Source organism: Chironomus tepperi, unplaced genomic scaffold (assembly GCF_022539635.2).
Source record: "Chironomus tepperi strain 1889 unplaced genomic scaffold, CSIRO-AGI_Ctep_v1 contig_262, whole genome shotgun sequence".
NCBI classification, from domain to species: domain Eukaryota; kingdom Metazoa; phylum Arthropoda; class Insecta; order Diptera; family Chironomidae; genus Chironomus; species Chironomus tepperi.
The window spans coordinates 257,124-326,241 of record NW_027226384.1 but is presented as its reverse complement, the minus strand read 5'-3'; the positions used below and the strand labels follow the sequence as shown (position 1 = coordinate 326,241).

The window sequence follows — 69,118 nt, the reverse complement described above, 5'->3', positions numbered from 1 at the left end:
AAGTTCAATAGAGCAATAATACATTCGCATTTTAAATACTAATAAAAATATTTTTAATTTTTAAGTGATTTTAAAATTAGGTAATTTCGGGTTTTTGAACTGCTGACTCTTATTAAGTTGATCAGTGGATTGTGTAATTTTATAAAAATGACAACTCAGAGGTGACACCTTTAATTTATAGACATATGTACTATGTGGAATGAATGCAATTAAATAATGTGTTCAGTGAATGGTTTTTTGATGATTTGTTGAAATTATCACATTTTGAAGTGTTTTATTTATAATTTTTTTAGTAGTTTATAGATTTTAATTTGCATGTCTAAGATGCAATTAGCTTAATAATTGACACAACAAAAGAAATTGCAATATTTAACGGTTTTTCTCAATTTTGAAATTTAACGACTTTCTAAAATTCAAATGGATTGAACTAAATTGAACTTGGAGAAGTATTTGAAAATCAAAAAGTCGTTGAAACCCAATTTTATTCAATTATTTAAATTTTGAAATGCTAATGCTTATTGAGGCTCATTGCAACATTCCATGCAGTCTTTTGATTTTCAAGTCATGGAATCTTGTTTCTAAAGCAACAGAATGCTGCATTTTTCACATTTAAATGCTCAATTTCATTTGTAACAGTTACGTAAGAAATACCTCTAAGTATACAGCAGCAGTCAATAAAAATGACAATTTACAAGATGCTTACCAAGGATAATTTTATTACAAAGCCATTGACGCATCAACACGGCAATTTAACATTATGAATCGGCATAATTCATCATTTGTTATTGTCATTACTTATTCGCTTTTTTTTTTGTTTTTATTGCTTCATACTATACAGAAGACCGCGTGTAAAGATGTTACAATAAAAACAGGTTTTTGAGAGGGTCGAAAAAATTGTTGTGGATATGTATGCAGCATAGGAAATATACAACTAAAAGTATTCGTGTCACAAATTGTTTTTATTAATAAAATTTGCTTTTTTCAAGCTTTAATCGATATTTTGGGGCAAGTTAATTAAGCTATGCGTAATGCTTTGTGACCATTCGTGATCAGATTGCAGAAATTGTTGCACTTTTTACCACACCTTGTGACTGGATGTTAAACTCAACTTTTTAAATGACATTTCACGCAATTTAATTATAGCTTTTTTACCTTTTGTGCATATGAAACTGATAAAATACACAATAGAATTAATGCTTTTGCAATCATTGTGCTGATTTCTGGGTATCAACTTAATTAAAATTATTTAACAAATATTCAGCAGATCTCAAACTACACTTCGACTCGCTTGCTAACTGAGAACTGAAATAAAGTTGTTATTTCTCTCTGTGAGAGTATAGTTTTCAAAAAAACTATTAAGCATGACACACAGGCAGAACGAAAGAAAAAGTCAAAAGAAGACTTGAAGAAGCTTTGGCCAGTGACGTGCGGACTTTTTGGATTTTCTTTAAATATTTCTTATAAATTTTATTAATTAGTCTTTGATAACAAAATTAAATTTAAATTTAATTAAAACTTCATTCCTTTCTTAGCCAGGTCCTTCTTTGCTTCCACAATCTCCTTCTGAAGTTCATCAGCAGCCTCTTTACAGTCATTAAACGTCAGTGTTCTGTATAGCACTGTTGTAACTGCATAGATCTATAGAGAATAAATAATATAGTTAACTGTCTAGAACACTTTAAGTCATGACTACTTACTCCAAGTAAAGCTACTAAGATTATTGGTAGAATTTGGATGTAGAACATGTTCTCGTCAATTATCTCATGTTTAAATCGTCTTGTCACTAAGGCCATATAAATTCCAAAGAATACTGACAGTCCAAAAACCCATTCGTTTAATTTTGTCATTATTAAATGCTTAAAACTTAGTTAAATTAATGAAATTCGTTGATGACGAAAAATATTACTTTTTGTAAACAAACTGATGTCTGTGGGAAGTGACTGGACACATCATTGACATGGATTATTGGGGGTCCTTACTTTGAATAATTATTTGAAATTCAAAAATCAGTTAAAGCTAAAATTATTCAAAATAAGAACCACTGTAAATATTTACAAAAAAGTTTGTAGATTTTAATTAAGATTTCTTTAATATGCTTGCATCGTTAAGGATATTTAATAGATTAAGGTATGTATTATTGTCCTAAACATCACAATTCATTAAAGTAATACCTTGCCATCCTGTACTTTCCAGGATATTTCCACACAGTCGACTCCTTTCGTCGCATGCTCAACCTGCAAATAATGATTTAGGCTTTAAAACCAGCTACGATAATGATCAAACGAGTAGAATCCTTAAAGCAGTCAACACATCATCAATTCTTGAGCTTAAAAACTATCAAATTTCACATCAAAGGATCCAGAGGATCTTAAAAAGACGAGAAACAAAAGGACATTTTGAGTCCATTGAGGATCTACTGGAAGTTGACGGATTTGGAATTAAGATTTTAGAGAAATTTTGTAATAGTATAATTAACTCAAAACCAGAAGAGAATACAGTAAATAATGTCGACAATACATTGCTCAAAACACAGCCTGAATCCACAAAACGACAGCAATTTTTGACACCAGCTTTACTGGAAGTTATAAGGAATAAAGTTAATACAGTCGTTTCTTTCCACATTGACTTGAATTACTTTGCATGGACAAAATTCTACTATGATCGACAAGCCAATGAGGAACTTGAGGAACCAAAATTTTTTGTTGACGGCTGGAACTGCTACGAATTTGCAAAGCAAGAGAAGAACTTGCGTGTAACTGACTTAATAGAATTGCTAGTCAAATTTAAAGACCGTATACCTGATGCTGATGTTTATACAATCGAGTCCTTACCTGTTGCTGTCCAAGCAAAACAGCCAGGCAGTGCATTACAAGTCAATGTAAACATCCAGAAGACACAATTAGTATCCATGCTCAGCATTTTGATGGCATCAAGACGTTCTGTGAATAAAATGTTTGCAGGTGATGAATGTAAGGAACTGACTTTTGACTTATCTGATGGACAAGAAATTCCGTACATTGATTCTGTGTACTTTTTAAGGAACTTCCTTCCATCAAGATTTTATAAAATTTTGATCGGAAATGAACGAGTTTCAGCAGCCAATGTTATCAATGAGATTATTACATACAATTATTCAGTCCATAACAGATTTGATCCAACATTTGCTTCCATCAATATTCCTGAAGAATATCGAGAATTTTGGAAGAATTCAAGCCGGATCCATCAAGAATACCTCGGCAGTTCAATGCTTGTTGGCCTTACTTTCCTTAAATTATGCATCGAAAGATGTCCTGGATCTTTAGAGAGATTAAATTCTAGAGTAGTTAAGTCTTAATTAAGTTAAATTTATTAAGTAAGCTTTGAAAAAATCATTTTGTAAAAATAAATTAAAATGGAAAGTTCAAAAATCGACTCTGCTGAGTGTTTAGATGCACAAAAATTGAAAGAATCATTGCAGGATGAGGAAAAGCGATTAGGAAATTTAGAGAAGCAGAGATTAGAGCTTGTTAAGGAACTGGATAAACTAGAGAAGGACATTCTTAAAGAGAAGAAAAAGTATCGAAATTTGATCGATAATAAATTGACAAAGGAGCTTGAGACCTTAATTAAGAAGCATTCAGAGCAGCCAGAGGGTGACATCAAGGAATGCGCGTCAACTCATCCACTGGGCATCGAGAAAGTCGACCTGGAACTTTCAATGCATTTAAATGGCATGCAATTTGATGATTTTAAACTTCCAACTGTCCCATCCATCCCTAAGACATCAAAGGATGAATACATGAAATCAATCAAGTCATTCCTATCTGGAAAAGGAACTAAAAATTCAGACATAAAATGACATTGTATTAAAAATGCTCTATTTCAATTCTCACAAAATCATTAAACAAAGTTTACAAATGTTCACCGGCTGTTTTTTTGTTTTTGTTTATTGGTCTGGAAGTTTTGAGCTCTGTGACCGACACTTAATAATAATAAGAAAAAAAATTCATTTCAGACATCATGCTTAAATACAAAAATGAACAAGAGACTTTATTAGATTGAAATTTAAATTAAAGATCATAACGGTCAATTTTTGAAAAATGTTTCAGAACCGTACAAATGTTTTAAGTCATTGAATTGAGAACTTGTGAGGATTTGTATGGTTTTCAAAATAATTTGTACGGTTTTGTAAGCAATTTTCAAAGTTTAGCCGTTTCAGATCCTCAACAAACATCAATGTGCACTTTTCTTCCTTTTTCGCGCTGTTTGATCAATTAGATCTTGTGTAAATGAAATGTTAGAAGATAGAAAAAATATTTTTCAGGAAAAACAAAAAAAATTTTAAGTCTTATTCTCGATGCAAAAGCACATAAATCGCCAGTATTGATAGAATAAGATATTTGAAATTAGGATATTCATTCATAAGTATAGTAATCATTCCAACGTAAGGAAGAAATCCGCGAGCTCTTCCAACAATGTCCTTTTTCGTAAGCCATAATTGTCCTGGGGCATAAAGTCCCCTATCGTCTACAGAGTTGTTATCACCTTTTGTTAAGAATTTTACAGTTCCATCAGACCTAAAAAATATTGTACATTAAGCATCCAGAAATGATAATAAAATATCCAGGATCTACTTACTTCTCGTGCAATTTAATTACTCTGTGGACAATAGGAATGTCTCGTCCTTCTACCTTAAAAACTACAATTTCTCCAACACGTACTGGCTCTTCTGGATAATTAGTCAAAAATAGTAAATCGCCTCGATGAAAAGCTGGTTCCATTGATCCACTCAGAACGACAACAATTGGAGATTCACTTCCAGTAACAACCATTAATCCCTTCCATATCATCAATGCTGATGATACAATCATGCCAAAGCTAAGGACTTGATAAAAGAACTGAAAAAAATCATAAGGTATTGTTATTATTAAACTGATGATGCGGCGATTATTATGAAAAAAGTTAGTTAAAATCTTTTCTTAATTTACTTGTCTTTTATCCATCCTTTGGACGTCGCTTAAGAGACTCTCCATTCCCAACGATTTCAGTAAACTCATTTTGATTTAATTAATTTACAGGATTAGCCTAATTCTAGTTTATTTAATGATTTTTCAAACTTCCAAATGTTTTCTTCTAAATATGACGTTTTTTTGAGACACGTATCCGGCAAGACAGAGGTGGTCGTCGGGAAACTATAAATTAATTAATGTATGGGAAGCTCCCTGATACTTATGAATGAGATAAACATCCAGCTGTGAAAAACATTGTAGAATTAATTAAGTTTAAGCTGAATTTTATTGTAATACAAAGAGATTGAATCAAGTACAGCTTAATCAGGACTAAATGACCAACTCTGCATCGAAACTTGCAAAAATCCATGAAAAAGTAACCGAAAGCAATTGCTTGAATTCCAAATGACCGTTATATCATTTCCATCAAAGAAAGCATTTTTAGCGCACAAAAATGCTTCAAAGATTAATTAATTACAATACAAATCAGTGAATCTAATTAAATCGTGTGATATCATTCATAAAGTGACACAACCACACCTCAAAAAAATACCGACAACTCACGAAATCGATAAAGTCTCAATAGTACGAAGTCAGTGCACACAAATTAAAAACAATAATAATGAAAAACTTTAATTAAGTTAACAGATATTTTATAAACAAATAAGACAAGTTTTTAAATAGTAGACATAGCAATCAATTGAATTAAATGCGAAGGATTAAGTAGGAATAAAAATAAATACAACAAATTCCATCAAAAATTATGAAAAAGTGAATTTTGCCAACTTTTTACTATAATTAACGATTTATTTGATCCATTTTTATTGCTGTGATAACACCAATGACGTTTTTAGAAGATACAGCCATTATTTTGGTTTCACAGGTAATATTTAATGATATTCCGGCAAAATCCAGACATTAAAATCTCTTTAATTAAACTATATCATTTTTTAGGTGATTTTCTTCATCGGAGGATTGATCTTCTTCGTTAAACAACTATTCAAGAACTATGAAGTCAAGAAAATATCTGTACAGCTCATTTTTTCATTCACATTTGCACTCAGTCTCACCTTATTTGAGTTAATTATCTTCGAAATTATGGATATACTCCAACAGTCATCGAGATTATTCTATTGGAGAATGTCACTTGTATCCATATTGATTATGGTTGTTGCTGTTATTCCATACTACATCGCTCATTCACTGATTAGTAATTTAAGGCTTTTTCAACGCTATTCGACAGCATTTACAATCATTTTATGGCTGGGATTCCTTTATTGCTTCTGGAGACTTGGCGATAAGTTTCCAGTTCTTAGTGTCAATATATCCATGTTTTCCATAGAACAAGGAATATCCAGTAAGTTGATTATAGACATTTTACATAACAGCAATGACTTTACATTAAATTTTGCAGGAATCGGCGTTATAGGAGTGACAGTAATGGCCATATTGTCAGGCTTTGGTGCTATCAATTTTCCATTCACAAACATGAACTACTTCATTCATCCAGTGACACAAAATGACGTCATTAATACTGAACGAAGGCTGTTTCAGACAATTGACATGATTTTAGCAAAGAAGAAGCGAATTGCACTTGAAAAGAAAAATCGACAAAAGAATCCAAATACGACAAAAAATTCATTTTGGGGTCTTTTGACATCTGTTGCTAATAAGTCAAGCGGATCGGAAAGTATGCATAGCCAATAATGCCTTTAAATTCAATATTTAATTAATTTATGTACTTTTTAGATATCGGGCAGTTACGCCTTGAAATTGGTGGATTAGAGGAGCTCTCACGTCAGCTCTTTTTAGAATTAAATGACATGAAAAATATGCAGGAACGACAAAAATGGTCGTCGACCTGGCAAGGAAAGTATTTTAATTTTCTCGGACTGTTCTTCAGCTTCTATTGCGTCTACAAAATTTTTATGTGCATCATAAATATCATATTCGATCGTGTCGGTAAGAAGGATGTAGTCACAAGAGGTATTGAGATTGCTGTCCATTGGCTCGGCTTTGAATTTGATATTGCGTTTTGGTCACAACATATCTCATTCTTCCTGGTTGGATGTATTGTTGTTACATCAATTCGTGGTTTATTAATTACATTAACAAAGGTATGTTTTGTGTTTTTGGTTGATTTTACTGAGGAAGTGCATTACTAGCACAAAGATTTGAATAGTGAAGAATAACGAATTTTCAGAATTTGAAAAATAACTGTCAAAAAATTTTGAACTTATTCTAAAGTTCAAAATTTGAATTTAATTTGTCGGTTATTTTTCAAATCTCAAAATTCTGTTATCAAACTTCAAATTCTTTAATGAATTCAATCAAACTTGAATATTTAACGATTAAGGAGCATATTTTTACAATAATTTTTATTTCCAGTTCTTCTACACAATATCATCGAGTCGATCATCAAACGTTATCGTATTAATTCTAGCTCAGCTAATGGGAATGTATTTCTGTAGTTCTGTATTATTATTAAGGATGAATATGCCACAAGAATATCGTGTGATTATCTCACAAGTGCTATCAGGTCTTCAATTTAATTTCTTTCATCGATGGTTCGATGTCATCTTCCTCCTATCTGCTTTATCGTCTAGTTTTCTCCTCTTCATAATTCGAAAACCTTTAGTAATGACTGAAAATTCACCAACAACAACTTATGATCATTCAAATTAACTGTATGATATATATTAATCCACTTCTGTTTCTGTTAGTTTAATTAATAAACTTTTTATTATTGAATTGTTAATAAACAATAAATAATTTTTTTTTAGTATAGTCATTACCGGTTATATAGTCTGTGATATATTCATGATATATATATCATGTCGAAGCACTTTTCCTTATGATTATCGACTGTCGAAACCATAGCAACCAAATAAAACAAAACAAAAATAAAAGAAAAAAATCGTGAATTTTAATCGGCTACTTTTAATTGTGCATTTTAACATCTATATCTATGTAATAATTAAGTTGTGCTTCTTTTTTAAGTGTTAATGAATTAAATTAATTAACAAAACTAATGAAATCTTGCAAAAAGTTAATAATTTTAAAGGTATTGAAAAATTTTTTTTTGATTCTAAATAAATTTATTGAATAATTGCTGATTTAAGATTCGCAATGTTCCTTATGACTTATTAATGTTCTGTTTTGTTAAGTTTTATCGATTAACTCATTCCTAATGTGTCGGAAACTAGGCTTGATGATTGTTGGTGAAGTCTGAAAAGTTATAAAAAAAACTTTATATTGCACAATGAATCGATTAGTGTCATTTATGTAGTCTATACTGATATCAGTGAATTATGCTCAAGTGAACTGTTGTTTAAATGGAATTGAATTTTCGTACGAAATAATTAAAAATAAATTTTTATTAAGAATTTTTTCGATTATGTAGACAATAATTTCCAAGTGAAACCATTAAAAGTAGGGATGATAAGTTCTATGTAGTGGAAGGGGAAGTTAAGAGTTGAATTTTGTATTGTAGTGTAATGCTCGACTGATGATTTTTATTAATACATAATAAGTCACAAATCAAATTAATACGTAACGTATTTTGAAAGTTTAAAATATTATTTGAAACCATAAAAATGTTTAAATTTTTGAATGAAACCTTACAAATTCTGTTTATTCATAAGTCAGTATAACAGTTTTAAGAGGATTTGTAAGGTTTTAAAAGGCGCATTAAGTTTGGAAAAGTTTTGAAAACTAATTGATTATGGAAATTCAGGACCTGCTTAATTAGTCATTGTACTTACAAAAGTCTTCCTCAACCAAGACAGTGGTGGACAACCTTTATCTTCACAGTACATCTTGATGATAAACCTCTACCGAAACCTTACATTTCATACGGTTCATATCATTCCCAGCAACTTTTAGCGGCACACTAATGTGCCACGACACAGAGGTTGCCCACCGCTGTATTAAGACATAATTCTTAACTTCATAAGGTCAATAAACACCCCAACAACAACCTTCTTTAACAAATTTAAAATTATCTTGATCTACAAAAAAAATTCTTCGGCATTTAAATTCTTACGGGTCATTAAATTCAAAAGTCCTTGTGAAATTTGCCATATGGCTACATCTTCTGTGGTTAACAGTAATTTACTTTTAGACTACTTTGTCTTAATATTCGTTATATTTACATCAAATTCTATAGAAATTATCTAAATTCTTATTAAAGTATATCAGACAGACAATACTTCAAGATAATTCTGTTACTATGTCTTCATATCCAAGACAATGCTTAAAAAGCTCATCATGAGATTAGCAACGACCTTCTCGAAAATCATGTTTCTAAGTCTGTCTCGAGATCTGTCAGCTTCTGAATTGAAAACGAGAGTAAGAAATTTTAATTGGAACTAAATGATATACATAGCTCAGTATGCTATGCTGCTTTCATTCACAAACATCTGCGAAATCATCAATCCGAGAAGAACAAAGTAAAGTAAAGTAAAGGATAATGCGAGGGTTGTGACTCAAAGGCGCATTTTACGGAGTAGATGAATTATTAAGGATATGAGTTTAGTGAGGGAAAGTGGACATGCTTATTTCGTTGGCCGAACAGATCAATTGTGAAAGATGTCGCCCTAAAACTAACTCTATTGCTGGCTTATCAATTCCCAATACCAAGTTCAATGCTGTCTTTATCGACAGCTTCCTTTCATAAGTTCTTTGACAAATTCAAGCTGCAGCAAGTCGGTAAGAAGGGGATAGATACGAGATTTCGGATTATCGAACCATATATAGGAGAATCTGCCAGTGCGAGATTAGAGCGCCTATGGCCGAGTGGTTATGCAACAGACCGGAAACTTGTTCCACTATTTTAGGAGGATGTGGGTTCGATTCCCTCAAGAAACCGATCACTCAATCTAGAATTATATAGAATGTTGTCAATATGATCAAGGATTCGAACAATGTCCACGACATTACATCACACATCATTTTCAAGAAATCATGCTAACCTGTATATTACCTATGATACGTAGGAAAATATTACGGAAAGAGAGAGATAAAAAAATTCTTCAGATCATTTACCACGGGAGCACGTCTGTTGCCTGTGCCGTTGCTAGATGCTTATTAAATTTCAAAGCTTTTTCTTACACGACCTATGTTAAACTTCTCCAAAAAAAAAAGGAAAAAAATGCATAATGCAGTTACTATGATACGATTCAATGATTTCTGAATGGAATATTGTGTATATATGTAATTGTTTACTAACAAAAATGTTCAGCTCCCTTCCTTATTATTGCCGTATTTTATTAAAGACTGTCTGAATTTCGTTACCAAATGAACGGCTTGAACTGACAGATATATCCATAGTTCCACGACAGTTGTTTATTATTTTTTTTACCATACTTTTTTTTGTTTTACTACTGTCTGTATGACAATACAACACCTGCGTTGGGTGCATTGCCATAAAGGATCACATTTGACTATATAGCATGTTATGTACAATTTTCATAGTTCTTTTCCATGAATCGCCTAGTCCATAATATGCTTTATTTTTAGTTTCATATCATCATTCGCTTGATGAACGTAGTCAGTTCCGTATTTTTTTATATAAAGCACAAAAAAGAATATAATAATTTGTTGTTTGATCAATAAACATTTTTTGCCATAGTTTTCGACAAAAAGGAACAGAAAGTTCTTAGTGAAAATTGAGTTTCATTAAAAGTTAGTCGCTAAGGGATTGTGAGGAAGTCACGATTTTAAAATTTCTACTTTTTTGGATATTTACAGAAGGATTTTAAGTACGAAGGAAAGCAATAATGGCCACAAGATTGGCTACTACCAGAAATAATTTCATAACTGTTACTCAAGTTAAGAATGACGATGATACAGACGGAAATAATTCATCAAATATTGGCAATAATTCGACGGAAATACAGCGTACACAAATTACACCCGTTGCCCTGCATCATGTCAATTTGAGTCAGGTAAGTTGCAATTTAATTGAATTGAGTTCCTTGAACTCTTGTTTATTGTATGTTTGGATAATGCGAAGGATCATAGTGAGCTTTGGAATAAATGGATAATTTCATGATAATTAGAATTCTAAGATTAGATACAGCGGAAGGTCTTTTAGAGTTCCTATTAATTTATTGTACCAAAACAAATCTTAAGATTCAATCTTCGTTTAGTCTGACCTATTTCCCGCCATTTTCTAGGAAGTATTTTACAAATTCCTACTATAAAGCAGTGTTTCTTAATCTATGATCTGTGAAATATCAAAAGTTTAAAGCCAGTCTTCACGTGTGTTGGAAAAAATAAAGAAAGACACTTAATTTACGTTTAAATGATGGTTTTTGGTCAAAGTCTTTGAAAAGTTCGAGAAGCACCGATTTAACCCCAAAAAAAAAACTCCTATTCAAGAATATTCCAAACATATCTGTCGATACTCCCTTTAAGAAAAAGTTATGAGAAAGAAGGAAGAAAAGTTTTCTACTTAAGGACTAAAATCCTATAGCTTGATATTCAGACAAATTATAATCCAACACTGTGCTAGGGTGTTTCTCGGTTAATGATAAATTAACGAATTAAGTTCGCTAATCGACTACACTCAGACCTAAACCTTCAGATTTTAGTGGGATTAAACCCACTCCTTAGTTGATCCCGAGCGACAAATCCCGAGAATGTCATGACTTTAAGAATGCCATCGACATTATGTGCCATTTGTCCCTCGGGATTGCTTATTAGAATGACTGAGAGCTTCAACACATACCTATGTCTACATTCAATAGCACTAATCAGTTAATTGATCAAAATCCGGCTTCAAATGCTGAATCCAGGATAGTTTAACCTAATTTTTACTATTCAGGCTCCTCAGTTACTTACTTCGCTAATTTTACAGATCAATTGTTATCCATAAACTTCCATACATGTCACCTGAAACTGACACTATAGCTCAATATCAAAATCCTCATAATTTCCAAGTTTCAACTCATCCAAGCTCACTGAGATCATAAATCCCTCATCCAAAAACTCATCATAAAATGTCCTAATTAAATGTTAATTCTTACAGAAGAAGATAATCCTTCAAACGGCACCATCGGGAAGCGTTAGTGTTATTGATGTTGTGCCTTTAGAATCATCAGATTCAAGTGATTCACAAATAATAGTAGCCGAACCGATTACATCATCACCAAATAGTCAAACGAATGGACAACAAGTGACTGCACAAGTTGCTGTTGTTCAAGCACAAGGATCGCCTAATGGTCAACAGTTTATAACATTTTCGGGTAAAATTTGTGAGTATTTGAGAATTTAGATTAATTAAACTAACATTTTTGCCTTGTCTATCTTTAATGCTTACTAACGAAAATTAACAAAATAAAGCGGAACAAGTTCAAAAACTTCAATATGCTCCCCTTACAACTGTTGGTGAGTATGGCTTCTTCTGTCATTTTTTGATCTAATTCTCAATTTAACCTTTCTTGGTTTTATTTTAATGGATTTATTTATTTATTTGTTGGAAACCTTTTATTATGTAATTTTTTGTCAAAAAGCAGCATATTTTTGTTATTTATTGATGAAGATCTCCTTTCTGTCGTCAATTCTAAGACTTCAACAGTGCAATATTTGGGAAAACATACCAAATGTTTGTGCCTTTTCATAGAACTGAATATCTTTTTGATGTCATTATGATCTGTTTTTATGATGTTTATTTCCTACATGATTAGATTCAATTGAGGTTGAATTGAGCGATTGAAAAAATATATATTTGAAGGGGATTTTTTGTAGATTTATTGAGATAAAATTTCTTAAAAAGATTTTAATTTTAAGGTGTATTGATTTGTTGTTTGGCGTGGGGTTGAGTAGTTTATGGAAGCGCATCTAAATGAAATATAATTTAATGTCTAATTTGACATTATTATTTAATATTTTTAATTTGATTCAATTCTTAAACTTTTGACTTTTAAAGTTTTAAAAACTTATAAAAACTTTCAAAATTCTCTAAAATTTTAAAGATTTTAAAGAACTTTGAAACTTCAGAAACACGAATTTTCAAAAAATTTTGAAATTTTACCATTTTTTAATATGAGTTATTACAAATTTTAAAGTTTCAAAAATTTAAAGAATTTCTAATTTTGAGAGTTTAAGTATTTAAACCGAAGTTTTAATTAGTTTTTTTTTTAAGAATTTCAAATTTTAAAATTTTCTGGTAAAATTAAATATTTTAATTTCAAAATTTCAACGTTTTAACAACTTTTAAAATTTTAATTTAGATAAGAATTCTAATTCTCAATTTAAAAATAAATTTAAAATGTTTTAAAATTTTCAAAAATTCTTAAAAAGAGTTCTCGAACTTAAAAAATTTAAGAAATTTTTAAATTTTGTTTTTTTAAACTTTGAATCTCAATATTTTAAAACGAATTTAAATTAAAATTTTCTCCGAAAAAATGTTTGAATATTCAGTAACTCTCAATACAAACTTATATTTTAATCTAATTCAATGATTTTAAAACTTCAATATTTTATTAATAACCTTAAACAATCTTGAAATGTTATCAAGTTTATGATTTCAAATTTCATTAATTTAAGAGACTTTAAATTGATCAAAACTTTCAATTTCTAAGAAGATTTTTAAAATTTTCAAAAGAATTTTTAAAAGTTTAATTTTCAAATTTAATTTCAAAAAATTCCTCAGAATTTTCAACCAATTCAATGCCACATCATATATCAATTCATTACTCACTCAACCATATAATGCGATTACTCTATCTATATTTGGCATTAGTTCCAATAAATATTCAATAACATAATTTTCACGAAAAATAATTTTTATTCAGAATCTTCTAGAGAGAGTAACCAAGCTAATTTAATAAAGTTGAACAATTTTGTTTTTCAAGTCACTCACGCATAATATACGAACATACATATCTACCTGAAGTGTACAGACAGATATGATGAGAAAAATACGGAGTAATGTAGGGGTGATGTCTAGTTTGTAGGAAAGAGGGAGGGCAGACATTGAGGGTACTTACTTAGTTGTTTCGATGGATGTACAGATCGAGTGTGATTTATGGACTGATAATGAGAATAGTCACCTGAATGGACGTGTTCTTACTAATCGAGTATTCGAGCTCAACTTGTTTGCGAGACTTTTCCATATAAAATCAGAGTCGGCATCGAGTTCTGCCGCTAAGTTGCCGAATTATCGGTAAGATTCAATGTTGCCCTGACGGCATCGTGACGGTTGCTTTATCGTTTTGTGTCGCACGAGTCATGAGCATACTCCTTGCCTGCTCGGAATAACTAAATCACTAAATGATAATCCAGTCAACTATTACTGCAAAATACTCCAAAATCCATTCAATTATCACAAAATTGAACAATTTTCGACAATAATCCATTCTAATCCTTTTTTAAAAATTCCAATTCTCCGATGGACATCATTCATATATGACTCAATATCGATTTAATGAAAGTAAACAACAATTTATCTCTTCTCTTCTTTTTGTTACAACTCAGAGTGCAAACGCTGCATTGATTTTGGAATAAACATCCTAATTAGGCTTGATGATTTTGCTACCTCTAACATTTGAGTTTTATATAAAGTAGTAACATATTGATTATCACTGTAGCGTAAAACATGAGAAATCGTAATTGTAATTTCATACAGCATGCATTTAATTAAATGTGATTATCTCGTCTTATTTTCCTTTTTATTCCCTGTGTCAGTTCCTTTGCAATAGCTGATTTTGTAAAAGGACTATATTAATACAGGTGGAAAATGCTACTTAGGGATGGAAATGTATATATATTTGTAAATGAAACTTTAATCCCTCCAATTTGTTAAGGGAGGAATCAAAATAATGTCTTCACCCTTCCTCTTTTTTGTTGTACTTCCAATTTTATTTCATCAAATTATAATTTAAACATTTTTCGCCTTGCTTCTTGCTTTATTTTGATTTGATTCCATACAACGGGACATGCTTACTTACAAATTACTTTTTATGAGTTTTTTTTTTCCATTATTATTGTGATACACGTGTCAACAGGTACGCTCAGATAACGTACAAAAATATATCAAATTGCGACAAAAATGAGGAAATGTTCTTTTTTTTATGGTGTATTCTGCCGTAAAATCTCTCTCATGATATTGATACTTTCACATTTTTAAATTAATTTGAACTTCAAAACAAAAATATCCTCCGAGAAAAAAATTTGATTTGATCTTTAATTTTAAAGTTTTAATGAGAAAACACGTCCATAAAGAAAAAACTGTTTTGATTTTTAAGCTGTTTGATGATTTTTGATACTTTGAATTCTGAGGTGGTAATGGGAATTTAGGGAATTGTTGAACAGTGGTGTAACAAGGCTACTTAGCGCCTCGGGAAATGCATCTCTCTTTCTTTTTCTCAGAGCTCGAAGTTGATTCGGATTTTGGATCAAAATATCGACACAAGTTGATTCGATTTCATGCAAAATTCGAGTCGATTTTGAATTCTTACTAACTTACTTACTTCGCTGGTCGTACAGATCAGTTGTAGTCCATGACCTCCCACATGAGTCGCCTTTATCGTTCACTTGCTAATTTGCAACTTTGAGTTGACTTCGAACTCAAGACTGAAAAAATTGATTTAAAAAATAGTTATTTTCATTCCATTTTGTATCTTCCAAAACCGTTGCGTTTTCATAAAAATGTCTAAATTTGCTCCCATCCTGATTACGCTTCTGCGAATGATTTCGGAAGCATTGCTAATTATTTAAGACAATTTTCTTCAATTTTTAAAGTAACTGCGTAATTTTATGTCTTTAAAGAAAATAGAATAAATATAATGAGATACCAGGAATAAAAGAATTTCCTGGGATTTCCGATCCTTACATGTAGAAATGCTGTCCACTTAGCAGTTATTAGGAAGTTATCAGATAAACGCTAATTTGTTTTAGTTAGTGCTGTTAACAAGGTAATATGTGTTTATAATGTTAAATTAAATGTATACAGTAAATAGGTTAATGATTGACCATATAAAACCATAAACACAGATGACCTTATTAACAACATTGGTTTCAATTAAACTATCCCATTGATCGCCGTGTGCAAAATAATTTGATGTGTAACGGTCGGGAATGAATCATAAGCTCTTTGAACATGCGACACATCTTAATTAATTCTACTGCTATACGCCATCTCTATTAGTTCTTCAAAATGTACTTTCTACCACATAAAAGAACGTTCAGAAATTACGTAGCGCTTAAAAGGAGGAAAGAAGTTGACAACTTTGTTGAAGAATTGTTGTTAATAAATTATGGTTCAGAGGGAAAATGGTCTTAAAATGCTTTTTTTAAACGATTATTCCCTGAGTTCAAGACCTATGCCAAAAGCATGCGATTATTCAAAATAGGTTTTGATGATAAGTTAGGTTTAGTGTATTTCTGCAATAGATACTCTATCGTTGATCAGAACCGAAGTGCCATTTTGCCAGCCAATTCTTACTATGCAGCACCTGGAACCCAATCTCATTATTATTATTAGGTTTAGTTCATTGGATTTTGGAAATTTCCAAAATCAGTAGACTAATAGAACATTGGTAGATGAACCCAGTAACAGTGATTTAAGGCTATGTTGGTCGGTTATCAACAACGCATCTAAAATACTGTATGTGATATAATTTCGCGCCAAACTACAGTAGGCCATTGTTCTTGATATTAAAAACCTAAAACAATGCATTTAGCTGTATATTTAATTTTACTGCTGTTTAAGTCCTTTGAATAATTGTACGCCTTGCAAAACTACATAAAAGTTGTTCTACAATGTTACATAATTACGACCAATGTAGCAAGTACAGCCAAGTAACATTGCAACGACCACAGAAATACTTTTTTTCATCAGCAAACAATTTTTTTATATTTTTAAAATACAGTCTTTTTAGGAATAAAAAATTCCAGCAATTCCTTTGATTATTATTAATTTCTTTTGACATGTCTAAAAGTTTATCAATTTATTTCTGCTTTTCAAATTCACAGTTCCGCAATTTTTATAGATGCCTTCGTATAGAAAATGAAAAAAATAAAACACAATTTTTCTCCCCTAGAAACGCCTATTTTGAACTAACCAATCAGCATCCTAGGATGCTGTAGCATTGTATATGTGTATAAAATTACAGTGTATGGTTTCTGTCACATGATATCACTTTCACTTACTCGTAATATTTGTAATAGACAGGCACAAAAAAAAAAAAAACAAGAAAAATCCTCTCATATTTTCCATTTCCTGATACTATGATGATAGATTTAATTTCATTGACATGATACATATCATTTTTCCTGAACATCCATCCAAGCAGTTTAAGGATTTTCCTATGCAATATTATTATGACCCATTGTTGTTGTCGCTGACTAAAATACAAACGAGAAATATATATATTATTTGGCAATCTCACACCAACATTACCTGTTGTAATTCTATAACATTGGAAGAAGTAAAAAGAAAAAAATTGTGTGTGTGTGTGTATATGCGTGTGTAGAAGAGCAAGAAGAGAGAGAATAAGAGATAAGATTTGTAAGGGAAATAAAAAAAAAAGTATGCAGAAAAAGGAAAACAAGATTTGAAAGTAAAGCATATACTCAAAAAAAAAAAAAAAAGAAAAAAAAAGAAATGGAATAAAATAAGGTAGCTAGTAAGGGAGGGAAGTTGATAATATAATTTCATGTTATATTGCTCGAGTGTTTTTTCTCTTCTCATCTCATCTCGCCCCCGACGAAAAAAAAAAAATATTGCGAAAAAGAACAGGGAGGAAAAAAAAAAAGTTTCACGTTTTAGAAATTTTTTTCTGGTATCGAATTCAGTTGAAATCTCGGCGTTGCCGCGTTGCTAAGGTTTTGCATTACTCTCTCGTGAATATCTCGTGATTTTGTGCTGCTTCTTACCTTTTAGATTGATGAATAAAAATTGCACATAGTATAATTGTGCATTGATTTTTTTTTTTAAAAACTTATTAAAAATATAAACGGGAGGATTTATTGTGAAATAACTTGAAACAATTAAGCAGGAAAGAGGATTGAACTGCTATTGAACGAGACAAGTTTATAGTTTGAATGACTAATTAAATGTTGAGAAATTCAATCTTGTTATACGGAAGCACTTAAGTGATTTGAGGAATATCAAACATTTTTCTTGGAATTTTAAAACTGGATTTTTGTTCTTTACGTCTTACTTAATAATATTCTACGGATTCAAAGGAACATCTTACAAAATTAACATTGAAATTACATTAAATTAAATATAGTATGATGTATCGTCGACATCATCATAATCATAACTCTAATTTACCTTATAATTGTGGAGGTATATTTTAAAGTGATCATATTTAATCTTATTAACTATTTTTGGATGCAATTATACTGCTAGATGTTACATCTTTTTATTTAAGTCAAAGTATGTCGTGTAATTTAATCAATTCTATTGATAAATCAATCGTTTGGAATGATTTCCTAGCGAATAACATATCAATAGGCGGATAAGAGGCTTATAAATAGATATTAAGTTAATACTTACGTGTAACTTAGTTAATTAATGATTTTACAATTATTAAATTTGAGAGAAAAATCGATGTTTACTATTTGAAGTTCAAAATTGAACTTAAGAAAAAAAAGTATTCATTTTGAATTTGAAATGACCGTTAATTCTCAATAGTAAATTTAAGTGACTCAGATTAAAATGGTTACTTAATCAAACCAAAATGCTCCTGAAAAAGCTTTAAAATGCAAAGATTACAAAAGTCTTAAATTACAAAGCTCATCGGTAATCCTTTATTATGTAACAAATCTAGCAGAATGATTGCAAGTGTGACAATTGACATAAAACAAAACGAAGCTTTAATATCAAATTTCTATTTCTTCTTTTTCCTCAGTGTCAGCACAAGATGGATCATATGTACAATATGTCGATTCAGAATTATATGCCACAACTTCTGGTCAGGATTCATCTCAAATGACTTATCCCGTGTATGCAGTTGGAGATTACACGCCTGGACAGCAGTATTATGCTGCAACAGCAAGCAACTTTACCAGTAACTCATCAAATGGAAGCGGAAACAATAGTTCATCTTATATTGTTCCAGTCGAGGACACCATCCTTGGTGTAACAACATCTCGTGGATCTCCGCAAACATTATCAGCAGTAAGTAACTGTATCCTTAATTAATTCGACGAAATCATTCTGTTGTTCATAAAAAAGCTTTTATTTATTTTTCAAAAAAAAATGAAGCACTTTATGCTTGTTAAAACAAATCCATAACATCCTCATTTCCAAAGCTTTTTATATAAATGCTCTAGAAAATGCGCTTAAAGCTACAAATTAATCCTCCATCAAAAATAATAAAATAGTCACTTCGTGGAACTAATCAAGCAAATTACGTTTCAATAAATACCTTATTTTTCTATTATCTAGGATGTGGCATTTATTCAAGGACAACAGGGTACTTCGAGCTCATCATCAACATCAGGGACATCGGCAAACTCATCACAACAGCAACAACAGCACAGTGAAAATCATAAACAAAATAATATAGATGATTCCACCCCAAATTTAACACATGCAACACGCGTTTCCCCAGCAACGGTAATTCCAATTTTTTTTTTTTCTCTTCCTTTTCATCAACATCCATCTCATCACATCGTATCTTTATTGTTACACAAAAGTGGGGAGAAATATATACTTTTTTTTGTGTATAGAGCTTGGTTACGTTAAACGAAACCATTTTGTTTCTTCTTTCTGTTTCCTGCTATGATTTTTTTTTGTGTTAAGCATCTCACATTCGAGAAATTGATTTTTATGTTTAGTTTGCTATTACATTTTATGGAAGAATGATCTTGGCTTTTTGATTTTGCCGCAAAAAAAGTTTTAATTTTTTTTTTTTGAACTTTTTGTTAATTTTTGAATTTTTTTGTGTCGTTCAGGTTGCATGGCTGGTTGAGAACTATGAAACTGCCGAAGGTAAGTAATTAAATTTAATTAATTTAAATTCTGGATTTTTGATAATTTTTTTCCAATTTTATTCAGGTGTATCCCTTCCACGTTCGACACTCTACAACCATTACATGAGACATTGTAATGAACAAAAATTAGATGCTGTTAATGCTGCATCATTTGGTAAATTAATACGTTCCGTATTTACTGGATTAAGAACGCGTCGTCTTGGAACGAGAGGTAATTCCAAATATCATTATTATGGTATTAGAATAAAGCCTGGATCGAGCTTATTAAGTACAACGGTTGATGAAAAACCGTCGTCAAATTCCAGTCAATATGGTAATAGTTCAAGTAGTCAGACTACACCAAGTAGCAGTGGTAGAAAGAAGTTTAAGCCTAATCCGGAACCGTTTGAGACTTGTGCACAGGTGAGTGATGTTTTGGGGATTGTTGGTGGTTGGGTTTGTGCTTAGTGAAGTTTTGGGTATAGTGAAGGTTATCCGGAATAGCTCAAGTCGGTTAATCGATCGTCATCAGGCCGCCGTGACTCTGGAATAGATACCGAATCCGACACCTAGTCAGAGTCACAATAGCTTCCCGGGTTAACCGATTTATGCAATTTTGACATCTTTTACTTCAGTACACAGATATGCCGTCGGTACAATGCTTTAGATGAAGCATTAAGGATCTAAAGACATTAAGTAACATTAACAAAAGCACAAACCAAGTTCCTGCTGCAATTTTCTTTACCAAATTCTCATCCATATTTCTCTCAATCCAACACAGTTTCTCGGCGATGGAAGTCACGTGATTCCAGCATTTCCACCAATTGATCTCCCACATTCAATGACTGATGAGGCAACATTGGATGATGTTGATACATTAAAAGCTATTTATCGTGAGCATTTGGAAGCTTTTCTTGATGCTGTTTTGAATTTGGAATTCAATACAATTGAGTCACTTTGGCGTGAATTCTGGCGTGCACAAGATAATAATAATCTAGACGAATGTGAAGAGGAAAAGTATTTAAGTAAGATGAAACTCTTCAATTTGTGTCAATCTGAACCAATTCAGAATTTTATGAAGCAAGTTGATCTACAATTTTATCAAAATATGGTTGATGTCTTGATTCCGGATGTTTTACGTCCAATTCCATCAACATTAACACAATCGATTCGAAATTTTGCTAAAAATTTGGAAAATTGGTTAACATCAGCCATGATGGGATGTCCTGAAGATATCATTCAGATTAAGTTGAAAGCTGTATCCGCTTTTAGTCAGACATTGAGACGATACACGAGTCTTAATCATTTAGCTCAAGCAGCACGAGCCGTACTCCATAATACAACACAAATTACACAAATGCTCAACGATCTTAATCGTGTCGATTTTCATAATGTTCAAGAGCAGGCATCTTGGGTGTGTCAGTGTGACTCGACCACTGTTCAACGACTTGAAAGTGAATTTAAGGCAGCGCTACAGCAACAAAATAGTTTGGAGCAGTGGGCAACATGGTTGAGGCATGTCGTTGATCAAGCACTTGAAGATTATCGCGGTAAAGTGTCATACGTAAAAGCAGCAAGACAATTTTTGCTCAAATGGTCGTTCTACAGCTCAATGGTCATTCGGGATCTAACATTACGTTCAGCTGCTTCCTTTGGATCATTTCATTTGATAAGATTACTGTATGATGAATATATGTTTTATATTTTGGAGAGAAAGATAGCCGAAGAGACCAATACACAACCAATTGCTGTTATGTTTGGTGAGCATGGCTTGCATATCACATCAGGAAACATGTCAAATGTATCTGATGGTATTTCCATATATCATAGTGATGAATTTACTAATGTTAAAGTGGAATCATGTAAAAGTGGACGTCATTAAATTAATTTGTAACTGTGCAATTTATAATTTTCATTGCTTCACGTCAATGTTGACGTCTCATAGCTCCCAAAAGTAAAAATATGATGAATAAGGAAAAGGTTTAAATGCAACGAAATTAAATGTGTAATTTTTTATGTGTTGCATTGTGAGGATAAAGAATTTAATTATGTTCATCAAATAATTGGAAACCATTTTTTGGGAAAGAAAGTAAAAATGTGAAAAAAAGTGTTTAGAACTTAGTAAGTTAAGTCGTGTAAATGATTTGAATATTTTTCTTCATTCCACACTGTAACATTATCGATGTGCCTGGTGTAGCTCAAATTTGGAGCGATGGAATTTAATTTTGGAAGGTTTGGAAATTGTGGTGATTTTCAATAGTTTTGTTGAACCTAAAGATTTGAAAACTTTTAAATATTTGAAATTTCAAATTTCAAATTTCTAAATTTGATTTCATTTCAAGTTTTAAAATTTGATTTGATTTCTAATATCAAAATTTGATTTAATTTCAAATTTCAAAATTTGATTTAATTTCAAGTTTCAAAATTTGGTCTAAATTCAAATTTCAAGATTTGATTTAATTTTAAATTTCAAAATTTGATTTCATTTCAAATTTCAAATTTTGCTTTAATTTCAAATTTCAATATTTGGAATAAATTCAAATTTCAAGATTTGATTAAATTTCAAATTTTTAAATTTGATTTCATTTTAAAATTCAAAATTTACTTTGATTCTAAATTTCAAAATTTAACAATATTCAAATTTAAAATCTTAAGGAAAATTTGAAATTAAAAATCAAAAAATTTGTATGAAAAAACTGAATTATTCATATAAAATTCTCAAAATCACTTGATAATTGAAACATAAAATTAAATTACTGTTGATTTAAAATCTACCTACAAATTGTATGTAATTAAGTTCTTCAAATCATTTGGTTTGATCAGAGATCTCACCCAACAATTAAAATGTAATAATTACGTTACCCTACTTATTCTACTGAACTGATCATCAGTTAATTCCATATAATAATTAAATTGATAAATAATGTGACATTAAATCGCCTGTTACTTTTTATAACCTTTTAAAGGTAAATTCCATTGCTCTGAATAATTATTTTATAACTTTATCAGATTTATTTTGATACTTTTATTGCAAAACACAAATGAAAAAAAAAAATTGTAAATAGGAAAAGTGCATGCTCAAAAAATCCATCCATAAAAAAAATGTTGAAGAACATAATAGTTGTATACAATATTTTAATTGTATCATAATTAAATAAGATGAATTTTTAAATGGGATGAAAAAAAAAAACAATTTTTAAGGAAGATGAAATATCAAGAAAATTAAGGAATTTCTAGTCATATACAAAAATTTTAAATTTAATTTCAATCATTCCAAAAAAAGAAATTTTAAAATTTTAAGGAAATGATTTTAATTTAATATCTTGTCAAGAGTGTGGAATTGGATGTAATGCCGCTGATTGTGCATTTACTAATTTTTTAAAAATCAAAAGTTAAGAAAAAAGAAAAGAATTTTAAAAATATATTTTAAGTGTATCTTATGTGTTTACCTGTTCATAGTCGTACTACTGTCTCACCTGCTTTTTTGCTCAAAATTTATTTATTTTTTTATTGAATAAACTTCTAAAATTGAGCCGTTGAGAATTGAATTTTCGAAAATTTCAAATTATTTTTTCAAATTTTTGTTTTAATTTAAACAAAAATTGAAAGAATTTAAACAAAAATTTGAGAAAATAATTTAAAAATTCAACTTTTATTTAAATTTTAAAAATTTTTGTTTAAATTCTTTCAAATTTTTGTTGAAATTTCTAACCAAGAGTCAGAAACTAACGTAAAAATCAAGATTTTTTTGGATAATTTTAGAGAAAAATTGTAAAAATTTAAATTTTAAAAAATTTGCAAAAATTTCAATTTTCAAATGTTAAATAATCTTAAAAATCACGATTTTTACGATAATTTCTGACCCTTAACTAAAACTAGATTACCAAAAAAAAAAAATTAGTCACATTTAAAACTTAATGTGATTTTTATATTTAAATTTAAATAAAGAAAAAAATGTATTTTTGGACAGAATTATTTTATGTTAACGCACTGGAAATGAAAATTAAAAATTTTAAAAAAAGAAAAAATTAAATGGATAAAAAAAGAAAAATAATTGGAATGGAATTGTATTGTGTAGCTTTTTTAAAAACAAAAAACCATTTTTGTATCACATAGTGTGAAGGACTATAACAATTTAATTCTCTAATTAACAGACATAAAATCATTAAAAAACGATTTTTATAATTTTTAAGGTACGAAAATGAATTTTTTTCCTATCAAATAAATGAAAAATTGAAGAGCTTATCATTTATTGCTTTTTTAAACTAAAGTTTTAAAAACATAGAAATGAAGAAAACATTCTTTTTTAAAAATATAGGTTAGTTAAATTATAATAATGATGATGATAAAACTATCACCAAAGATATTTTATGTAACAAATAAAAGGAAATGTGAGAAACAATTTTTTGAGTGAAAACAAATTTTAACTTTTTTTTGGTGTTTTTTTGTAAAGATTTTTCAGGAAATTTTAGACTGAGTTATTCAAAATGGAGATTAATACAGACACTCATCTGAAAATTGTAGAAAATTTACCAAATTTTTAATTAAAAATTGAAAATTTTCAAATTTTCTAAAATTGAATATTCAAAACAGACAACTTTCAACGAAAACCATTTTGTGGAAATTGAAGATTTTTCTTACGAAACTACACAAATTACATCATAAGCCCTTTAAAATTACAAATATAATAGCTGTTTAGACCCTAAGATCCATAGCTGTGCGTTATATGCGTTTCAAAGTTAAACAATTATCATTAAATTAAGATAATTTCTTATGAAATTCAAAGTTTTTTCAAAATATAAAAAATATAACCTTATTTTGCATTTTTCCTCAGAGACGCAATCAGAAGCTTTTCGAGGCGAGCTTGAAATCTTTCGTACAAAAAAAGTTTTTCTTGTGGGTATTTTATCTCGTTTTTCTTAATTTGCTTTCTCATTTGCCTTGAAAACTCTATCAAATGAAGGAGCTTTCTGTCTAAGAAAGTGGGAAAAAATTCCCGGAAATTCCCAATGCAACACGCCCAATCTAATTATGTGCAGACATAAAATAAAAATTGCAGTCTAGACTAGGAGTTACTACTATTCGAATTCTTAAAGATTTTACGGTATTTTACAATGAACTTACTAGAAAATGTCATTTAATTAGAGTGAATTATCATTAATTGCCACCAAGATTGTTCACTAATTTATATTCGATTCTTAGGGGGAGGTAAGGCTGCTAATCATTCAAAATCGAAAGACACTGGCAGAAGATCTAAAGACAGACCAAACTTCCGACGAACTCTAAACGCGGATTCACCAAGGAAGTACAACAAATCCTAACAAAAAATGTTTTTGCATGGACATTTTCAATGGACGACTCTCACTATGATGTAGGAGGGAGGGGAAAATATCGAAAAATTCATTTTTTTGCATAACATTACAAGTGAAGTGCGCCATAATCAACCTTCAGTAGAGTCATATCCTGCATTAAAATCTGTTGCCATGAAAGTTTATAAAAAGACAATATTAACTATTGCCCGGGAACACATCCAGGTAGCTAGCAAAAAACAACAAACTAAACCATAACAGTCATGAAATTTTCAAAACAGAGCATGAGTAAGAACGTAGAATAATCAGGAATCGTAGAAAATTGACATTTCCGCAAGGGCGAATGTGTAGAGAGAAAAAAAAAATCGAGAAAAGTTTTTAATTTTTGAAGTTAGAAAAAAAAAGTTTTTTTTAAAAATAATAAGTCAAAAGAGTGATGTACAATGAATAAAGAATAACTAAATAATTCCTATTTCACCTATTATATACTTCGATTTTTTTGAATAACTTATTATAAGTGATATTTTTCTCGTTTTTTCCCTTTTTGGGGACTTTTTTTTCCCTTCATTTGACTAAAAAAACATTTTTTTTCCTTCAACTTTTGGATTTGTGAAAATTTTTCTGAAATTTTGTGGCTCATAAGCATTAAGCATGGATACGGGCATGAAACAAGTCACAGTTAAGCTTGACGCAAAGCAGTCAAAGCCTACAAATACGAAAAAGAATAATAAAACACAGCCTGATGTTGATTTAAATAAGGAATTTACACGAGCGAAGGACGAAGGAATTGTCAGGTTGAATTTATCGAAAAATAACATAACAGTCATCCCGTCAAGCATTAAAGAATGTCCACATTTAGTTGAACTTTATCTTTATGGCAATAAAATTGCATCATTGCCCCCCGAAATTGGATATTTAACGCAATTACAGACACTAGCTTTGAATGAGAATCAGGTATGATTTCATATTATTATTTTTTTTTTTATGTTCTTATCTCCCTTTACACATTTTTACTGATTAATTCAATTATCGTTTTCCTCTATTTATAGCTGAACTCATTACCGGATACATTGCAGAATTTGACAAAATTAAAAGTTTTAGATCTTCGTCATAATAAATTGGGTAAGTAGGAGTTTTTCTTCATTTTTTTTTGTTGCTTCTGGATCTTAGGGGTTCCACTTTGTTTTAACTGATTCTACGAATTTTTGTTGTTGACTAAGTCATGATTGAAAAATTGGATCATGAACAATCTGCATGATTTGTAGTTCATCAAATGAATCATTTGCATTTTAATGATATTTATGAACTGACAAGTGGCTTTAGAAATTTTTTTTTTTCGAGAAGGTTGAAGGATAAGGAATGTTTTTGAGGTCTTGTTGGGAGTTAAAGAGGGAATTCCAACAATTACAGGATGGAATACAGGAAGATACTAATTAGTGACACTTAATACAATAATATGGTGAAAATAGTAAAATTCAGGTTGGAAAATCATTGAAATTTAATTTTTTAAGTGTCTAGCTAGTGATGAAAGAGTAGAATAAAGATTGTGGAGTATTAAGCTATATGTAGACCATTGCTTCAATGCAGCAATAAGGCCATTGTGGTCTAGTTGTCAAGAAACAAGATGGAAATCTGTCTTTATTGTTAAAAGCCAGTCGTTAGTTCGATTCCTATCAAAGATAGCTCTATCAATCATTCGGACTTTCGCTTCTCAGGACACTAGTTCGATTCCTTCCTAAGGCAGATCGGTGACTGAGGACACAATTTCAATTCTTCACCAGAGGCTGATCTCTTAATCCATTCACAGATTGTTGTCGATATGACAAAGATTCACACATTTCTCATGACATTACACCATCATTTAAAATTAGGCTCAAGAAGAACTGACACGAAGCACATTTGAGTCCGGACTTCAGATTTTGCTCTATTTTGACTTTTATAGTCCGAACTCCCCAAGTCTTGTCATCTCTGACCTCAACATAAACAAATTCTCACATAATATCTCCAAAAAACAAAGTGGAACTACCTAATTAGCTCAATTCATGCCAATTGCAGCTTACTAGTTTTAATACAACTCTCTACTAATCATTCATATCCACATTATTATTATTTCTCATTCATAGGCGAAGATATTCCAGATTCAATTTATAAATTAAAAAGTTTAACAACACTGTATCTACGATTTAATCGAATTAGAAATGTGAGTGAAGAGATTAGAAATTTAGAGAAGCTAACAATGCTCAGCTTGCGAGAGAATAAAATAAAAAGTCTGCCAAGAGCGATAGGATGTTTAGTAAATTTGGATATATTAGACATTAGTCATAATCATTTGGAACATTTACCTGAAGAAATAGGAATGTGTAAGAATTTAAGTGCATTAGATTTGCAGCACAATGATTTACTGGATATACCAGATACAATTGGTAATTTAGTTAATTTGGCTCGTCTTGGATTGAGATATAATCGACTGTCAGTCGTACCACAAACATTAAAGAATTGCTGTGCATTGGAAGAATTTAATATTGAAGGAAATTCAGTATCGGAATTGTCGGGAATATTGTCGAGTTTAACATTACTCACAAGCATAACATTGTCGAGAAATTCTTTCACCAGTTTCCCAACAGGAGGTAACAATTTAACTTATTTTTAACATTATTTTGGACATACTTAAGCCTTTTAATCTTTTTTTAGGTCCTGGAATATTTCATGACAATATAACAAGCATTAATTTAGAGCACAATCAAATTGATAAGATTCCTTATGGCATTTTTTCACGAGCAAAGTCTTTGACGAAGCTTAACATGAAGGAGAATTCATTGGTAATTTAAATATATCTGTTTCCTAATTGACTCCAATAGTTTTTCTTTTATTTATATTAATAGAATGTGATTGAAATCAATATTGTTGATCAATTGACGACAGGCTGTTGACGATTTTATAAATTTTTTATAGCTTTTTATAGAGTTAAAATGATTAATTTGTTGGGTATACGTATGAACGTTATGCCAACAACCCCGAACAGCATAGGGTATTTGGTAGGGCTCTGGTACGTCGCCGTACTAAGGATAAGACGCAAAATTGCCCTGAAGTCACTATGACGGTTGATTTTGACCGATTCGAAAAATGAGGTTCGCTTTACTGTGCTGTTCGGGTTAGTAAAACATTTGTATGGTTTTACCTCAACTTTCATCGGAATTGTAGGGTTTTATTGTAGACATATTGAAAACATCTAAGATTATACTTAGTTTAATGACACCATAATTACGAATTAAAATAGATTCAAGCCTCTACAATGCCTGCGTCAAGCAATACTTGATTTTAATGACAAAAATATGCAAATATAAAGCATTCCACTTTATTTTTTTTTTAATAAATTTAATTTACACTTTCATTCGCTCGATTATTTTTAGACACAATTACCACTTGATCTCGGCACGTGGACAAATATGGTAGAACTGAACTTAGGAACGAATTCAATTACGAAACTTCCTGATGACATACAGAATCTACAGCAACTTGAAATTTTGATTTTATCAAATAATTTGTTAAGGAAGATTCCAACAACAATTGGAAATTTGAGGAAGTTGAGAGTGTTGGATTTGGAGGAGAATCGATTGGAGGGAACGTAAGTTGCAAATTGACTTGCTAGGTTTGATAACTGACATTATTTTGACATTCCAGCATACCCGCGGAAATCGGACTCTTACACGATCTACAAAAATTAATTTTACAATCAAACCAAATAACTGCATTGCCACGCACAATTGGGCATCTTTCAAATTTGACATATCTTTCGGTTGGAGAGGTGAGTACACTTACATCCTGTCATACCATTTCCTGTTCATTAATAAAACTTCAATTGCATTTGCAGAATAATTTACAATTCATACCGGAAGAGATTGCAAATTTGGAAAATCTCGAATCACTTTATATAAACGATAATCCATTAATTAAATTGCCATTTGGTTTAGCTTTATGTCAAAATTTAGCTATAATGTCGATTGAAAACTGTCCATTGAGCTCTATTCCTCAAGAAGTTGTTGCTGGAGGTCCTTCACTTATCATACAATACTTAAAACTTGTAAGTATTTTTTGGTTTTTATTTTGAATTTTTAACGGATTTTTGGATTTTGAATGGAATAATTAATAATTTGAAATTTAAAAATCCGTTGAATATTTAAATTTTGAATTTTAAACGAATTTTTGAATTTTGAGTGGTTTAAAGTTGTAAATTGAACAATTTGAAATTTGAAAATCCGTTAAATTTTGAAATTTGTGGGAAGATTGTAGTTTAACGGTTCCCTGTGCTTCCATGGGGAACCATATAAATTACTGTGCTCTGAGATTCTCAAAACTTGTTTACAGGTATATACAACCAAATCTCAAAAATTTTCACAATTTTGTTAAAAATTGAAATTTGGCATTTATGAAAATGGGGACGGAGCTTATCGCGGAATGACAGACAGATGGACAAATCAACTAATTTATATCTATCAATTTCCATTTTAGCACTCACCATTTCGCCAAATGTGATTTACTAATGAAATGACAATTCAATCCCAAAATAAAGGCTTATTTGGTAGTAAAATAAGTCGTCAACAATCCATAAGTACATCATTCAGCAAGTCACGTCCACTTTCTCAAAGTAAGTCATTTACGAATCTTAAAGAATTGAACAGTTATTATCAAAATTATTTTCGATTCGAGATTAAATGTGGAAATACAGCATTTGTTTATGAGAAGAATATTAATCGAAGTATTAGCCATTAAACTATATAAATATATATATTTTTTGCATTCATAAAAAAAATCGTGTATTTTTGTCACATAAAAGAAACATGAAGCATGAAGAAGTCAGACAGCAAAAAAAAAAAATAATATTTAAATATATTAATCCATCATCACATGAATTCATAATGTGGAGACAAAATAACTAATTAAAATAAAAAATAATTCGCTCTCAAAATTTTTGTGCAAAAAAAAGAAGTAAAAAAAAAATTGAAAAAAATTAAATAATATTTAACGATGTTCTTAAGTGGTAAATGTTCTGAACTGTATTGAGAATAACGAATGACTTTGAATTTTCATTTCTCAATTGCTTTATTTGTACACTCGATGAAAAATTGAGGGCGATTTGAATGATACACATACTTGTTATTATTTCAAAGAGGACATGTGAGTCATGAAAAAGTTTGTTTTGTGGAGATAAAAAATTGCAAAATAGCTTCAAACACTTCTTTGGTCTTTTATGATTATTATCTTATTAATTTGTCAATAAGCTGTTTATTCTTCACAATTTAAAGATATTTAGTTTGAATTGCCATCCACATGATGAAGTTGAAAAAGATTCTGATCAGTTAGAATTGGATGTTAATGGTTATATGCTAGAATTTTGAAATTTCAAGGAAGTTGCTTGATCAATTATTAAATCTTAAATTTGAAGTCTCAATTCTCGTTTTGTCCACAAAAGCTTAACTAAAAATAAACCACAAGACAGATTGATGTATTTAGGTTTGGAGTTTCATCCTGGATCCTCAAAAATCCTCAATTGTCAACTCTACCAAACCAATTATTTTCAATACTTTATATAAATGACTCAAAAAAATTTCCCATCAACTTCAACGCCTGCCTCATGTCACTCGTCCATCAATCAATTCTCAATCGCGTGCAAAGAAAGTGCGAGAAAAGAAATTAAAATTATTTTAAAAATGACTCAAACTAGAGAATATGAAAAAAAAAAAATGCATATAGAAAGTCGAGGGAAGGATAATCACCCGATATATGTATAATTTTAAATAAAAAAAAAATAATGAAACTTTTTTGACAAATATAAATGACGGTATGTGAATTTTTTTCTATGATTGCGAAAATATAGAGTGTAAAATTTATTATTTCATTTGTGAATAGTCTGCGATTATTTTTATAATGATGCCATATGTTGATGCTAAATGTTTTGGAGTAAGAAAATTTTTAAATGTGCGGGTTTTAAAGAGTTCATATTTATCTAACATTAAAGTTGATGAGTTCATCGATTTGATGATTTATTTATTCAAAATAGTATATAGATTCTGGTTTTTGTCTTAATAAACATAGGCATTAGAGTTGTGAATTTCATTTCTTTATATTGTTTACCTCAAAAGAAATCACTGTTTACTTCTGACGAGTCTCGAATCAGAGATTTGGATGTTGCTGCTAACTCCGAGTGGAATAAGCTGCGGCTAGTCGATTGTATGTCTAGTAATGTACTTGACATTAGTTAAACTTGCGAAAGCTTGTAAATTTGACAGCTACATGACCCAGGGGATGTCAATGCAACGTACCTAGCCACAATTTGTGTGTCACGAATACACAAACCGAGTTGGTGAGACTAGAACAGCGAAAAAGCACTCGAATTCAACTTCATTTTTCCCTGGGATCGAACTCGGGATCTTTGAGTCCTAGACAACAACCCTTCCTAGACAACTAGACCAAGTCGATCCCAGAGCTCAAAAAAGACATTTCCATACAAAATCCGAGTCTCTTTCGAGTTCTTTTTGCCAATTTACGATAGTATGAGCAGCACATCCTACTAATAACACTCAAAGAAATTTATTTACCGCCATTCCTTCTAATTTGCTCAGAAAAATCTGAATTTTTTTATCAAACTTTAATTTTTAATCCATAAATTCTCTATCCATGCTCATCGCATACTCAAAAGCCATTTAGCACCTTGTAATTTAAGCAAAACTTGAATGAACATAACTTATTCAATCAAACAATAATTCTGTCAGGTGTAATTAAAACAAAAAAAAATAATTTCGTTATAAAAATAATCACAGAACATATAATAAAAAAAAAAAAACGGAATGAAATAAATTAAAGGAATGAAATAATAAAGATGAAGATATATAGCTCTTGTTGAAAAATGTTAAATATTAAGTATAAATATGACAAAAAAAGATAAAAATTGCATCCATAACAAATCCTTTAAAAATATTCTAATATTGAAGAATATTCTTTAATAAATTATCAAGTAAGCACATTGTCATTTAGTGATATTTCATTGGCTACAAAGTGATCTAGAAGTAAAATGATGTTAAATAGTCAAATTCACTTCCTATAGAACTGATGAAATAGAACTAAATTGAGATGGGCTGCTTGAGAAAGCTAAAATTGTCAATTGAAGGACTTAGATTCAGTTGGATTTAGGAATAATGACTGAGTATTGAGTCAGGGTTTAAAATTATACTTATTAGAAGTTCATAAATAAAAAAACTTCAATGATCGATCGATATACAGATCAATTGTAATCCATGATCTAGATCATGTTCTTAGTTTGTAATTAACAGAAATTTCGAGTCAATTCGGTTTTTGTCGACTTGCTTCGACTTGATTCCTCAAAAATTTGAGTCTTCGAGTTCTATTGATTTTCTAAAGATACCGGTTTGCTAAACCAATAAACCCAGCAGTAGCCAGAACCGAGTTCGACTTCGACCTAGGTATATGAATCGGATTAACGGTTCCTTCGCGAGAAGAATAGGTTGATGCATGATAGTGTTAAGCTAAATGAGGCTAAAGCCACATACAAGGTTGAATGCTTTAGGAAAACAGAGAATTTTTTTGTCAAATCTAGCCTAGGTTAGGCTGTTAACGATCAGACTCCTAAATTACTTAAGTAATCAGTTCTCTTATAGACAATACTCGATCAAATCTTCAAACTCCAACTTCAATTGACAATTTCAGCAAAAAATAATCGCCAGACATTACAAATTATTATTTATTTATCCTTTTTTCCTTGAGAAGACTTATTAATGATACAAAAAAAAGAAGTAAATAATGAAATGAAATTAATTGGAAGAACGCAAAATAATAATATTAATTATAATAATTAGATGATGTCGATCATAAAAAAAAATAATTCAATGTGTTTAATTGTAGAACTGCAAACAGACAAAAAAAATGATGATAATATCAATTGATAGATGTTGACAATTTCAGAATAAAAACTTTGGTTTGAGTTCTTATTTTATTAGGTATTAAATGACACACTTTATATGAGAATAATCTTTTTATGATTGAATTGTGGCCATACTAAATTAAAAATTATTGAAATTTATCTATAAAAATTAATTAATTGGACAACGATTTTGTGAAAAAATGAGGAAAATTTACTGTGCTATGTTCTTTTCGATATAATTTTTTGTATGTCTACTTCAAAATTGAATTGACAGTCAATTTTGAAATTTATTTTGATGATCAAAATTTAAAATTTAATGAAAGTTAAGTTAAAATTGTTAAATAATTCACAAAAAATGGCTTAAAACTTGGCTAATAATAAAAAAATTTCTAATATTTTTTTGTTGAAAAATTTGTCACAATTTTAATTTAAATTTCATTAAATTTTAAAATTTTGAATTTTTATTTGTTACAAAAGTTTTTCTTGAAGAAAAAAAAACGTGGAAATTAATTTGTGATATTAATAATTTTTCTAAAGCAAACGAACTTTAAGAATATATAAAAAAAATAATTAATTTGTTTAAGCTCATAATGAAAAAAAAAAAACAATGTAAAGGAGCATTGAAATACCAAAACTTTTTATGATTTTAATTTATGCAACAAAACAAAAAAAAAATCTAATGAAATGAATATAATGAGTTTATGCTCAAATGTTTTATTTTACAAATGAAAACATATGATAATTGAGAATAAATAAAAAATTATTCAAGAAATGTACAAAAATAAAGTTTAAGGAGTTTGAATTTTTTCATTTTATTGATTTTAAAGGACATTTAATGATGATGCTAATTAAAGGCGACTCATTCTCAATACGACAGTAAAAGTGAGTATATCGAGAAAGATCAATTAGAAATGTTGAAGCTTGTATTGATCAGAGGTAAAACGCAGTAAGGACACTATCGTAAAAATTGCTGTTTCTTCTTTTTTTTTAAGAATTTATACAATTTTTTCAAATCAAAAATTGTAATTTCTTCGATTTTCTTATATAAAAATTCAATTTTTTACCATAGTGTCTGACTTAAGAGTTTGAGGACGACTAAAGAACTCTTTAAAGGAAGCTGTTGATTGAGAGAAAATCGGACTTTATTTTGAAAACTGACTCACGAAATCCTGTGATAGAACGCACTTTATTTGCCAAAAATCACAATTGCCCTAAAAATTTAGCAATAGAATTCTCGGAGATTTGCATAAAGACTAGACTATCCAGCGTTAAATTGCTAGAGCTCTTTCAATTCCTTAAGGATTTCATCTATTTTTTTAAACCTTATATTTCTGTTTTTCATGAATTACAATTCAATTTTAAGAGACCTAGGCGCAGGCTATTACAAACTTAATTATGGATTTTAATAAATGAATATTGATTTCAACGTGATGAACATTATGGTGTATGTTTTTTGTCGTGGCTAAGAACAGCGAAATAGCACCTGAATCCGACTCGACCCGGGTCTTTTCATTGGAATCGAACCCGGGTCTTTAGATTGTTAGATTTTGAATTTACATTTTACAGTCAACAACCTCTGAATATACATCCTCAGAAATGGGTAATTTTGTTTCATCTACTTCATCATAAATGGATTCATTATTGAGTTGAGCAGTATCACTATTTGTAATTTCATTTAAATTACATGAACCATCCTTAAGTCTTTCTGAATAATTTTTTGGAGATCGTTTGCAACTGATTAGTGGAATTAAAATGATGATCACAAGTAAAAGTGCGCTTATAATTTTCCATTGGACCAAACTATGATTGCATTGTAACGCATGATCTTCCTCAAAGTTCTCATTACTTCTTATCTGATTTAGGGATTTTGTTCGAGTGATTTTTGAGCGGTTATTGGGTTCCTGAGTTTCTATCCATTTCCAGTAAATTTCAGCAAGTTCTGATGAACAAATGGACTTAGTTTGAATGTTCTGCCAATCTTCAGTTACTGATGATTTGAATGAATAGCATACATTATCAGTTAGATCCAATATACTAAGGACTTGCAGGTCATAAAATGCAGTAGGATAGATGTACTGTATTTTGTTATTATTCAACAAGATGAATTTTAATTGCGTGTTGTATTGAAATAAGGATGATTCCAGCACTGTAAGTTCATTCGATCGTAAATCCAAATAGATTAATTGTGCCAAAAATCTTAAATCGTTTGATGAAATGCTTTTGAGGTTAGAATTATTGATGACTAATGCCTTAAGATTTGTAAATGTGTTCCCGAGTTTTGATGGCAAATTGGGAACTTTAAATGAATTGACTATAAAACCTTGGATTTCATATTTTATATTTGAATTTATTACATTCACTTGGGCGTCCTTATCATCGAACTTTGGATTGTCTTTAACTCTACAACTAAATATGTTGTTTATATACGTAAAATTTTCACTTGAATAATTGCAAACTAAATTCAAGGTTTTAGTTTGGATGAATTCAGTTAAGATTGAGAATGAAATCCTTTAAAATATTATTAAACATTAATCTAGGATTAAAAAAAACATTATGAAATAAATTTACTTACAATACTGTGAACAATTTCATTTTACAGCCTCTCTCAGAAGCATTTTCGAGACTAAAATAAATAATCTAAATAAATGTAATTTTATTAGCAACACAAGGATTTGGAATTTTTTTAGATTACTCATATTTAGCATGACAAATACAAGCTACAGAATTTCATTAATTTAGTTTCACGACTAACTCCATTTCACCATTCTAATTATGAAGCTCGGTTCGAGTTTTGGGTGAAGTATTATATGTATAGGAAATGCGGTTCAGAGTATCCCTTTGAAGGCTACCGGTAGTAATGTCATCAAATAAGTAGTTTTGTTTTCGACTATAAACTGGAGGTTAAGGCTTGAGCAGGAAATCTGGCGAAATCTCAACCGTTAAACTACCAATAGTCAAAAAACGCATATAATGCGCGAAGTTATGGATCTTAAGGTTTGAACAGATAACGTTTATGTTCTTATTTTATCGCAGAGTTGGCAGGACTCATTTGGAGGCAGCTTTATGGAAATTCGGACTCCCGGATCTACCAACTCTGTTTTATCGCGACTAAAACATGCAACAAAAAAATTATTTAAATATTTTTCTTACATTTCCTAATTTTTATTTCTTTTCAAAATGTTGAATAATGCATATATAATTTGAATTTGCCATATTTTCATATCATATTATAGTTAAATTTATTATTTCATGTTTTGTAATTTTTTTTTTCTGATTGTGAAATTAATTAATTGTTAATATTTTGTTGTTTTTTTTTTTTAATTCATTCAAATAAACTTGAAAATTAAAATAAAAGATTTTACTCTTCAAAATTCTGCATATTCTGCCCATATGTGAATATATTATGTATGTATATAGTTTCCTTTAATTAATTAATTTAATTTTTTTAATTCATTTGCAAAAAAGAAGAAAGAAAAATATTAGAAGCATACAATTTTACATTCAATGGCTTGTTTTTTTTGAATTTTTTTTTTACTTCATTCTGTTCCATTTCTATTTAGTAGATAAGTTATAAATTTCGATTAAGTTCGTTTAAGGGAAGGAAAAATGCGCAATGTTGCCTAAAAGTTTGCTACACTTTATAGTTTTTCTTTCAATTTACTGTGATTACTTATAATTTTCATGAATATTTAGATTAAATATATACTTTTTGATATTTAGAGGTTGGAGGATGTCTTGATAAAGGAATGCTTTCATTCCTGGTAGTTCCAAGACCCTAAAAACAATGCTAAGAATGTACATGCTTCCATGGTACAGAAATACCACTTGGGCATCTTTGAATCGGTCTATAAGTATGTTAGAGAGTGTTGATTACTGTCTAAGTGGCTATGAACTAATATTGATTAATATCTTGTCACTCAAAAGTCGATATTAACTTTGTTTTAGCTTTGGGTACGACGTATACCTGTTTATCCACTATTACTACAACATAACATCAAGCAACCTTCAACCTCCACATCCTATACATATTCACCAATTGCTTCATTTTCTTCAAATATTTCTATCATCAATACCGCCATTAACATTGAACTATCATCAAAAAAATGTTTAATTTTATATATCTTCCAGTATCATATCCAATATATCAAAAACAAAAAATTGAACATATTTCCTTTTTTTCCATTATTGAATATTTTAATTAAAGTGACTAATTCCTATTTCTCGAATAATGTGATTATATTTTTTTTTATGAAAAATTGTTATTTGAATAAATTTTTTTATAATTTTTTTTTTTTGCAAAACTTTTCGACAATTATTTTTTTTTTGTGTTTAAAATTATATAAAATATGATAAAAATGATACCAAAAAAGAAAAGAATACTTAAAATTAATAAAAAAAAAAGTAGAAACAAAAATTAATTAAAAAGGACATTGCGACGAAACAAAAAGAAAAATTATGAATTATTAGTAAACAAATATATTTTTTATGCTCATATTTTTTTAGGGATAAAACAGTAGATGTGTAGAGTGAAATTTGTGACACAATTTCTTTAGTAATAAGTATACGACAAATTGTCATTGACGATATAATCATCAACTCACATTGAAGTTCAAGTAATGTTTGTAATTGATAAGCAAGGGTTCGAATCCCATAAGAAATTCATGAACAAATTAATCGTTATCTTGTTGAAATATCCATTTTTTTGTATGTTAGAGTTGCTAAACAGGCACCTGCGACAAGCAAAAACCTTACAAATTATCAGGAAATTGTATGGTTTTTGCATGTCCACAATTGCCTGTTTTGCAAATCTGTTTTATATTTGCTCATTTTTTACTGAATCGTACTTAATTGAAGCTGAAAATATTCCAAAATATGGCAAATTGCAGGCTTAACGATCAAATTCTGATCGATTTTTTTTTCTAAATATTTAACTCCCCCTTTAATATTTTGTTTTTGAAGAATTAACAGCTCAATTTGGATTTTAAGTCATAAAAATTAAATTTTTTGTTATGAATTGTCGATTCAAATTTAATCTTTGAGTTCAAATTTCTTCAAAGAAAATTGAACTTTAAAGTTTTTCAAATGACTAAATCAAATTTTCAGTTAAAAGTTTAGAAATTGTGCAAATTTCAATCTCCACATCCCCGAATATAAAAAGTAAAAATTATTTTATCAATAATTACGAAATATTATTTTTTTCATCATTTTTGCATAATAGTTTAATTAATTATATATTTTTTTTAATTTCTTTTTTTCATCCAGTTTTCAATTCTATTTATTTTAAATTTTTATATATTTGCGGGTTCATGCAATTTCTGCAATTTATTTTCATTTCGGTAAAGAGACATTAAATAGCATTTCTTGTTTTTGTTAAACTTGAAATTAAAATGAAACTATTTACAACGAATTTTTCATTTAAAATTTTGAGAAACTCATTTTTCATCAATATTTTCTCATTTTTTATCGAATAAATGCTTCACATTGTCGAAAGTCGTTAAATTTTTCATCTCTTTTAAATGATTTATATTTTTTTCATGCAACAAATTTTATTTTTTATTTTGCGTATTGTGATAGTTTCCATTGATATCAGTCACATTATAGCGGGTAAAAAGGGGGGGTAAGTTAGTGTCAAAAATCTTTCATATGTCAAATTTGCAAAATTTAATTTTTTTCATTTAATTATGCTTTTTGCTTGATTTCTTTTTTTTGTTCCAAAAAATGGGCAGAAACAGAGTTGTTTTTTGGTTTCTATTCAAACTTTATATACTTTTTTTTCATTTCATATTTTTTTTAAAAACATGTTTAAACTGTGTAAGTTGTAGTGAATCCGAAAAAATCAAACTTTCGTCCGGAATTTATTGGTTGGTGGGATGGATTGGCTGGTTAGTTTTGGGCATTTGAGTTGTACTTAGTGAGATCATACAGCTTTTTTGACTATTTTATGACCAGTTTTATTTTCATTCAGTAAAACATTTGTATGGTTTTAGTCGAGGTTGTACATATGCGCGGACTATCCAAAAACCTTATAAATGCAGGTTTTACCTAACAGAGCTCTAAGGCGACTCCGACAGAGTTGCAAAACAGACAAAAACTGAACAAATTCTTGATAATTGTATTTTTTCTTAGAAATTCAAACAAATTATCAATCGAATTTGTACGGTTTCTGCCTGTCGCAAACTTGACTTTTCCATACAAAATCGGAGTCAACTTCAACCTCTGCTAACTATTTTCATATATTTTAAGACTCAAAACCATACAAATGCCAATAGGAACAACATTAACCAACTAAATATCCAGAAAATAACCAAAACCAAATTTCCCGACCAACTTTCAGTCCATTTCTATTCCATCGAAAAAAATTGTTGTTTTTTCACCAATCAAATTTCTTCATTTTCATTCACAAAAAATGTTATTGAAAGGAAATGCCGAGTGTTTTATGTTTAACTGTAGTTAATGCAATTAAAGTTTTTTTTTTATTGTAAAAGAATTCCCGAGAGATATTTCTATCATCTTGATTCATTTTGCTTATCATTTATTTTTGCTGTTCTAGGGAAATAAAAAAATTATTTCTTCAATTTTTTACTTTTTTTTTTGGCATTTCAACATTTTCTTTTTAAATATTAAACTTTTATCAATAATAATCTTATTAATTGATATTTTGTAACAAGTTATAACAAATATACAAAAATATATTTGCTTGATGTCAATTTTGAAGATTGATGAATTAACGACTAGGTAAAAAAAAGACATTCAGCCGTAATTTCATCAATCTTTAATTTGGACATCAAACATTCATCACAGTCCATAACACGTTTTTTTTTTAATTCTTAAAAAGATTTTTCTCCATTTTTTTTGATTCACATTAGGTGTTGTTTTAATTTTTCTTAAATTTTTTTTATGTTAAATCTTCATTGATTTTTTTTATTTCATTTCTCTTATGTTTTTGATGCAGCACTCAATCAAATTGAGGTCCATATTATTATTCAAATGACAATATAAGGAAAGCTTTTCGTTTATTACTTTATTTAATAGTTTTATATCATATATGATAATAAAAAAATTTATCTCAATCCATGATTCTCGTATATACTCCATTCCTTATTTACTAGTTATAAACGTTTTTTTTTGGAGTCTCTTTGAGACTTTTTATTACACTTTCTTTCTTATTTCATTTTTATTGACACATTTTTTTCGTAAAAATATTCTTTTTTGTTAAAGAATTGTATAGAAGAAGGCAGGAACTGTAAATTAAAGGTTTTTTGAAATTGGTTGACTGAATGTTGTGCTTAATATGCTATGCTGACTAAGATTATGCATAATAAGGCTCTACTAGAGCTTTGACATTCTCTCTCTCAATTACCCTAACAGACAATCAGTATACTTGTTTAAATGAACTTACTCTTGAGTATGCTAGTAATCAACATAATTAAGCATACTCAATTTTATAAGCATAACCATGAGCATGCTCAATTTGGTAAGCATATGTAGTAGACATTTTCTAGGTAGCATTCTGAATGTCACTAAACATAGGCATCCATGGATGCTCAATTTGAAGCATACCCATGAGCATGCTTCTTGACAGTTCGAGTTCGAGCATCAATCACAGGTTTACATCCATTTTAATCCCAAATTCAACTTTTTCTTCAAAAGTTCAAAATTGAACTTCAATTTGAATTTTTTTTCCATTAAAATTCAAATTCTTAATTTCCGTTATTTTTTATCTCAAAATTCAATTTAGTTTTCCTTTCTCGAAGTTGCTCAAATTTGAATTTCCGAATAGACTTCAATGATTAAGCAATTTAAAATGTCAAAATCTTCAGTCCACCAATTCCAGAAACTTTTTAATTCCCTTAAAAAAGCCATTACTTCAATAAAGTTTTATAAACTTATATATTTTCTGATTAATTTATCGTTTTTAACTTTTCTCAAAAAACCGTGAAAAGGATGTGATTCATGGACCACAATCTATAGTTCCTTTGAATCACATCCCCTGTGATAATTATTAGATAATCTTTATTTTTTATAAGAAAATCATATTTTGATTATAGACAAATTTAAATGTTAAATGAAAATTTCCGTTCATTATTTTATCGTGTAAACATAATTCATACATATATCATAATTCTTTCATCGTATTAATTCTATTATAGGTCAGGAAATTATTAAAAAAAAAAAAAAAACTTCAAAAAAATGAAAATGAAACTTTTTTCAAAAAATCATGAATTTGCAAAAAATGGAAAAACTTTTTTTTTCTTTCGTCAATAAAAAATTAATGTTTTTTAAGCCTTTGAGGCATCAGATGAGCTTTTGAGCTCATCACTTCCTGCATCAACTTTACCTTTTTTCTTATTCTTCTTAGACTTAATACTAAGAATGTTATTGTTTTGTGGTTGTTGTTGCGATGTCACAGCATTTTCATTCGAAAGCACATCCGGTATGGCAGTAGCATTAGTTGAACTAATCGCATCATCTGGTTTCTTATCACATTGTTCCGCATCAGTTCCATTTCGATTGTCTTCAACAGCCTTTGGCTTATCGGATTGTGATGACTTCTTATCATCCTCAACATTGTTGGCTTCGTGATTTTCTGATTGATTTCTGTGGATATAAATATTTATACATTCATTAGATGAGTGATTACACTATAGTCGTGGCACGTGTACGACTATTGACAACAACACAACACAGGGTATGTCATTAATGAATAATTCAAAACAAAAGTGGTGCTTTGAACACGACTATTGTCAAACAATCCAAAATAAGGTAGTTATTACATGCATAATTTAACAAGCTAATTAACATCGTCGACCTTTGTACAAAACACCAAGAATAGAATACGTTATAGTAATAACAACAATCCTACACACGATTACCGTAAATTTAACCTTCATAGTATGTCCAACAACACAAAACTTATTATTTAATTCAATTAACATACCCATTTTCACTCTTTATTGTCGGTTCTTCTTTCTCCTCTTTTGGAGTTGATTTATTTTCATCATTTTCGTCATTCTCCTCACTTTTGCTTATCTTCTTTTCCTTCTTTGCCTTTGTTTTCTTTTGTTTTGTATTGACAAAGCGATTTGTCAACATTCCACTAGGTCCAGTCACACGGTAACGATTATTAGCACCTCTTTGTACACGTTGATGATTAATTGGATAACGAATTTGCTAAAAAAATATTTAAATAAATTATTAATTTAAGGAAAAATGCAACATTTAATGTCATTACCATTCCAGTGCGATTGACTCGAGTTGTTTGTGAACGATTTGTTGCCCAAGATCCAACAACGACACCGCCAACTTTCAATTGATATCCATTATTCTTTTGATAACCAATAGCTCCACTAGCACGTGCATTTGCTGGTGGCTGAAGTTTAGCTTTAAGAGCAGCTTGACGTAATGCATATTGATTAACATTTGGCTGATAAAACATTTGTTGCATATTATATGCATAATTATTTCCACCAGACGTTGGTTGTTGTAATGTTACATTCTTATTGTTTGCAGAGCCATATAAAGCATACTGATTATGGCTTGTGTATACTGGACGATACATTGTTTCAGTAAATGGGACAAGATTCTCAATATCTTCCAAAATTGCTTTACGGATGCGCTCAATTTTCATAACCATATCTAATTGATCGTCACATACTTCGCGTAAGTTTTGAAGGCCAACTGACATCCTCAATTTCAAATGGAATAATTTTCCATCAAAGAACAGCCAGGGGTTGGTTAAATTCCATGGTAAAGGTACGCCACATGCTGTAAAGAAATAAATTAATTTGAAAAATAACAATTTTAATTTCAAATGCTTAAAACCATACAATTTTTGTAAGCATTTGTAAGGTTTTGAAATTCAAATTTTAGAAAACCGTTAAACTTACCATCATTTGCGAGCTGTGCTGTTTCAACACCTTGCATGAAAAGTGATGCGAGAAAAACTCCACGCAAATAAACACCTGGCAGAACCATTTCTTGTGTATAATCAACGTTAACTAATTGTGGTGAGAATGCAGTAGCCAAAAAGGCATCTAATTCATAACGAGATAAAATATTTCGATCAGGATTTGTTACAATGTATCTCAAAACACATGCAAGTACGAGCATATGTTGTGGAACATAATGTCTATTAAGCATCAATGGAGCGTCAGATCGCATAATTGTTAAGAATGCTCTCATACGACGATGTTTATCCTCAAATGTTGTACCAAACCAAAGTCTTTGAATTGTTGGTACGGCCCATGGTAATTGTACAGCATATACTTCTTCTGGTTTCTTATATTCATTTTGTGGTGACCATATCCATTCCTGTATAATGACATCAGGCATTGGTAAATTATCTTTTGTCTTCGAGCACATGTATTTTTGATGATATAAATTAAATAAAATTGCATAAATCATTTGACGTGCTGGTCTATAAAAGATATGAATAGCTGGCATTTCACGGTATTGTTCGTCTTCAAGAACTTGTGGCATCAATATTTCCTTCTTTGTCAATAATATGTATATACGTGAATCCATACTTCCGCGTTGATGACGTTGATATGCAGTACGAAGAACTTCTGCTGGAAGTGAATAGACAAACTTTACGCATTTACGGACGACTTCTTGTTGACCTGATGTGCTTGGAATTGGATCACCTGAAAAAGATTAAAATGAATTAGGTCAGTTCCAATAAAAATTCTTATTAGACTTACTTTCGTTAACAAGATTGTTGACATCCTTTAAAATCTTATTAGCAATCTCGTCATTCTCATTGGTTTCACTTGCCATTGGCAGAATCGGTGACGAGTCTTGAATGACATCAATATTCTTAATTATTTCAGTAATTGGCTTCTTCTTGCTACCCAAATAACGTTTGCCACCGAAAATTCCCTTACGTTGATAATACTCAATGGATTCTTTAAGAATATCGCTAAATTCAGTAAGATTTAATTGTTTAATTATAGCCTCAGCTGAACTACCAGCTGGTATTGGACGAACAAGATTAGCAAGTTGACGAATGCGAGCTTCAAAGTCCTGATTATACTCAATCTCCATTTTATTGTACATTTTCTTTAATGTTGGCTCTTCAATTAGAATATATCCGCCAAGTAGGACGGCAATAATAGCAAGTTGTTCAGGCATCAAATTTAAATGATTTAGAACTGTTGCCATAAAGTATTCTTTAGTTTCAAGTGCGCCTTTATACGATAAACGAATATCGTGTGAACTAAAGTAACGAGATACGTTAAAGATGATATAGTCTGGATGAAGACCGATAATTCCATTTAATTTGTGCTCGTGATAGTAATCGATAACTTCCATTGTATGATCATGAATTGTTTGTACCTAATTGGATATGTAAGGGTCATTAATTAGGGATTAATTGTTTAACGGCTTTTTGAAATTCAAATTTTGAATGAAATGTGTCGGTTACTTTGATACTTACAACTGGAATATTGACCGTTCTCAATGCATTTCTTAAGCATGTACGAAGACCAGAAGGAGGAAGCCACCAAATCTGCATGAGAATGGGGTGAAAAAAATCAATATTTTGTTCACGCTAATATCAATTAATTAATATACCTTCGGTGGTGGAGTTCCAATCATTCTAATATGCTTTAATACCTGCAACAAAATATCATTTTTCAATAGAATGTTAGCATTGCGTTAATTAAATTAAAGGACATATCATACCGAAATTGTTCTTTGTCTAAAGTCATTTCGTTCCAAATGAAGCTTTTTATTTTCCTTTAATGTTCCATCAAAGAAGATGATGACGTCCGTTTGTGCTGATTGAAAGGCATTTGCAAGTAATTGCACAAATTGGAAGCATCGATTGAATTGTCCGCCACATGCCCAATCTAATCAGATAAAAATATTGGATTCTTATAAGAAATTGACATATGGATATAAATTAATTATGCTTACCAGAATAGTAGCCACCATAGAATCTATCTATGCATCCCTCAATATCTAAAGCAACACGAAATCTACGCAATGTTCTCGCCGGTACTGTAAAATAAAGACATTTAATTGACGTTGTCCATTTTAGGGAAAAAAAATTTCACGACTGGATTTTTATCACTTCCAATACTGACCTTGTTGCGCATAATTCTGTCCAATTTTAACGATATCAACACCTTGCGAACCACCTTCAACCTTCTCAATGAGTGCTTGCAAGTCACTCGTACTGATCATTTTGAATACCGGTATTTATTGATTTTTTTTTTCGTCTCACTTCTGGATGTTTTTGTGTGACTCAAAACTGGATGTTTGTTGTTGTTTTTTTTTATGAGAAAATTAATTGATGAAATATCGATTGATTACGGAACTATTATTCAATTTAATGATGTAGATGATCTAGAGAAGGTGGAAATAATGCACGATATCAGTTTTGTTGTTTAATTAAGTAATTTTCAAGACCAAATTCCAAAAGCCGATTGAAAAATCACATTGTTTCAGAGAAATTACATAAACCACATAAAATTCACTTTTACCTTAATGATAGAATAAACTGTATAGATTAAATAATGCAAAAGAATGTTAACTGCACGCTTAATTATATTAAATACACATTATTTAAAGAGAATTTAGTGTATTTAATAAGAAAAAAATTTCTATGTGTCTAGTTGACGGCCCCTTAGAAATATTTGAATTTTTTCTAACCGTTATATTTTTTCATGTCATTTGTTCCTTATTAGATGCTTTAATTGGTAATGTAAACAGCACACGCCCAGATGTCGATAAGCTTCACAGCTATAATTAATGTGTTTTTTATTTTCATTAAAATATTTTCGTATGCGCTATAGTAAAATTATCAGAATCATGTGTGTATCACGGGTTTTTTGCATCAGGTCTCTGTCCTCTTAACTTCCTTAATTGATCAGTAAGTGTTATATTAGTAAACAAGGCTATTTAAATGCACAGAATTGCTTATATCACCAACTAACTTTATTAATCTTTAGTTAGCATAAAAATATATGCTGAATTAGGCTTATTGAAACACATATTAATTTAAAAATGCATCGAATCATCTCTGGTTGCATTTAAGCCTTGTCCTACATTGATTTTAACGACTGCCTTGGTCCCTTCGTGCACAGCATGCTTAGTTAAGTCACCGCCTTTAAGAACTAATCTTACAGCACTCTGGATGTCCCATTCAGTCATAGTCTTGCGTTTGTCCAATCTTACTAGTGTACCTGCTTCATTAGCAAGGCGCTCGAAGGTATCTTGGACGAAACTGTTCATGATTTTGATGGATTGTTGAGTGATTTCTAAATCTGGATAAACTTGCTTTAATACATTATAAATATAGCGTCTGAACGATACATTAGACTTTGGTTTGGTCTTTTTGATTGTCTTGTTTTGGATTAATGTCGAAGATCGTCTTGATTGACTAGTATTCTTTAATCTTGCCATTTTAATTCATTTTCTTTAAAAATTCACAAACAAATAATTTTTTTGCAAAAAAACCGTTGAAATTCTTTGAATTTTGATCCAATGCCAATTATGATTGGAAATTCCATGAGAAAATTGTTATTTTCAATAGCATACTATAATTAACGATAATAGTCATCAAAGTAACAATCAGTACCACATAAAATGAATAGCACTGAAGATGTGCAACCCTTGAAAATAAGTCACAGACCAAAACAAGTGTGAAATAATCTCAACGGTTTCCTCAGAGTTTGAAAAAAAATCTTACAAGTTAGCACGGCAGCGGTTTGTCTGTTTGTCAATCATCTCTCGGCTTAAAATTTATTTTAAATAAATTAATCGATATTGAGGAGTTTTAAAATGATTCGTTCGATTTCCTCATTTCCACGAAGTGTCGTTCTACGACTAAGCAATAGAAATAATCAGGTATGATATTAATTTCAGTGTAAAAAGTGATAAATTTAGTTTTGGGGTTGCGTAATTTTCACAAAGTTCTATTGAGGAAAATTTTTACGTGAAAAGAGAAAAGTGATGAAAAACTATAAAATGTGAACAATGAACTTTCATTTTCATTAATTACATTTAGTGCTCTCGCGATTTAATTGATGACATCATAAATTGTGCACGTGGTTGTGAATATAAAGCTGCCGATGATTCATTTCATTATTTTTTTTTTGTTTTCATATGATTTTCTATACCTTTAATTCTCTCATTTTCTACTTCTTACTAATGTACGCAAAAATTGCTATCGTCCGCAAAAAAAGATCCAGCAACTCTTACGAAATAACATTCATCAGCAATGTGCTGTTCAAAAGTTAGTTACTGTAAGCTCATATGGTAGCAACGAAAGCCAGTAAGTTAGAAATTAGACACCTATTTCTTTTGTACATTTCCATTGAACCCAATTTTTGTCTATTTTCAGATCACTTAAAAATAGATTTGTACCACAACATGTTAGATTTATTCAAACAACAGCTCAGTTACTTGAAGTTGTAAAAGTTCCACCATTCGCTGATTCTGTATCAGAGGGTGATGTTAGGTAAGCCATAATATTGCTATTTGCGTTTGATAAGCAAATCTCTCATTAATAATCATATGAATTAAATAGATTTGATAAGAAAGTGGGCGATGCCGTCGCAGCAGATGATATTGTTATGGAAATTGAAACTGATAAGACCACAGTTGGAGTTCCATCACCCGTTCATGGTATTATCGAGGAGATTTATGTCGCTGACGGTGACACAGTAAAAGCTGGACAACAGTTATTCAAACTTAAAGTTACTGATGCTGCTCCAGTTAAAGCTGCTGCTCCCGAGAAGCCTAAAGAAGCTGCTGCACCACCACCTCCTAAGCCAGAGGCTCCAAAAGTTGCTGTAAGCTACTCACCCTTAATTATTTTCATTCATGTATTATTAATTATGGAATATTGAAAATTTAGCCACCACCGCCTCCACCTCAACAGCAGCAACAAGCACCTCCAGCTGCCACAACACCACCACCAGTTCCACCAAAACCATCAGCACCGAAACAAACAGTTCCAATTGCAGCCATTCGTCATGCACAAGCTATTGATGCAGCAACAGTTAAATTACCTCCATCAGATTACACAAAAGAAATTACTGGCACACGTACAGAACAACGTGTTAAAATGAATCGTATGCGTCTGAAGATTGCATCAAGATTGAAGGAAGCACAGAATGTTAATGCAATGTTGACGACATTCAATGAAATTGATATGAGTGCAATTATGGAATTCCGTAAATTGCATCAAGAGACCTTCCAAAAACGCTATGGAATTAAATTGGGCTTTATGTCTGCCTTCTGTAAAGCTGTTGCTTATGCTCTTCAAGATCAACCAACCGTTAATGCCGTTATTGAAGATAGTGTAAGTTGAAATCCGTTAAAAATTTGAATTTTGACGTTCAGGAGTTCAATTTCGTTCAATTCATTTGAACTTCAAAAATCCGTTAAAACTTTCAAAAAATTTTCTAACGTATTTTTTTAATGACTTCCACAGGAAATAGTTTATCGTGATTATATTGACATCTCTGTTGCTGTTGCATCACCAAAAGGTCTTGTTGTGCCTGTTTTGCGTAATGTTGAGAGTATGAATTATGCTGAAATTGAATTAGGCATCAATGCTTTGGGTGAGAAAGCACGTAATGGAACTTTAGCTGTTGAAGATATGGACGGAGGTACCTTTACAATCAGTAATGGAGGAGTTTTCGGATCTTTAATGGGTACACCAATCATTAATCCACCACAAAGTGCTATTCTTGGAATGCATGCAACCTTCGACCGACCAGTCGCGATTAAAGGACAAGTAAGAGATGATTAATGCCTTATGGAAATATTTTTGGTTTGCTCACAATCTATTCTTATTTTTCAAGGTCGTCATTCGTCCAATGATGTACATCGCACTTACTTACGATCATCGTTTGATTGATGGACGTGAGGCTGTTACTTTCTTGAAAAAGGTTAAGGCAGGCGTTGAAGATCCAAGAATAATTTTGGCCGGTGTTTAAGAACGTGATTGAGTAAAATAAATTTGAGCGCATCGGACATACACTTAAAAATGCTTATCACACACATAAAAAAATATAATTAATAATAATAATATGTTTCGGACCCTCAGAAATATCGTTCTACACTATAATTATCATTTATTGAATCTTTAAGTTTTAGAAAAAAAAGGAAGCGAATGAGAAAAAATCACTTTTTAGACATTATTTAAAAAAAACCTTTAATCCGAGAGATGACATAAGTAAGTTGTATTAAGGTGCTGTTTTCAAGACATTTTTGTAACTTATCAAAAACGGAACCCAGAATCTTTTAAAAAAATCCCATGAAAAATGCAGGAATTTGATAAAAATTTTTGTCCTTTAATAGAATTTTTTTTTGCATTAAAATTTGGAATTAGATCGCGACAACTTATTTATTAAATAATATTAAATTAATTAACAAAACTGAAAAATTTAATATGAAAAATAAAAACTATCGACGACAGTATGTCGTATAAAATCTGTAGATAAGAAAAAAATTCACTTCTTTTGACTTAAATTTCAAGGTGAGAAAAAAATTTAAACTTGAAATCACGAGACTCGTGGTACCATAAAGTACGTCAAGGAAATTTCACGATTACTTTAATTCTATAAATAATTTGAATAACAACAGGAAATTTTCTCATTTTCGCACAAAAGCGTTGTTGTGTCAGCAAATTGCCTCAGCCTAAAAAGTGTGTGTTTTGTGTCCAATTACATCATTTAATGATGCTGATTATGAGATTTGTGGGCTAATCTGATGTTTGTTGTGGATTGGAGAGGTTAAAGTTGATGTAAATTGCGATTATTTTTAGGTCTGTAATGCTGATTTTGGTTTGCAATACATGAACAAATGGAAAATAAATCTCAACAAACAGAAGACTCAAGCCTTATTCATCACAAATAGGTACTCCAGGCAACTTCCTAGAGACAACATCAAATTCCTCAACGAAAACATCAAATGGGAAACCGAAGCTAAATATCTGGGAATGATAATCGACAAGAGAGTGTTAAAGCAGCATGTAGAATGTGACCAACAGAGCTCACACTGCACTAAGACTACTTTATCCCCTCAAAGGAACTCACATCTCGATTCGAAATTCTCATCTACAAGCTTGAGACCCATCTTCAGGCTGTCCAGCTTTGAACGGAAAAAACACATCTACAAAAACTACAAGTACTACAAAACAAATTTTGAGAATTGTTCTCAACAAAACAAGATGTATCAGATCTACATACTGAAGCAAAAATACCTTCTATTGAGGACTACGTCGGAAAGTTGCAAGCGAATTTCAACACTTCTTGCGTCGCGAAACACCGAATAAACCACAACATAAATTAAAGCAAAACAATTTCAAAATAAAATCAAAAACTAAGTGATGAATGCGATAAGCCAGAATCCTTTAAAAATTTAAATACAAATAAAATGTATCCAAACTTTGTACATTTAAGTTAAAAATTTAATCTAAAACCTGATTTTGGTTTGTTTTGATGGCAAATGGGGTGAAATGTGCTGGTTCCTTCAAAAAAGATTCAAATTTCTACTTCTAAGTACTTCAAATCTCTTTTCAACTGTCAAAACCTTACAATTGGTATTTTTGAACAACGAGAACCTTTCAATTCCAAAATATTGAACTTTAAACTTGTCGAAAACCTTTCACTTTCAAAATCTTCCCCTAAAATTCCAAATAGTTCATTTAAAATCCCTACAATTTCCAAATATTACATCAAAGCCTTACAATTCCAAATATTTTTTGAAAACCATACAAATGCAATTTTCTTTCAACATCAGCAATTGATCAGCAATATACTTCAAAATACACATATTCATATTCATACCTTAAATCATTGACTTCAATAAACAGCACATCTATAAATAATCTTCATAATACATTCCAATTGTTAATTAATGATAATAGATCAGCAGATTAACGACCTTCACATTCTACGTGACTTTACTGTTTATTTTGTAATACATTTTCACAATTTTTCCTGAAAATTACGCATTAATCATATGTGTGTAAATAAGCTGATAAGGGAAATTCCAGCAAAAAAACGTAATTCAATTTTTTATTTCATTTAAAATCATTTTAAACAATTTCTTAATCCTCAAAAAACAGTTCACATTGTCGAGTCATGTGGCTTGATTCACTACAGTAACTCTTCACATGTCTATATGATAATTACAAAGTCATCGGATTTACTTCTTCTTTCCTTTTGCTTTAGCGGCATTTTTGGCAGCCGCGCGCTTACGTTTTGCGTCATTTTTCATCTTTGATGACATTTCACGTGCCTGAAGTTTCTGTTTTCGCGTTCGCTGTTTAATCAATTGATCGCGAGTCTTTAATTCTGGATCTAATCTCTTCTTCAAATCAACTTTAGCATTATGACGTCCCCAACTTGTATGTGGATGGCTCTTAATTTGTGGCTTAAGCGTCTCTTCGTCACTTCCAGCATCGTTGTCCAAACGATCTTCAATCTTTGTTCGCTCTTTCCATTTTGCGTATCGATCAGTTTTATATGATGCAGGAATCCAAACACCATGTTCTGTACGAATTTTACCAGCTCTTGGATCTACAACATTGACCATCTTCTTCTTCTTACGATCCCATTTTCTTAATGTACGACTGAGCCTTTGACCTTCAGCAGAGTCAGCTGTTACGCTAAATTCAGCTTGTTGTGCATCGCGAGTAAAGGAATTGATAGCAAATCCATCTTCGGTTATCTTATCTTTTGGCTGATAAGGAATAAAATATTCTTTATCGCGATTCTCACTCAGTTCCAGTGCATTTATGGCATTTTTAGATTTTGATTTGCCCTTTTTTCGTTTCTTGTTGCGTGGCTTGCCATCCTCATCGTCATCATCAAAGCTTTCGTCATCCTCGTCTCTTTGAATGACTAAATAGTCATTTTTAGTTTCTTCTTCCTTTTCGCGATATTTCTGGATCTTATTTTCATGAACTTTTCTTTTATCCCGCATTACAAGGAACTGCTTGTCATTAAGCTTTGGATTAAGCTCAAATATTGTTGTTCTAGCTTTATACTTCTTCATTTGTTCCAAAAGATTAGCTTTGAACTCATTTGCTGATGTGTCTGTGACAATTCCGTCCTTTCCTTGAAATTCTTCCAAGACTTGAAGTGTATTGAACTTGACATGCTTAACTTTCTTGTTTGAATCAACTGATGCTGTTGGTCTTGTTTGGATGTAAGCCTTATATGCATTATTACTAACTCTGTAAATATTTGCTATGTCTGAATCCTGAATGTGTGTCAATACAAATTGCTGTTCTTCCTCAATTAAGGCTGGATCGCAAACTCCAATACATTTATTATTTTGAATATCTAATGGGCGATTAAGGAAGAGATGTGTGTCTAGGAGATGAGCTTCATCTTCTGTCGAAAATATTGAATAAGCTTTTCCACTACGTCCAGCACGAGCACAACGACCAATTCTGTGAATGAACAGTTTTGGCTTGCCAGGATAATGGAAATTTATCACATAATCTAGACACGGGATGTCGATACCTCTTGCAGCTAAAATAAAGAATTGAAAATATTGAAAATTAATAATTTTGTAACGGAAATTTCAAATTTGAATTTTATAACGGTCATTTGGAATTCAAAATTTTAACGAAAAATTTAAATTTTCCAAGTTTCAGATTTTCTGAGAAAGAGTGAATCAAGTGAAAAAAAAGTGTTTTAATTAACTTACCGATATCAGTGACAACAAGTACATTGACTTTATTGTGTGCAAACTTAGCAGTGTTGATTTTACGAGCTGATGGATCAAGATTCGAATAAACGTAAGTGTTTGAAATATTTGCTTTTGTTAAAATTAATGAAATTAACTCGACGTGATGTTGTGTGGCTGCAAATATGATCGTTTGTGCATTTTGTGGAATGAAATGCTTCATAAGCACTAAAAGACTTGCATATCTTTCGTCTGATCGTGAAAAAATGAATCTTAATTCCAATGCTTCTGGAATTTTTGTATCAACATCCAGACGAATTAAAACTGGATCTGTAAGACCGGCTTTTGCGAAATCCACTAATAAAGCCGGCAATGTAGCACTAAACATTACTGTTTGTCTTGAATCTGGTAGTCTTCTAATAATTTCGTTAATTTGTTGACTAAAACCCATTTCAAATAGCCGATCACTTTCATCAAATACGACATACTCGACAGCACCAAGTTTTAAATCCATTTCCATACAAATGTGAAGGAATCGACCTGGTGTGGCAACAATCACATCAGGATTATCGTGAATAGCTGAAAATTGTGAATCCATACTGTCTCCGCCAAGAACCAAAACTGTCTTTAAATCGTGAAATTTTCCTAAATCCTTCATAAATTTATAAGTCTGAATAGCTAATTCTCTTGTTGGTGTTAGGATTAAAGCTCTAGCTCCATTTGATTTCGTTGATCGTTGCTTTAACTTCTCAAATAATGGAATCAAGAAGCAGGCAGTCTTTCCTGATCCAGTTTTTGCCATCGCAACTATATCTCTGTTGTCCATGATGACTGGGATTGTTTTACGTTGAATGGCTGGAATAGCATGTGATTATTTTGTATGTTCAGTATGTATAGCTTATTGCCTTACCTGTCGGAATTTTATATCCTCGCTTCTGGATGGCTTTTATTGTTTTGTCACTCAATCCCATCGACAAAAAGCCACTTTTCTTGTTTTTCTTATCCTTTTTCTCTTCCTTGCCATCATCGTGATCTGGAATCGATGAAAATCCAATCAAGTCATCATCCAGTTCTGTCTGTAAATCGTGAAAATATTTGGATATTAAAATATTGAATAATTAACTATAAATTGCAGATGCACTGAATGTCAAGTGATGACATCCATTAAAACTTACCATTTTGGATGAAATTTACTATCTAACTGTCTATTTCTTATTAATTTAGTTAAATTCAATTTTAAATTTTTATACACAAATCCTCGTGGAGTGTATGCAATAAAAACTCGGTAATTCGGAATGTTTACAAGTGTAATCCGAACAAAAACCTTACAAATGTTTTTGGATTTAAACTGTTTAGAGGTTTTGTGAGTTTGTTGGTTGAAGGTTGAATTTTGAAATGCAATAACGATGAGTGGAGATTGTTTAAGGATTTATCATATGGTACGGAATCTATTTGGTTCATGAAGAGGTTGAAAATAAATTTAAATAAATTAGTTTGTAAAGAAAATGATAACGGTTTTTTGAAATTTGAATTTTTGCATCTTTTCAATAGTTTTTGCTTCTCTATAATTGATTTTAAATCTTTAAATGCCGTTGAATTGAATTTTTTAGTTTATTTTTGCATCTTCAAACTAAATTTTGAATCCTAAAAATCCGTTAAATTTTCAAATCTTCTGAAATCCTGAAAAATCTTAAAAATAAATAAAATAAAACATTTTAATTTATCAATTAATTAATTTATTCAGTAATTTTAGTTTTTAAAATCAAAAATTTTACAGCTGATATTATAGTTTACTTTTCCATACTTTAATCGTTAATTTTTTTTTATCATTAAATAATTATAATTAATTTTAGATTTTTTTTTCACTTTTATCATCCACAATTTCATTTTTTTTATCATCGTTTTCTTCTTTCGTCAAAAATTTTTATACAAACAAAAGTTTTTTTTTCTTCATTTTTTTTTCTCCTTTTTTTTCATGATATATTTTTTTTACACATTGATTTTCGAAACATTTGATGGATTTGCGTTCAAAGATCCTCGAGTAGTAATTTATATTATTTTCATCTGGACATTGGATTTTCATTTTCACATTTTTCCTGAACGATATCAACTCAAATGCTTTAATTTTGCTGGTTTTATTGGACAACTAAAAATAATTCATTTTTTTTAAATGTTTAAAAATTTTTTACTTTTTTTTTGTTGCCATTATTTTTGTTTTTTTATTATTATGAAAATGTATTAACACCAAATATCTTCAAAACTTTTTTTTTAAGTATATTTGACCGGTAAAAATTCTTTCATTTTACATGGTTTTTTTAGGTTAATTATCATTTTTTGAATTAATGACACGCTTAATTTAGATGAACATTTTAGTTTTTTTGTACGTTACCTGAACATTTTTGCATCAAATTTTGAAAATTTAACGAAAATTTAAATTTTTTTTCTTCAAACTTTTCAAAATTTGATGTCAGTTATAATTTTTTTTACATTTTTTTTTGCTTATTCCAAAAGTTTTTTTTACATAAAATACAAAATTTTTACTTTTTTCATTATTTTATTTAATATCAGATGTGTTCGTCAATAGTTTTTGGTCAGAAAACTGTGCATTTTTGTTTTTTATCCCCTCGCGAAATTTTTTATTCGTCTTTCGAAATTTTTAATTTTTTTTTGTCAAAATTTTTATTTACAGTAGCCGAAAAGTAGCCTAAACATTAATTTAGATTTTTTAAGAAATTTTTTAATTTTTTTTTTTTATGCCTAAATAATGAATTTTTCTTTTTTTGTACAATTTTTTTACAACAGTTTCTTATTTTTCCAAACAAAACAATTTTTTAAATTTTATTTTTTCTTTTTTTATCTAAAAATTTTTCCTAAATTTTTTATTTTTTTTTTTTTGGTCAAAAAAGTGGCCGAAACGAAATTTTTTAATATAATTTGAACACATCTAATATTTGATGATCGAATTAAAATTGATTTCTGGGTGAATTTGACCAGTTGTAAATCAATTTTAAATCGGATTTTTAATTTTCTTTTTTGAATCTGCAGATTGAAATTTTGAAGAACTTTAAATTGATTTTGTTGAGAGTCGTTAATTTAAAGTTTTGAATTCTCAATTTTGAGAATTTTTTAAATTTCAATCTTGAGAAATTTCTAAATTTCAATTTTGAGAATTTTTAAAATTTCAAACTTGAGAATTTTTTAAATTTCAAATTTGAGAATTTTAAAAATTTTTTAAATCTCAATTTTTAAATTTTTTAAATTTTAATTTTAAAAATTTTTAAAATCTCAATTTTGAGAATTTTAAAAATTTCAGTTTTGATTCTCAAGTTTTAAAATCTCAATTTTCAAAATTTAACGACCAAAAACAAAAACCATTAAGTTAATTTAGTCAAATATTCTTCAAAAATCTGCAGGATTAACAGTATATTCCCAAAATTTTTACAATTTTTCACTCCAAAATTACATTTTTTTATGTCATTTTCAAAAGGGCCGCAGCGTGTCATTGTTAAATGCCGAAAAAGATTCCATTTTCATCTCTTTTTTTGTCATTATAAATTAAAATCAAACAAAAAAAAAGTTTACATATTTTTTCATGCTGGATCAGTAAACATTCATTTGATAAATTCATTTTTTAGATTAATTTCAAAATTTTTCTTTCTCCATTTGATTATTTTTTTGTTTTTTCTGTTTTAAATATGTGTTACTATCGAGCTGTAAAGTGGTTTATGGACAAAAATTGTTTGTATAACGGGCCAATTATGAAAAATTTTCCGTTTTTTTTGGTTTTTATTTTATTTTATTTTTGCGAAAGTTAAACTTAAATTGTCTGTTTTTTATGATTTTTTTTTTGGTTTTGCTTCGGGTTTTGGCACAAATTTTCATCGAAAATTGAATTCAATAATTCAACGCTTTTGCTCTTTTTATTTATTATTTTTTTATTTTGATGGTTCCTTAGGTACTTTCTCATTATTTTTTATTTTTTTCTTATAAATAAATAATTTCTGACATTTTTTTCATCTTCCTTCATTTTTTTTTTTTTATTTTGTGTGTATGTCAATTATTTTTTTTATGTATTTATGATTCTTCTGTAAAAAAAGACCATTTTATTTATCTATTGTAACTAAAGTGTTGATAATGTGTGAATTTATTTGCACAAATCACGTTCATGCAAATAACTTTTTTTAAGTTTCATATTTATTCTCTTCTTTCTTCATCTATTGTAAACTAAAAAGTTTCACTGGTGAAAAATTGTTTGTGATTGTTTCGATATTTTGATTTTCATACAAAAATGTAAACCCGAGGGATGATTAGCTTGACGTTGTAGTTGATTAGAGAGTTATGAATTAGTTATTTTTGGGATTTTGTATCAACTTCCGCGTGGAAAAGGGAAGATACTTTTTGATTTTAAATTAAATTTGAAATATCAAATTTGATTGAATTGTTGCAGTTTTTAAACTGTTTTTTATTGACTTTCTGCGTTCAAATCTTGTAATAATGTTGCAACTTTTTAGGTTATGTTTTTGACTTTTTTAAGTATTTTTTGAGTTTTTTTATTTATCAAGTTCAAATCTTGTAATTATTAAGCAAATTTTGAGGTTATTTTATTGAAATGTTGCAGTATTTAAGTAATTTTTGAGGTTATTTAGATGAAATTCGAGTTTAGGCTTCAATTATTGAAGTAAGTTAGCAATTCTTAAGCTAACTTTGTACAATTAAAAGCTTTCAATTTCATGAAAAAGCATGTTTTTTTTGTAAATATAACCTCAAAATATTTAATTTTTTGTACGTTTTGCAATTTTAGCTCTGTTTTTAGGTATTAAAATTGTTAGTCTGTTAATTATTGAATCTTCAATTCCATATTCTTTTATTAGATTTTTTAACTGTTATTTGGAAGCTTTTAAAAGCTCAAAAGTCAAAATTTTGAAATTTAAAAGTTTTTTACTGTTTCAAATTATTAGTTTAAGTCATTTTCAAACTTTTCTGCTTGTTTATCCCATATTAACTCATAAATGGCTGCTTACTATCTCATCATATCACCCAATCAACCCTCCCTCAAGCTCCCCATAACCCGGGAAAGAAAAGCAGCAGCATCAAAAATCATAAATATCGAAACAATTTCTATGGTTTGTATCTTGTATATCCTGTTAAATTTGATTCGACTATTGTTGTTTTTATGTGATAAATTTTTATTTTCTCTGATTTTTTCTTAAATATTTTGTGAGTTTTTGTCAATTTGCATATTTCTTGTTTGTATGTCTAATAATACAAAAGCAACTAAAAATTGTTGTAGCTTTTTTTTATATTTAAAAAGGAAACCAAGGATGTGTACGAAAATTCGATCGATTTATGCTGAATTTTTATTACTATTTTATTTTGGTTTTTTTTGTCAAATGTCCGAAAGATTTTTATTATATTCTTTTATTTTGCAGATGTTAAATTGTTGTTTTGCGCTGTTACTGGATGTTGGGAACAGCCATTTTAAGATGTTATATTCTCAAGCACCACATTGTTTTTTATTTGTTTTCTTCATTTTTAATTTTCTTTTTCAAAAAGTGCCAAAAGCGTTTCCGGAAATTTTTTATTATTATATCATATTTCAGATTGTGTTTCTGTTTGTAGGTATTAATTATATTGTTTTTTTATTCATAATAACTATAGTTGGTTTGGATGTTGTTTGAATGAAATTATTATTTTTTTGTTTGTTTAGAAAAAAGTAAGGAAGGAAATTATTTAATTAATTCTTTACTGTATTACTAATTTATTTGATTTTCTTTTGAGATTTGAGAGAAAAAAATTAATTTTTTTTACTTACTTTTACTGGATTATTAAGTTGTTTTTGGAGATTAATTGTTGTTTTTGAGGTTGGAAATCAATATTTGAATTTGTAACTGTCATTTTCGATTTGAAAGTTTTTGCATCTTTTTGATGTAACAGTTTGCGTCATTTCCACGTGTTGTTTTGTTTACTTTATTAATTAAATAGTAATTTAGCATTGTTTTGCAGCTTAATTGACTATTTTAATTGAATTAAGAGTGGTAAAATGGTGAGTAACAAACTAATACGCGTTAATTCTTTAAAATTGTGATCCTAAATTCAAAATTGTGATCTTAAATTCAAATTTGAGATCTTAAATTCAAAATTTTCAATATTTTTTCAAATTGAATAAATTTTCAAATCCAAAAACATTAATTTTCTCCTCAAAACTTCTTAATAACTTGCTTGTCAAAAGAAAATCTTTGTTTTTATATGTTTTAATTGGGAGAAATTTTGGATTGATTATATTTTTTTTAATGTGTAATTTGGCTTTCGTCTTTACGGTAAAATTTTCTTCATGTCATATTATTATATTCATCATTTTTTTTCATTCATTAAGTTAAATACTGTAAATTGAAAAAACTGCTTAATTTGAATGGATGATGGTATTAAAATTTTCCTTTTTTTAAATTTCATCAGATTTTTTAGTTTTTCTGGATTTTTTTCTTTTTTGTTCCGTTTTGTGTTCAATTTCCTGATGGGCGCAGGATGAACACAAACGTGAACGATTTTCAATTTTATTTTTTTTTCACTTTTTTTCGTTGGATTTTGAAATTCCAAAATTAACTATTTTAATACCATCACCTTAGTTTTGCATTATATAAGTTCAATATCATATCTTAATTATTTAGCATTTAGTTGTGTAATTGTAATGTCAATATTTTTTTTTAGCAATTGGAATTTTTTCGGGATTTTTTTTTTCTGCATATTTACTGTTTTTGGTTTTTTTTTTGGGGGAAAAATTGCAATGGTATCAATACATATATTGAAAAATTGAATGAAATTGAGGGAGGAAAGAATTAAGGAAAGAAAGGATATCTTTTTATACAGAGAGATAGTGAGAAAAATTGCTATTGAAAATTAACTAAGTTTTGTTGCATTTTTTTTTATCTTCTTTTAAACAAATCTTTTAACGTAAAAATAATTTTATTCGCTGTTCATGTTTTCTATTTTTTAGTTTTCTTCTTATTTTTGAACGAATACAACAAAGAAACAGAATTAAAATCAACAAATTAGGATTAAATGATCACAGATGAATATAAGAAATTAAAAGTAATTGGAATTTAATTCTATTTCAAAATTATTATTTTTTTCTTCGTCTGTATCGCTTTGAAATTTCGTAGTTTTTAAAAAAATTTCAAAATTAATCTAAACGATTAATTTAAATGAAATTTATAGATGCAAGATTTGGGATGAGTTTAGGGGTTTTGGTGGGAATTGAGACAGATTTGAAGGAAAATTTCTGACAAATCATTTGAAACGTTCATTTGAGATTTGAATAATATTTATTGTACATAGTTAAAAACTCTTTCATAGAAAAATTCAAAAATTCGTTTTGAGCTCCGAAGAATAAACATCATTGTGAATAATTAAATCCGTTTGGATTTCTTAATTACAATTAAATTGTTCAGCATTGATAGAAAATCTATGCATTTGAAATATGTAGGAGATCGATTTAATAACAGTTTTTAAAGTTTCTAAAGTATATGAAGCAGTTCATCTTGAAAATAACGTCAAAATCCTTGATATTGTATTTTTGAAAGTTGTAGTTTTTGAAGAGTTATTTTAGAAAGTCAGAATGCTTAGACAGCTTCTGACAGCACTTGAGCTTTGAGTTTCGGTCCTTATTTGAGCTAAATCCGCAATTGCAGTTAAGTATCAATATTTTAAATTCAAGATCCAACATTTCCCTTCAAAATATCTCAATAATTTCCCCAAAAAGCTCCTCGACATCCCACAATTGCACACATATTATGAGTTTTGAATATTAAAAATTGTTATGCAGTTTCATAGCGGATTAGCTGGAGAACTAAAGCAAGCATATAATTGGAATTTCATTTCATTTTTCTTCTTATACTGTTAATTACTACAGGAATTTGATGCACATTTATTTCTTCTTCAAATTACAATTTTTTTTTAAATATTATCATCAATATTGTTTATAAACTGACAATTATGTTTATTACTTTTATGCTTCAAAAAAAAAATTCACTTTAATATATTTTTTTCCATCATATTTTGTTTTTTGTATGGAACTTAAAAGTTTCACTTCAAAGAACACAAATTAAGAAGTTCCAAAAACTATTCTTTTTTCGTAATATATTTTAAAATAAAGATTTTGAACTAAAATATTTTCTTGAAAAACGTTTAAAAAACTTTAAACATTGATGACTTCTTACTACTTTTTTTTAAATATGGTTTAAAATTTTTTTTGTTCATATCGTCCATCAAAATTAGATCTCTCCGTTTTTTGCATTTCATTATCTTCATTTTTTTTAGTATTTTTTTTCGAAAATGATGTTTTTTGATATGACTGTTTTGCATCTCAATTTTATTTTTCTCTTTTTCCTCTACAAAACTTGATTTTATTTCTCATATCTTAAGCTTTTATGTCTCAAAAAAAAAACTTTGCTTCTTCATTTCAATTACAATCAGGATAATATTTCTAATTCATGTTTTTTTTTTTCATTATTATTTAATTATTATTCGTTACACAATACAAATCCAGTTAATTCATTTCATTATGTTCATTTTAATCATCATCATCATTAAATATCGGAGAATGTATGTGTGACTATCATTGAGTCATCCATCAAAGATGAAACATGGTGTCCATCATCATACAAAAATGATGATTGGAGTCCAAAAAGAGGGAGCTTAGGATTGTGAAAAATTCCTTTTAAAATTCGGAGCATAAAAGTTTCCTCATTTTTTTCTTTTCTTTCATTAAAGAGTTAATATTGTGTAGTAATGTATTTGAGGGGTGTAAAAAATTATCATTTTACAACAACGGGTCCCATGCAAATAACCATTTCATGATTTTGGTGTGGCGAGAAGTCTATGTGAGGGCCCATTATTTTTTATTTTTTTTTTTTTCATTTTTATTTAATAAAAATTTCTTTTTTTCATTGTAAAAAATCAACATTTTTTATTATTTTTTTAAATACTTTTTTGTCATTTTTTAATAATTTGAAGGCACTTTAGATCGGACGAGAGTGGCCCAAGTTATTTTTTTTTGCATTTTTTTTTTTCGAAAATTTGTCGAAAAACCTTTCAACTAAAAAACTTTGTTGCATTTCTCGAAATGATTATAAAAATTTGAGTGAATTTACTTTTAAAATAACCGTTTTATTGCCGAAATGCAGTAAGCTTCTACGACTAGTGTCAAGTGTCGCAGTAAGCTTACCGACTTAACTAAAATTTTTATAAAATTGCCTTGATATCGAATTGGTTTTTTGAATTGCCTTCATTTCTATTGTAGAGCGGATTTTGGATGTGTCAGACATTTAAAATGTGGCTATTGTTATTTTTTTTGAGAATCATGGGTTATTTGCATGTACTAGACGGATAATCAAAATGTAATCGTTTCTTATTCCAACGTTGAAATAATTACATTTTTGCCGAAGGACCACAACTGAATCTGGTTTTATATTTATTCTTCTATTGCTTTGTGAATTGTTAAGTTTAGAGATGTTTCTTTGAAATTTGAATTTAACGATTAAATCTTTTTAAATTTTAAACCGTTTTTTTTTTAAATTTTTTTTTTAAATTAAATTGAAATTTGAATTTCCGCGTGGAACACGGATAGTATTTTTGAGGTTTTGAAATTTTATAATTCTTCAAAAACGTTCAAAATGTTTGGTTTAAAAATTCAAAAAAAATTTCAACCGTTAAATTTTAAAAATTTCAAAACTTCTCTCAGCTTAAATTTGAATATGTTAACTGAGGTTTCATAATATTCTTCTTGTAAAATCATAAATTTTCTTATATTTTTTCTTGTTGTATCCTGTAAATCATAAACTTAAAGTTTGTAGTTGAAAATCTTTAATTAACTTAAAACCTGTTTTTAAATTATAAATTTTAAAATTCAATGTTTTTTTCGGAATTCATCATTAAACTTATCATTACTAAATTCCTTAAACTTACATTTTTTAATTATTATTATTATTAATTATTATTTATCTTTTTTTTTTCAAAAGTGAAACATGTTTTGCTTTTGAATCTAGTAGAAGTAAATATGCATTCATTAAATGTGATTAATTTTCTTGTGTTGTATAATATTAAAATTTTTCATGCTTCTTTTTTTAAAATAATGAAAATTCATTCTTAATTTACGATATTTTTTTTTTTTGAATTTTTTTGACCTTTTTTTTTCTTTGAAATATTTTTTTTTTGTCATTCGCATGTGTCTTTTTTTTCGCGGTATTTGTTTCCAACAATTTTACAATATTCTACATCCCACAATTAAAAGTCAATGTGTTACCAGTTTTACATTTTTTTTTTTGCTTTGCTTCAAAGATTCTGGATTTTATTTCCTTCAAGTATTTTTCAATAAATCAAAATTTTCGCTATAAATAAAATATAAATTAATTAAAGTACATTTTTATCTTCATTTATGCTTGTCATTATTTAATGTGATAAAGTGAATGTGTGAATGTTTTTTGGTTTTTTTTTTATTCTCGTTTAATGAATGAAGTTTGGGGGGATAGAGAGTGATGAGGGAAGAAGAACTTGTTTTAATTTTAAATAACTATTAAAGCGGTAAGAAAAATTTTCAATTGGCTTTTACAATTAGATTTGCATGCTGATTAAGTTTTGGTTATTGGTAAATTATTTATCAAATTAAAGTTTTTTTTCATGCAAAAAATTAAAGAAAAATTATAAAATAAAGTTGAAATTTGTTTTTAATGTTGAAGTTGAATGCTGGCTTTTGAAAAAGCTTTTTGAAAATGTGCATTGTTTAACTTCGAAAAATTTGTTGACTTATGAATTTGATTAACTTTTTTAAAAATAATTTAGAATAAGGTTTGGAATTGATATCGAAAAATCTTTATTGTCAGCAATTTTACTAGCCGAAATTCATTTGTGGATTGTAATTTTACTTGTACGAAATTTGTGAAGCTTTTTGACCTTATTCTGTATTTTTAGTAATCAAATTTGATTGAAAGTTGCACATTTTGAAAGAATTTGTATTTTTGAAGCTTTTTTGGGCAACCAGGGAGTGTCCAGGGGGTCATCCCTCCCCTTTTGAAAATATGACATCAAAAAGGGTCTAGGGTGGTCATCCCACCCATTTAAGCATCAGAAGAAGTCAACTTCTCAAAACTAACCTTTAACAAAAAACTCTTAAAGCAACAAAATCGTCATTTTGAAAGAAGTAATTTAATTAAATGAAAATTTTTTTACAAGAATTTTCTTTGGTTTTTTGTTTTCATTCATTTTTTTTCTGCGGATACTATTTCGCATATTATTTTTATTTTATTTTTTGTTAATTCGTTTAGAGATTAGTGGTGCGAGTTTGTTAAGAAAACTGCTATGGTTTTACTGTTGTATTGATTTTGTTCTTTTTTTTTGCATTTCTGTATTTTTGTGCCTTTTTTAATGACTATTTTTTGTTTTTTGAATTTTGAAAGTTGAAATTATAAGAAAGTCCTTGAAAGTAGATTTAGATGAAATTAAAAAAGAACATTCGCAGAATTTAAATTAAAATTAAGATTTTTGAGTAAGTTTTTTGAGTTATTTTTGATTTCGTGATGACTGTTAAATTTTGAATTTTGAATTTTGATTTTTTTTTCTGAATATTTTCTTTTAAGTTTTTATTTTAAAAGGGAACATTTAAACCGCAAAAATATAAAATTATAAAATTACATTGATGGATCAGAAGAAGTGGAAAGATGTTTTTTTGGAGGGGGTAAAAAGGGGGAAAAATGGGGAAAAGGGAAATGTCAACATTTTTTTTTTGTTCATATCGAAAAAGTTTCTCTGAATATATTCCGTAAAAGTATTTTTTTATATTTTGTTAAATTTTCTTCACTTTTTTAAATTTATTTTTTTCGTTATTTTTTTGTGTATATAAGAAAATATAATTTAAGGCAGATTTTGGTAAAAATTACACACAATTGCATCATGTTTGCTCGCTTTACTGATTTTTTTATATTTGGATTCATCTTTTTTACTTCAATTCATCATTTTTTTCATTCTCAAGTTTTTGAAAAAAAAAAATCTTAAATTTTCACTTTTTTTCATTTAATTTTTTTCTCTTTTTTTTCATCATTTTGTTTAAGATAAGGCGCGAAGGTGCTTAAATAAGCTTGTACTTTTTTCGTGATATCTTTTTTTTTCATTATTTACTTTAATAAATATTATAGACCGGGAAAGTCCTAAACGTGGCCGAGACTGTATTTATCTGAATGGGTCGAAACTGTAAACCAAAATAAATTACCTCGATATTTTTTTTTATTTTCAACAATGCCTGGTTTGTTATTCTGTAAATTAGAAGAAACTTTGCGGAAATACTTTGGAGATTTTTTGATTTAAGTCGAAAGTTGTTTTGTTTTAAATATTCTTAAACTGAGTTATTCAATAGTAAATAAAATCAAAATTTTCAATTTTTTAATAATAAAAATTTTCAATTTTTAAAAGTCAAAATTTTCAATTTCTAAAAAGTCAAAATTTTCAATCTTTTAAAAATCAAAATTTTTAGTCTTTAAGTTTAAAATTTTAAATTTTTTAAAAATCAAAACTTTTTTTTTCATCAAAATTTTTAAATTTTTCAAAGTTTTAATGATTTTTTAAATTGTTCGATAAGTTAAAAAATATTTTAATATTTTAAAAAATTTGAAAAATTTTGTTAATTGAAAAGTTGTAAATTGAAATCATTAATTCCATATTCTTTTGTGAAAATGTTTGAAAAATTTAAGATTATTGAAATTTTAATTATTCTCTGCATTTATTGAAAGATTCGCAACTTGTCAATTGCTATCCACAAATAATGCTTCAAAATTTTATTTAAATTTCGCTCGACTCTCGCCTTGAAAGAGAAGGAGTTCTAAAATCGTGTATGAATTTTGGTCCACTTGTTATTTTCTCAAAAAACTATTGCTATTACATCGGCAAATTTAGGCTCATCAAGTGAGAATCTTAATATCAAAAATTTAACTCCAAAATATTTCCACAAAGTATTTAGATGTTGTGATGTTGTTTCAATATTTCATTCATTGTGGTATTATTGTATTCATATATATTTTGTTTAAATATTATTATTATTGTTTTTATCAGTTCTTGTGTAGATCCACAGAGCCATTTTTATATTCATTTATTTTTCTGGATAATGTTTGTGTGTGCATTTAACTAAACTTTTCTTCACTTTTTTGTCATTTCTTTGAATTCTGCAGTTTTCTCAAGTTATTGAAATTAAAATTGTTAAATTAAGATCAATTTTTTCCTGTTCTAAAATCACCATTTTGTCTTATTTTCATGAAGCATTTTTATAATGTCCGGTAAAAAGTTCTGCATGGAAAAAAAAATTATTCCAAAAATTTTTCATCGCATTTATATGGATTTTTTTTATTGTGTGAACTTAATGTGGTGCATATTTTAAAGTTCTGAGAGGAGGAAGAAGGTAAACAAAAAAAAGTTGTCTTTTAAGTTTAAAAAATATTTTGTTTTTTTTTCATCATCTTCTGTTTTTGTTTTTGTCAGTATCCCGAGATTTATTATCCAAAAGTTTTCATCCAAAAATCAATTTTTTTTTATGATTGCTTAAATCTATTGTGTTCTATTTTTTTTTATCATTCTTTCATTATGTGTTGTGTGTGTGCGAATGTAGAATCTTTTTTTTTATTTCATTTTTTTAATCTGCAATTGTATGTGTGAGTGTGTTTTGTGTGTAGATGTGTTTTTTGTGTGATACATCGTGATGCATCTTCTGCTTTTCTTTTTCAAAAACCCTTGAAAATAAATTTGTTCTGTTTTGAAAATGCTGTGAGATTTGATTTTTGCATTTTCGATGTTTGCCACTGTTTTGTCTATGATTTCTTCACTATTGTGGCCCGATTCTTTTGTCTATTGTTCCATGAAATTAAACTTTTTTTTTATATTTAGTTCGACTTTCTTCCAGAAAAATTAAAAGTTTTGAACTTTTTGAAAGCTTCTTTTTGTTGGTTCGTGCTTTTTTATAATTTTCTTCAAAAGCTTTCAAAAAGCTCATTTTCTTTTGGATAATTTCTGTTTATTTGTGAATTAAAAAACATAAAATGTTATTTGACTGTTTTATCTTCTAATGTTTTATGATATATTTAAAAATAAGGTGAAAAAATTGATGAAACTTGTGGGATAATCACTAAAAGGTCAATAATTCGAAGCAATTCGTGCATTTTTTTCTTTTTCTTTACCTAATGCGAGAAAAAACAACTTAAATCAATAAATCCACAATTATATCATTTTTTTTATTATTAAATCTCTAAAATATTATTTCATTTACCTTAAAAAGTCTCTCAAAACATCTCCATTTTAGTCATTTATATGCACAACTTTGGTGCCATCTTTTTTTAAATTTAAAAAAATTAAATTTTTTCACACATTTTTTACTTCCTCTACCGTATGTTTTTGCTTTATAAAATATATTTTAAAATATTGAGGTAGTTTTCTCAAGATATTCACTTATTAAATAATTCATTAATTAATTAATTTAAAAAATTTAAATTTATTAAATCAATCATTTGATATCATTATTAATTTGGGTGTTTTCATTTTGGTATTTTATGTTTATCCATTTTTCTTGGTTGAGTTTGGAATTTGATGTAATGTAGATCTTTTGGGAGATATTTAATGAAATTTAAGATTTTGAAAATATTGAAATGTAGCATTTTATTTATGTTTTTAATTTGATATTGTTTTAAGCTTTAACATGTAGCTACGGATGCTTTTGGATGTAAAATAATCATTTCTTAGATGATATTAAACATTTAGTCGCTAACTAGAAGACCTTCGACCTTAGCAAAATTAATTAGAATTTCAAAATTATTTAAAAATCATTTAGATTATTCTAAATTCATTTAGAACTAGAAACCTATATTTTCCATTAAATTCATCCCAAAATACTACAAATCAATCAAATTTCCATTATTCCAAACAACATAATCGAAAAAATTGTGTCTGATATTCAAATGCTGTTCTAAAATATTAGAAGATAAAACTGATTATTTATTTTTTTCACATACTTATGTTGAAAGAATCATTGAAGAAAATTTTGCTACATGCTCTGAGTCGGAAAGTTTTGTATTAACTTCCGCGTGGAACACGGAAGGTATGATTTAATTTTGATGCATTTCTGCAATTGGTAAAGCCAAAAGTTTACTATTGTTATAGAAAATTTAATATTATGTGTAAATGGCAGCATTAAGAAGTAGCAAATCGATGAAAATTCTTCAATGAGCTTTCAATATGAAATTTCTTTACTGACATTTACTACCGAACAGTTGTGGTACTTTTTTTTGGAGGTTGAATTTTCCCTCCGCAACTTTTTGATTTTTCGTTTTTTTCTTCTTCCGCGCGTAAATTTCGGAAGTTTATTTGCTTTTAACGCCCAAAATTTTATATTTTATTTTGCAACAGTTTTGTGCTTTTCACATTTTTTAGTGAAAAATATTTTGAAAATTTTCAAATGGAAAAATTGTTTGACTTATGAACTATTTAGCGCATTTTATTGTATTTTTTTGAAGCTATTGTAAATTTTTGTGGATCAACTTTCAAAATTTATTTGTGTTGAAATCTCAAAAATTGATTGCGCTTCTGTATTTTTTAATGCTTAAACTTTCATAAAACTATCAACGGACATTCCATCTTAATGTCGATCCATTCGACATCTTAAAAGCTAAGCAGTTTTTATTTTTTCTTTTTTTTGAGGGAAACATTTCTTAAAATCTATTGAAAGTCATCTTAAAGTCTAAAAAAATTCTAATTCTTTCACAGTTTTTCAATCTAATAATGTATATGGGAATTTGCGCCCATATACAATGATTTATATTCAATTGAACAATTTTTATATTTCATCTGTCTTAATTAATTAGTTTTTTATTATTATTTATATTTGAAAAAATCTCCTGGCACTATTGTCGAAATTTTGTTGTGTATTGTGGAAAATTAAAAAGTCACCGAATCTTTATTGTGTGTGTGAGTGAAAGGAAAATTAAATATTGGTTTTTTTTTCATCTTGTTATTGTTATTATTATTTATTATTTGATATTTCATTCATTTATGGTGTTTTGAAGTTTCAACTTTTTTACTTTTTTCATCTTCAATTTTTTTCTTTTGTTAAATTTTTTTTACAATTCTTTTGACACGCTTTAAATGAATTTTTTTTTGATATTCTTTTATATTCAGAATTGTGACTGGTTTTATTGAAGTTTTTGATTTGATTCTGAATTTTAAATTTTAGGCTTTAAAGTTTTTCAATTTTTAATTCAATTTTCAAAAACAAG

The 69,118-nt window shown here is 29.1% G+C and overlaps 11 protein-coding genes and 1 long non-coding RNA gene across 17 annotated transcripts in view; 5 read left to right on the top strand and 7 right to left on the bottom strand.

Moving 5' to 3' along the window:
* GILT1 (Gamma-interferon-inducible lysosomal thiol reductase 1) overlaps positions 1–1,313 on the bottom strand; it is a 3,380-nt gene extending 2,067 nt beyond the window's left edge. Inside the window, exon 1 of the mRNA XM_070642100.1 lies at positions 1,153–1,313. Coding sequence (XP_070498201.1) covers positions 1,153–1,209 — 57 coding nt within the window. The 5' untranslated portion in view covers positions 1,210–1,313. The remainder of the gene's footprint in view (positions 1–1,152) is intronic.
* LOC139091861 (transcription elongation factor, mitochondrial) lies at positions 925–3,903 on the top strand. 3 transcript variants are annotated; one of them, XM_070642098.1, is made up of 3 exons: positions 925–937; positions 2,063–2,127; positions 2,194–3,903. In XM_070642098.1, the coding sequence occupies exons 2-3, from the start codon at positions 2,093–2,095 to the stop codon at positions 3,332–3,334; spliced, it is 1,176 nt and encodes a 391-aa protein (XP_070498199.1). In that variant the 5' UTR covers positions 925–937; positions 2,063–2,092; the 3' UTR covers positions 3,335–3,903. The 3 variants fall into 3 exon arrangements, with proteins under 3 accessions (XP_070498199.1, XP_070498200.1, XP_070498198.1); XM_070642099.1 differs by lacking the exon at positions 925–937 and having other exon boundaries at positions 1,654–2,127; positions 2,194–2,969; positions 3,040–3,167; XM_070642097.1 differs by lacking the exon at positions 925–937 and having other exon boundaries at positions 1,656–2,127.
* Dpm3 (Dolichyl-phosphate mannosyltransferase subunit 3) lies at positions 1,442–1,955 on the bottom strand. The gene is made up of 2 exons (XM_070642102.1): positions 1,698–1,955; positions 1,442–1,638 (listed from the first exon to the last, which is right to left on the bottom strand). The coding sequence occupies exons 1-2, from the start codon at positions 1,845–1,847 to the stop codon at positions 1,510–1,512; spliced, it is 279 nt and encodes a 92-aa protein (XP_070498203.1). The 5' UTR covers positions 1,848–1,955; the 3' UTR covers positions 1,442–1,509.
* On the bottom strand, positions 3,836–5,157 carry twr (signal peptidase complex catalytic subunit SEC11 homolog C twr). Its single transcript, XM_070642101.1, has 3 exons — positions 4,968–5,157; positions 4,618–4,877; positions 3,836–4,556 (listed from the first exon to the last, which is right to left on the bottom strand). Exons 1-3 carry the CDS (start codon positions 5,034–5,036, stop codon positions 4,328–4,330), a joined length of 558 nt encoding a protein of 185 aa, XP_070498202.1. The 5' UTR covers positions 5,037–5,157; the 3' UTR covers positions 3,836–4,327.
* A 406-nt stretch (positions 5,158–5,563) lies between these two features.
* Positions 5,564–7,739, top strand: GPHR (golgi pH regulator). The gene is made up of 5 exons (XM_070642051.1): positions 5,564–5,871; positions 5,943–6,345; positions 6,403–6,678; positions 6,738–7,105; positions 7,377–7,739. Exons 1-5 carry the CDS (start codon positions 5,830–5,832, stop codon positions 7,671–7,673), a joined length of 1,386 nt encoding a protein of 461 aa, XP_070498152.1. The 5' UTR covers positions 5,564–5,829; the 3' UTR covers positions 7,674–7,739.
* A 127-nt stretch (positions 7,740–7,866) lies between these two features.
* Positions 7,867–22,197, top strand: Rfx (regulatory transcription factor Rfx). Of its 3 annotated transcripts, XM_070642046.1 has the most exons (9): positions 7,867–8,052; positions 10,740–10,936; positions 12,022–12,238; positions 12,336–12,380; positions 18,857–19,125; positions 19,396–19,566; positions 19,905–19,941; positions 20,008–20,345; positions 20,704–22,197. In XM_070642046.1, the coding sequence occupies exons 2-9, from the start codon at positions 10,769–10,771 to the stop codon at positions 21,802–21,804; spliced, it is 2,346 nt and encodes a 781-aa protein (XP_070498147.1). In that variant the 5' UTR covers positions 7,867–8,052; positions 10,740–10,768; the 3' UTR covers positions 21,805–22,197. The 3 variants fall into 3 exon arrangements, with proteins under 3 accessions (XP_070498147.1, XP_070498148.1, XP_070498149.1); XM_070642047.1 differs by lacking the exon at positions 12,336–12,380 and having other exon boundaries at positions 12,022–12,247; XM_070642048.1 differs by lacking the exons at positions 7,867–8,052; positions 10,740–10,936; positions 12,022–12,238; positions 12,336–12,380 and adding an exon at positions 17,823–18,291.
* Positions 22,198–25,612: 3,415 nt separating this feature from the next.
* Sur-8 (leucine-rich repeat protein shoc-2) lies at positions 25,613–32,426 on the top strand. Of its 2 annotated transcripts, none has more exons than XM_070642049.1 (8): positions 25,613–26,185; positions 26,281–26,353; positions 27,355–27,858; positions 27,923–28,050; positions 28,642–28,856; positions 28,913–29,036; positions 29,103–29,312; positions 29,597–32,426. In XM_070642049.1, the coding sequence occupies exons 1-8, from the start codon at positions 25,883–25,885 to the stop codon at positions 29,636–29,638; spliced, it is 1,599 nt and encodes a 532-aa protein (XP_070498150.1). In that variant the 5' UTR covers positions 25,613–25,882; the 3' UTR covers positions 29,639–32,426. The 2 variants fall into 2 exon arrangements, with proteins under 2 accessions (XP_070498150.1, XP_070498151.1); XM_070642050.1 differs by having other exon boundaries at positions 25,615–26,185; positions 29,741–32,426.
* An 8,424-nt stretch (positions 32,427–40,850) lies between these two features.
* LOC139091900 (constitutive coactivator of PPAR-gamma-like protein 1 homolog) lies at positions 40,851–45,789 on the bottom strand. The gene is made up of 11 exons (XM_070642150.1): positions 45,653–45,789; positions 45,254–45,515; positions 45,084–45,167; positions 44,850–45,016; positions 44,739–44,780; positions 44,602–44,673; positions 43,868–44,501; positions 43,055–43,810; positions 42,400–42,932; positions 42,106–42,338; positions 40,851–41,765 (listed from the first exon to the last, which is right to left on the bottom strand). The coding sequence occupies exons 2-11, from the start codon at positions 45,351–45,353 to the stop codon at positions 41,447–41,449; spliced, it is 2,940 nt and encodes a 979-aa protein (XP_070498251.1). The 5' UTR covers positions 45,354–45,515; positions 45,653–45,789; the 3' UTR covers positions 40,851–41,446.
* Positions 45,790–46,169: 380 nt separating this feature from the next.
* On the bottom strand, positions 46,170–46,574 carry LOC139091922 (histone H2B type 2-E-like). The gene has a single exon (XM_070642171.1). It carries the CDS (start codon positions 46,572–46,574, stop codon positions 46,170–46,172), a length of 405 nt encoding a protein of 134 aa, XP_070498272.1.
* Positions 46,575–46,849: 275 nt separating this feature from the next.
* Positions 46,850–49,615, top strand: LOC139091886 (dihydrolipoyllysine-residue succinyltransferase component of 2-oxoglutarate dehydrogenase complex, mitochondrial). The gene is made up of 7 exons (XM_070642134.1): positions 46,850–47,018; positions 47,357–47,445; positions 47,515–47,631; positions 47,701–47,965; positions 48,031–48,477; positions 48,610–48,915; positions 48,983–49,615. Exons 1-7 carry the CDS (start codon positions 46,953–46,955, stop codon positions 49,115–49,117), a joined length of 1,425 nt encoding a protein of 474 aa, XP_070498235.1. The 5' UTR covers positions 46,850–46,952; the 3' UTR covers positions 49,118–49,615.
* LOC139091887 (uncharacterized) lies at positions 49,520–51,086 on the bottom strand. The gene is made up of 3 exons (XR_011544553.1): positions 50,972–51,086; positions 50,605–50,652; positions 49,520–49,957 (listed from the first exon to the last, which is right to left on the bottom strand). It is a non-coding gene; the product is annotated as an uncharacterized lncRNA (long non-coding RNA).
* Positions 51,087–51,174: 88 nt separating this feature from the next.
* Positions 51,175–54,093, bottom strand: LOC139091860 (ATP-dependent RNA helicase DDX54). The gene is made up of 4 exons (XM_070642096.1): positions 53,999–54,093; positions 53,734–53,899; positions 52,845–53,678; positions 51,175–52,666 (listed from the first exon to the last, which is right to left on the bottom strand). The coding sequence occupies exons 1-4, from the start codon at positions 53,999–54,001 to the stop codon at positions 51,333–51,335; spliced, it is 2,337 nt and encodes a 778-aa protein (XP_070498197.1). The 5' UTR covers positions 54,002–54,093; the 3' UTR covers positions 51,175–51,332.
* Between the last annotated feature and the right edge of the window lie 15,025 nt (positions 54,094–69,118).

Coding starts and splice junctions, on each gene's coding strand:
- Dpm3 (XM_070642102.1), bottom strand. CDS start 1,847: ATGACAAAATTAAACGAATGGGTTTTTGGACTGTCAGTATTCTTTGGA. Junction 1,639..1,697: donor TCTTAGTAGCTTTACTTGGA/GTAAGTAGTCAT, acceptor TATTCTCTATAG/ATCTATGCAGTTACAACAGT.
- LOC139091861 (XM_070642098.1), top strand. CDS start 2,093: ATGCTTGCATCGTTAAGGATATTTAATAGATTAAG. Junction 2,128..2,193: donor AGGATATTTAATAGATTAAG/GTATGTATTATT, acceptor TGTACTTTCCAG/GATATTTCCACACAGTCGAC.
- twr (XM_070642101.1), bottom strand. CDS start 5,036: ATGAGTTTACTGAAATCGTTGGGAATGGAGAGTCTCTTAAGCGACGTC. Junction 4,878..4,967: donor AAAGGATGGATAAAAGACAA/GTAAATTAAGAA, acceptor GATTTTTTTCAG/TTCTTTTATCAAGTCCTTAG. Junction 4,557..4,617: donor GTAATTAAATTGCACGAGAA/GTAAGTAGATCC, acceptor AATATTTTTTAG/GTCTGATGGAACTGTAAAAT.
- GPHR (XM_070642051.1), top strand. CDS start 5,830: ATGACGTTTTTAGAAGATACAGCCATTATTTTGGTTTCACAG. Junction 5,872..5,942: donor CCATTATTTTGGTTTCACAG/GTAATATTTAAT, acceptor ATCATTTTTTAG/GTGATTTTCTTCATCGGAGG. Junction 7,106..7,376: donor TATTAATTACATTAACAAAG/GTATGTTTTGTG, acceptor TTTTATTTCCAG/TTCTTCTACACAATATCATC.
- Rfx (XM_070642046.1), top strand. CDS start 10,769: ATGGCCACAAGATTGGCTACTACCAGAAATAATTTCATAACTGTTACT. Junction 19,126..19,395: donor CTCCGCAAACATTATCAGCA/GTAAGTAACTGT, acceptor TCTATTATCTAG/GATGTGGCATTTATTCAAGG. Junction 19,942..20,007: donor GAACTATGAAACTGCCGAAG/GTAAGTAATTAA, acceptor AATTTTATTCAG/GTGTATCCCTTCCACGTTCG.
- Sur-8 (XM_070642049.1), top strand. CDS start 25,883: ATGGATACGGGCATGAAACAAGTCACAGTTAAGCTTGACGCAAAGCAG. Junction 26,186..26,280: donor TAGCTTTGAATGAGAATCAG/GTATGATTTCAT, acceptor CTCTATTTATAG/CTGAACTCATTACCGGATAC. Junction 27,859..27,922: donor CACCAGTTTCCCAACAGGAG/GTAACAATTTAA, acceptor ATCTTTTTTTAG/GTCCTGGAATATTTCATGAC.
- LOC139091900 (XM_070642150.1), bottom strand. CDS start 45,353: ATGATCAGTACGAGTGACTTGCAAGCACTCATTGAGAAGGTTGAAGGT. Junction 44,674..44,738: donor TTGGAACTCCACCACCGAAG/GTATATTAATTA, acceptor ATTCTCATGCAG/ATTTGGTGGCTTCCTCCTTC. Junction 43,811..43,867: donor CAACAATCTTGTTAACGAAA/GTAAGTCTAATA, acceptor AATCTTTTTCAG/GTGATCCAATTCCAAGCACA.
- LOC139091922 (XM_070642171.1), bottom strand. CDS start 46,574: ATGGCAAGATTAAAGAATACTAGTCAATCAAGACGATCTTCGACATTA.
- LOC139091886 (XM_070642134.1), top strand. CDS start 46,953: ATGATTCGTTCGATTTCCTCATTTCCACGAAGTGTCGTTCTACGACTA. Junction 47,019..47,356: donor TAAGCAATAGAAATAATCAG/GTATGATATTAA, acceptor CCGCAAAAAAAG/ATCCAGCAACTCTTACGAAA. Junction 47,632..47,700: donor GTATCAGAGGGTGATGTTAG/GTAAGCCATAAT, acceptor TGAATTAAATAG/ATTTGATAAGAAAGTGGGCG.
- LOC139091860 (XM_070642096.1), bottom strand. Junction 53,679..53,733: donor AGGATATAAAATTCCGACAG/GTAAGGCAATAA, acceptor ATGCTATTCCAG/CCATTCAACGTAAAACAATC. Junction 52,667..52,844: donor ACTTGTTGTCACTGATATCG/GTAAGTTAATTA, acceptor TCTTTATTTTAG/CTGCAAGAGGTATCGACATC.